Consider the following 69,575-nt stretch of genomic DNA (forward strand, 5'->3'; position numbering starts at 1 on the left):
ACCTTAACCTAACCAACCTAACCCTAACCCTAACCCTAACCCTAACCCTAACCCTAACCCTAACCCTACCCCTAACCCTAACCCTAAACCGTACCCGAACCCTAACCCTAACCCTAACCCTAAACCTAACCCTTACCCTAACCCTAAACCTAACGCGTTCCCTAAGCCTAACCCTAACCCTAAGCCATACCCTAACCCTAACCCTAACCCTAACCCCTACCCTTACCCTAAGCCTAACCCTAACCCTTACCCTAACCCTAACCCTAACCTTAACCCTTACCCGTACCCTAACCCTAACCCTAACCTGTACCCTAACCCTAACCCTAACCCGTACCCTAACCCTAACCCTAAGCCTAACCCTAACCCTAACCCTAACCCTAACCCTAAACCTAAGCCTAACCCTAACCCTAACCCTTACCCGTACCCTAACCCTAACCCTAACCCTAACCCTAACCCTAACCCTAACCCTAAGCCTAACCCTAACCCTAACCCTAAACCTAACCCTAACCCTAACCCTAACCCTAACCCTAACCCTAACCCTAACCCATACCCTAACCCTAACCCTTACCCTAACCCTAACCCTAACCCTAACCCTAACCCTCACCCTAACCATAACCCTTCCCCTAACCCTAACCCTAACCCTAACCCTAACCCTAACCCTAACCCTAACCTGTACCCTAACCTTAACTCTCACCCTAACCCGTACCTTAACCTTAACCTTAACCCTAACCCTAACCCTACCCCTAACCCTAACCCTAAACCGTACCCGAACCCTAACCCTAACCCTAACCCTAACCCTAACCCTAACCCTAACCCTAAACCGTACCCGAACCCTAACCCTAACCCTAACCCTAACTCTAACCCTTACCCTAACCCGTACCCGTACCCGTACCCTAACCCTAACCTGTACCCTAACCCGTACCCTAACACTAACCCTAAGCCTAAGCCTAAGCCTAAGCCTAAGCCTAAGCCTAAGCCTAAGCCTAACCCTAACTCTAACCCTTACCCTTACCCTAACCCGTACCCGTACCCGTACCCTAACCCTAACCCTAACCCTAACCCTAACCCTAACCCTAACCCTAACCCTAACCCTAACCCTAACCCTAACCCTAACCCGTACCCTAACCCTAACTCTAACCCTAACCCTAACCCTAACCCTTACCCTAACCCTAACCCGTACTCTAACCCTAACCCTAACCCTAACCCTAACCCTAACCCTAACCCTAATCCTAACCCTAACCCTAACCCTAACCCTAACCCTAACGCTAACCCTAACCTCCCGCATCGCCCAGGAACCAGGCACGGTGAGGAGAGAACTGGGATCCCCCCAGTTCCCACGTGGAGCAGTTGTGAGTGGGTCACAAGCTCTGCTGGCACTGCTGGGCTCAGGCAGGGCCTTCCCAGAGGGTGGAAGGTGAGACCCAGCTCCAATCTGCATCACTCAATAAGCCCCGATGCCTGCGAACCACATCTTCCAACATCTGTTGGCACCTCATTATCCACACCTCCTTCAGGACACGGTGGGGAGATTGGGGAGATTGGTCCCTTCCAACCCAAACCATTCTGTGAATCTGTGATGTGACTGTGAGTGCTTTGCCCCAGGAGGTCCCTCTGTCCTCTCCTCACCCCTCTGGTATCCACGTTGTACCCAGCAGTGCCCTCTGCTCACCCCCCATTGCTCTGTCCCAATATATTGCTGGCTGGTGGAAGGTTCAGATGCATCCTGCAGGAATCATTTCTGTCCTGGAAGATCTTCCCAGGGAGGTCACACCCTGCACAGGGATCTCTCACAAGCTGTGCCAGGTTCATAGGCCAGGAGCTGAACACCCACTGGACTTCCAAGGATGGATTCCTGTCCCTCAACTCATCATGGAAGGAGGTGGAAAAAACAGTCTGGGCTCCACTGTGCTCTTCCTTATCCCTTTGTTGCATCAGCAGCTTGAGCACCTTTTGCTCTGTGCCTTGACCACAGGAAATTATTCCACAGCAGTGGTGTGTGGGGGCACAGCTCTGTGATGGTGCTGGCCACGTGCGTGAGCTGTGACCTCAGTGCAGCCACAGGCTCTGACCTGCTCTGGGAGCTCCTGGCACTGCTGATGTTGCTGCTCATCCAGGTTGGCCCCACATCCAACACGAGGACCCTGTGGCTCAGCTCCATCATGTGTGGAGAAGGTTTTGTCTTCAGAAGCACTTCCGGGATCACTCTTGCATGGAGGAAGGAGGCTGAAGGCCAGGACAGCCAGTGGCCTTGCTGCTCCTTCCTTTTCCTTCAGATGTGTTCCTCTCCTTGGGAATCCCAAGGATCCCCAGCAGTTACCAACCATTCCAGCACTGTGCTAGGCTCCCACTCTCCAGCCTCCCCTCACTCCCTGCTCTGGAGCAGCAGCATTTCCTATCAGATGGCTGAAAGCACTCACCATTCCAAACTCCTCATTTCAATCCTCCCAATCCCAAGGCTGTTGTGTCCTCCATATGCCAGGGGATCCATCCATTCTCCAGAAAGGAAGCCTGGAGTCCAAGAGCAGCAGCCCTGTGTTTGCCAGTGCCCACCCAGACCCTCAGATTCATTTTCTTGAAGCTCTCCACATCCAGACACAATGGGAATTTTGACCCTCCAGTCACTGGAGGCCTTCTCTCTTCCCTTTTGAGCTCCCCTTTAGGCTGATGGAGATGGATCTTGGACTGTGCAGACTTGCTTGGCTGCAGCACCAACCTTGAAGTTCTTACATGCTCCTGGAGTCTGCTTTGTGCCCTCAAGATGTTCTTCTGGGCCAGTCATGAACTGGTGAGCGCTGGTCCCACCTCACACCTTCACTCTGCTCCCTGGAAGGGCTTTCCTTGACTGTTGCATCCTTTTGGCACCCATGGGAAGGCCTGCCAAGGCTCCACTGCCACCCTCACAACCTTGCTGTTCCCACCAGTTGTCACCAATACCCACCTTCTGACCTGAATGCCATGAGCTGCCCTGGTCACCCTGCCACAATACCTGAGCAGACCAGCCCCAAGTGACTCCAGAGCTCCTTCAAAGTCCTTCTCTGCCCCTTCCACTCACTCTGCACCAGATTTAGGGGTTTCAGTGGAGGCTGGCCATGGACCGGGGGCACTGTGCATCCTCACTGCTGTCCTCAGCCACGCTGGTAGCTGATGCTGTCCTTGCTGCCATCTGGTGACAGTGTCACATGGGCATGGCCACCATCAGGCAGCTTGGGAGTCAGCTCACACTGGTTTTGCTGGTCCTTGCTGCCCACGAGTAGCCCCTGGGCAGCTCTGCCACAGGACACTCAAGCCCTGCTGCAGACAGCATCAGGTACAGCCTTGATGGGGTCACAAAAATGGGACAGCCACCCCTCCAGCTACACCCACCTGTTGGTTTACATCAAAAGATGGTTCCCAGGCCAGCAGAGCCAGGAGCGATGACATCTAGGGGACATTAAAGCAGCTTCCATGGTGGCACATTTTACACTGCGTTTGCAGTTCCTGATGCAGAAAGAAAAAGGTCGTTGGCATGTGAAGCCCTTGGCTCATCACATCTGGAGGAGGTGGCTGCCCCTCACCCTCTGTGGGGTTAAAGAGGGGCAGCAGGTGACAGCTGGAGTCAAGGGAGGCACAAAGGAAAGCAGCAAGGGGTGGCACAGAGCTGCCAGGCAGACTCAAGGCTCAGAGCCGTCATCTTTGGTGATTCCAGGGAGCCTCAGCCACCAGAAAAATTCAGGATATGCTTCTCTGGTCCAAGGAAGCTGCTTGGTCAGTCTCAGTGCCTCAGCTGAAGGAGAGGGATGTTTCTTTGGGATGGCAGAGACAGGGAGTGAGTCCCATGCTGGCACCAGGAGTAAATCTGTAAATCCCACCAAGAGCAGACAGGGAGCTGGTCCAGGGCCACTGAGAGATGCCCTGCAGAGAATCAGCCTTGCTCCTGGATTAGCACCCTTTACCCTGGATTAGCACCCTTGCTCCAGGATCAGCACCCTTGGTTCTGGATCAGCACCCTTGCTCCAGGATCAGCACCCTTGCTCCGGGATCAGCACCCTTGGTTCTGGAGCAGCACCCTTGCTCCAGGATCAGCACCCTTGGTTCTGGATCAGCACCCTTGGTTCTGGATCAGCACCCTTGATCCTGGATCAGCACCCTTGCTCCTGGATCCCCCCCTTGCTCCGGGATCAGCACCCTTGCTCCGGGATCATCACCCTTGCTCCTGGATCATCACCCTTGCTCCGGGATCAGCACTCTTGGTTCTGGATCAGCACCCTTGGTTCTGGATCAGCACCCTTGATCCTGGATCAGCACCCTGCTCCTGGATCAGCACCCTTGCTCCGGGATCCCCCCCTTGCTCCGGGATCAGCACCCTTGGTTCTGGATCAGCACCCTTGCTCCAGGATCAGCACCCTTGCTCCAGGATCAGCACCCTTGCTCCTGGATCAGCACCCTTGGTTCTGGAGCAGCACCCTTGGTTCTGAAGCAGCACCCTTGCTCCAGGATCAGCACCCTTGGTTCTGGATCATCACCTTGCTCCTGGATCAGCACCCTTGGTTCTGGAGCAGCACTCTTGCTCACACCTCTGCCTGCAGAAGGAAAGATTTCCAGCTCCTGGCTGAATCCCTGGGGCTCCAAGGAGCCTCGAGCTTCCAGGGGCAGATTGGGAGGAGGAAAACTCGAGCATATTTTTACAGAAATTGGAGTCTCCCTGCAGCAGAAAATCCCGTAAAAGCAAAACCCAAGTGAAAAGCAGCTTCAGCTGTTCTGGCTCTGGCTGTGACGGGCTTGGCCCCGGGCCAGTGAGTTAATTCTGCCTATTAACTAATAGTATAGTATTGTCGGTAAAGATTCATTGCTAAACTTATGTTTTTAAGATATCACTTATCATTTAAACACTTAACTCCTGATCCCAGAACATGTACAGGCACCGTGTAGCCCTGCAGCCATGCTGCAGATAACCAAAGCCACCACTGGCTGGGGAGCCCGGGCAGCGTTTAACCCTTTTCCCCCTCTTTGTTTGAATGATAAATTGTTTGGAGTAGCACTTTCCAGAGGAGAGCAGGCCCTCCCACTCAGGGACCGCTTATTATCACCTACTTAATGTTCCCCAGCTCAGCAGGGATGGAGGAGCCGTTTCCAATAGGGGATTTTTCTGACCTCTGTGAAGGGTGTGCGAACAGCCAGAAACCCCATGGATATCTCTGATTGCAGCCTGTCACCACCAGGGCCTCCCTCTGTCCTTCCTTGCCTTTCCCAGCCACCCCAAGTGCTCTGCAGGCTGGGCACAGCCAGGTCTGGTGCTTCAGCAGGAAAGGTGAGAGCAGCAGGGCGGGCTGAGCTCTGAGTGCTGCCCAGCCCCTGCCAGCCCAGCATCCCCAGTCTGTCTGTGCCATACATCCACAATTTCCGGGGATCTCAGGGGTCCCAGCTCCTTTCCCAGCCACCCCAAGTGCTCTGCAGGCTGGGCACAGCCAGGTCTGGTGCTTCAGCAGGAAAGGTGAGAGCAGCAGGGCGGGCTGAGCTCTGAGTGCTGCCCAGCCCCTGCCAGCCCAGCATCCCCAGTCTGTCTGTGCCATAAATCCACAATTTCCAGGGATCTCAGGGGTCCCAGCTCCTTTCCCAGCCACCCCAAGTGCTCTGCAGGCTGGGCACAGGCAGGTCTGGTGCTCCAGCAGGAAAGGTGAGAGCAGCAGGGCGGGCTGAGTGCTCAGTGCTGCCCAGCCCCTGCCAGCCCAGCATCCCCAGTCTGTGCCATACATCCACAATTTCCGGGGATCTCAGGGGTCCCAGAGCAACTCAGCTCCTTTCCCAATCACACCATCACCAGCCACCGCTCTCTGCAGCCCCCAGCCCACCGGGGAGGTTTCTCTGCACAGATTAAATAAAGTTTAACCTTTTACATCCCTGTTTGCTGGCTGAGGGTGCCTGTCCCTGCACGGCTGTGCTGAAACGCGACACTGGACAGCCCCACCTCACTCAACCTGTTTGTCCTGTTGCAGGAACCAGCAGCTCCTTCTCTCCTCTGGCATTTCTGAGCTCTGAGCATGGGGGATCCCTGGGGTACAAACCCTGAGGGGTGAAACAGAGAGGAGGAAAGTCAGAGCATGGCACTGAGCATCCCAGCAGAGCCACAGAAAAACTCCAAGGATTTAATCCCAGTTGCAGAAAGGATGGAGGAGGATCAAGGTGTGCAAGGTAACCCTGTTTCTGTTTCTATAAATCTGAGGATTTCGAGCCTTCAGCTAAATTAAGAAGGAAAAGTCAACTGGTAGATTGCAGTAAAGATTTGGAGAGTTCTCCGCTCCGAAAATGAATGAAACTTTTGAATGGTAGCCATGGGAACAAATTAAGGAGGAGAGGCACTTTTGAAGCATTTAAAATAGATTTTAGAACTGTGGAATTGAGCAGGAAATTTGGGATGTTTTGTTCAACAGATTGTTTGAGCACGGGTTGAGAATTAAAAGTAACTTTTGGGGAAAAATGATTTTGTAAAATTATCTTGGGGACTGCAAAGATGTCAGATCTTCTGGAAAATTTTGTTTTGGTGAATAAGCAGGAGCATAGAGAAGCAGGAAGAAAAACAGCTATAAAAAGAAGGCAAATTTAAACAAAACCATACATTACATATTTTTTTAAAATAAAAACAAGAATTTCCAGATTTATAGATTTATATAATCATTAAGGTTGGAAATGACCTTCAAGATCATCAAGTCCAACCTTCAGCTGAGTACCGCTACTCTTCTAGAATGTAGAGAAATGTCCCAATCAGGTATGTAAACTATTACTCTATATTTTAAAAAAATACATTTTAAAAGGCTGTTTAGATATACAGCAAAGAAAAGGTGAAACCATCACCAAAATATCATGTTATATATAGAAACTTAATCCAAAATACTTTACAGCCATGAGGCATGACTGGCAGAAGATGGGATTTGTATTCTGGAAAATATTTCCATTTTAGTTCTTGGTTATAGCCAGAAATAACATAGTTAAGAGAATAAATCTGCCCAGGGATAACCTGTGATGAAAAACTGCCAGGCATTACCTACTGACAGGGGTAACAACATAAAAGGATGCTCAATTTAATTGCTGTCATTTGTAAAGGTTTGTAAAAGAAAAGGATGTAACCGAAGCTATTTCATGGCAGGGAACCCAAGGTCCAGAAGTCTTCCAGAAAATTGTTTTAAAGTTGTTCAAAGGAAGGTGGAAAAGCTGAAAAGTCAAGCTCAGGTCTGTGTTTAATACTATAAAATTACAGGGTGGCATCCTTGAAATTGAGATTGCTGAAATGGCATTTAATAGGAAACTGGGGAAACCAGGGAGAAAACTACCTGGGTTTTGTCAGTGCTGGTGTTAAATAAAGCAGCTTTGCAAGTGCTTATGGACACCACGAAAAAATGCAACATTATGTGTTCCATTTGAGGCACTTGTGAGCAAAATCCCCCAGTGCTCTGAGGTGGCAAATACAGGATCAGAGTGTGGAACTGCTCCTTCCTTCTCAGAGGTGCTGCTCAAAGACAGACCTGAAGGAGGCAACCACATCTCCTTCCACAGCACAGGGGTGGAAAACACAGGTTGGATGGGGCAGCCCTGGGTGGAAGATGTGCTGTCCATGGCAGGGGGCTGGAGCTGGGGGATCTCTGGGATTCCTTCCAGCCCAAACAATCTGTGACTCTATGACTCTGCCCAGGTTTCTCCAAAGGGAAGCCAGCTGCAGGAGATGTGGTGGCACAGAGAAAGCAGAGCTGTGTGCAGGCAAAGCCCCCACAGGGCTGGAGAGGAAAGGTCAGGAGTCAGCAGGAGCAGGGCTCGTGCTCTGTGATTAGCATTTCCCATTCTCCCTTTGGGTCCAGGTTATCATGTCATTAATGTCTGGGAAATGTGACTGAACTGGAACAATTCCTGCAGAGGGATAGCAAGCACTTGCACAGGCTCCTGATACTGATATTGACTGGCTTGCCTTTTCTTTTATTGAAATAATTGAATATTGAATAATCTAACAGCAAGGTATCATAGAATAATGGAATTATAGAATGGGGGATTGGAAGAGTCCTTAAAGCACATCCCATTCCACCCACCTTCCACTGTCCAGGGTGCTCCAAGCCCCATCCAGCCTGGCTTTGGACATTTCCAGGGATGGGGCAGCCACAGCTTCACACATCCAGCTTGTGCACAGCCCTGAGGGGTGCTGTGTGTGTGCTGTGTGTGCTTATGAAGAGACAAACCCCGTGTGCCAGAGGGACCCCTGGGTAAGTGCTGTCTTCCAGGGGGCTCCTCCAAAGGGGAATCCTGCTCCACAGCCCCTCAGAGCCCTGCAGAGTGGCCAGACACACATGGTCAGTGCCATCTGTTCCTGGCATCTGCTGGGCCTTCCCAAGGCTTTCCTTTAAGTTCCTTGCCAAAAGTTTTTAAGGAAAGCAGGAAGCCTGGGGGAGTCCAGGGAGTTCCTTGTCATTTTAATTGCATGAGAGATGGTTGCAGAGAGGGGTTAACAGAGGGAGGTCACCAGCCTGTCCTGCAGGTCTGAGTTGTCATGTCCAACAGCCCCAGAAGTGGCAGCAACAGGGATGAACAAGGAGGTGACACAGGATAAGTGATGCCATAGGGAAAACAGCCACAACTTCACTTGCTCAGTGACAAGGCTGCTCCCTCCTTCTCTGTCTTCTCCCAGGAATAAACCTAAGCCATCAGATGACACTTGTGTGCTGTCCAGGGCCAGGGTCTAAAAGATTGGGGTTTGGGATCAGAGGTTTGGGATCACTTCTCATGGATGGGAACTGAACTGTTGACCTCCTCAGCAGAACTGGGACAAAATGCAAAGGGATTCCAAGTGCAGGCTGGAAAAGTCCTGGGAATGGAGATCCAGGGATTTAGAACACACAGGGAAATCCATGGAAATTACAATAGCTGGAAAATAATCACTACAGATCTTCCTGGACTCCTACAGCCCCCAGCCTTTCTTCTGTTAAAATTCTTCCTGGTCCCTCAGGAGATGTTTTGGATGCTGGAGACTTGTTCCAGGGGCTACAGCAGCCTCTGCACTGAGCCACGGCACCAGTGCAGCGTGGGGACCTCCAGCACACCCCTGCCAGTCACATCCATGCACCCCAGAGCTCTTTAATTTGGGTTTGCTTTGCTTTCTTCTTTCTCCAGGTGTGTTTTGTTGTGTCTGGAGAGCTGGGAATGCCAAGAGCTGGAGTTTCTGTGCCAGTGCTGGGGTGGGGACCTCAGCAGGAGCTGGGGGAGGTGGCACAGCACCCTGTGAGAGGGAGCAGAGGGGAGCAGGAGGCAGCAGGAGGGGAGTGGATGGGTTTTTGTGGGTGCACAGCAAGCACTGAACCTCCCAGCCTTGGCATATGTGTTGGGCTGGTGCTGTGCTGAATGCACTGCTCAGCAGGAATGCTGGGGAGGAAATAAATCAGCCCCTGATTTACCTGGGAGGACAGATACTTCTTCTCAACTGGTTTTTAATTTGGACTCAATTTCCAAGCGGCTGTTTGGATGTCTCTGAGATAAGTGATCTGTGTAACGTCTGAGTCAAACAGGATTTTCCTTCTTTTCAGACAGCAAAGCTGTGCTCTGTAAGTGGATGTTCCAGCTAATGAGGTGTTAAGTGTAGAGAGAATCACAAGTACTTGGGGGCAGGATCCAGCTGGTAGTGAAACCAACAGCCAGCACCAAGATTGTCCTCGACTTCTAGGAACAACTTCTGAGGGCAGGAGCAAGGGAAAACCTGGGAAATGGGTTCAAAAATACAAAAATACAGCCACAGGTCATGCTACAGCTGCATCATGTGGCTGCACATGTTCCCTTTCCTTGGGCCAATGGAGGAGGACAAGGGAGAGGCAGCAGCGATGGCTTTTAGCTGGCAACCAGGGGCCAAGTGGGAACAGCCCCAAGAGCCCTGAAATCCTGAAGAAATGCCCACAGAAGATGTGAATCCTGTCAGGGACGTTTGGCACAGATCTCTGCTCCCAGAAGGGATGCTCTCTGGGCCTGAGCTGCTGTGCTTGCAGTGCCTGCAGTGCTGAGATATGGATATGGGTATGGATATGGATGTGGATGTGGATATGGATATGGATATGGGTATGGATATGGATATGGATATGGATATGGATATGGATATGGATATGGATATGGATATGGATATGGATATGGGTGTGGATGTGGATATGAGTATGGATGTGGATGTGGATATGGATATGGATATGGGTATGGATATGGATATGGATATGGATATGGATATGGATATGGATATGGGTATGGATATGGGTATGGATATGGGTATGGATATGGGTATGGATAAGGTATGGGTGTGGATATGGATGTGGATGTGGATGTGGATATGGATATGGATATGGGTATGGATATGGATATGGATATGGATATGGGTGTGGATGTGGATGTGGATGTGGATATGGATATGGATATGGATATGGATATGGATATGGATATGGATATGGATATGGATATGGATATGGGTGTGGATATGAATGTGGATGTGGATGTGGATATGGATATGGATATGGATATGGATATGGATATGGATATGGATATGGATATGGATATGGATATGGATAAGGTATGGGTGTGGATATGGATATGGGTATGGGTATGGATATGGATATGGATAAGGTATGGGTGTGGATGTGGATGTGGATGTGGATATGGATATGGATATGGATATGGATATGGATATGGATATGGTTTAGTGGGCATGGTATTCAGTTAAGAGTTGGATCTTGGAAACTTTTTCCCATCTCAATGATTCTGTGATTCTATTGCTGTGCCACTGCAGGAGGTAGATAAAGATGTGTCTCTGGAGCAGGACAGATCTCAGGAGCAGGGATGGGAGAAACGTTCCAGCACCAGGACCTTCCAGCATGGGACAGCACGCGTCACCAGGGCATGGAATAACACAGGACTGGCAGCAAGCCAGCACCTCTCACAGCACTGGTTTTATCTTTAACAGCAACAACGGCAGCAAGCCCACTTTGCTGGGAAATACCTGCCGGTGCTGGGATCCTGCATCCTCAGGCAGAGCAGCATCCTGCGGGAGCCGAGCCGTGTTATCTGCCCGAGGGGATTACGCTGTGCAAACGGCTCGTTGGGGATTGTATATTAACAGGATATGCTCGGCTGGTTGACAGGAAGCAATAAAGTAATTTGAAAGAGACTGGGAGAGAGTGTGTGAGTTCCTGCGTCTGTGTTAAATCATGGCTCTAGATAAGCAAACAGCGGCCCCGGAGCGGCAGGAGCGCTGCCAACAGGGATACGGCGGTGCCAGAAACCTCCGGGAGCTGCGGCGAGCCCGGCTCGGGAGGAGCGGGGAAACAACCGTGGGGTTGCAAATACAGCTGTGCCGTGTCCTGCTCGGGAGCAGTGGGGAAACAACCATGGGATTGCAAATACAGCTCTGCCATGCCCTGCTTGGGATCAATGGAAACCATGGGATTGCAAATACAGCTGTGCTGTGTCCTGCTCGGGAGCAGTGGGGAAACAAACCACTGGGATTGCAAATACAGCTCTGCCATGCCCTGCTCAGGAGCAGCATAGAAACCAGTGGGATTGCAGCTACAGCTCTGCCATGTCCCGCTCCCGCTCAGTCCCGCAGGGTGCTGCCCCTGTGCAGGGATGCAGGAGTGAAGGAGAGCATCCCTCGGCAGAGCCCGTCCCGCCCAGCTGCAGGAGCTCAGGGAAGGGGCTGCTCCTCCCAGCAGCTCCAGGGTTGCCGGAGGAAGGGGAGGAGAGCCAAGAGCACAAACACGTGCAGCTGCAAGGAGCGACACTGGGCAAGCTGCTGAGACAAGGGTGGGGCAGAGGCCGAGGGGAGCAGGGGATGCCAGAATGTCAGGGTGTCAGGGTGTCAGGACACAAGGATGCCAGGGTACCAGAATGTCAGGATGTCAGGATGTCAGGGTACCAGGGTGCCAGGATGTTAGGGTACCAGGGTACCAGGGTGTCAGGATTCCAGGGTACCAGGGTGTCAGGGTATCAGGGTGCCAGGATGTCAGGATGCCAGGGTGTCAGGGTATCAGGATGTCAGGGTACCAGGGTGTCAGGGTGCCAGGGTACCAGGGTACCAGGGTACCAAGGTGCCAGGATGCCAGGATGTCAGAGTACCAGGATACCAGGGTACCAGGATGTCAGGGTACCAGGATGCCAGGGTGTCAGGATGCCAGGGTACCAGGATATCAGGATGCCAGGGTGTCAGGGTGCCAGGGTGTCAGGATGTCAGGATGCCAGGATGTCAGGGTACCAGGGTGCCAGGATGTCAGGGTACCAGGATGCCAAGATGCCAGGATGTCAGGGTACCAGGGTACCAGGGTGCCAGGGTGCCAGGATGCCAGGATTCCAGGGTACCAGGATATCAGGATGCCAGGATATCAGGATTCCAGGGTACCAGGATACCAGGGTACCAGGGTGTCAGGATGCCAAGGTACCAGGGTGTCAGGGTGCCAGGGTACCAGGGTGTCAGGGTACCAGGGTGTCAGAGTACCAGGGTACCAGGGTGTCAGGGTACCAGGGTGTCAGGGTGCCAGGGTACCAGGGTGTCACGGTGCCAGGATGTCGGGGTGCCAGGCAGCACCAGGCACTCTGCATTTGGCCCCTGGCGTGGTTCAGAGTGCCCTGCTGGGTCCCTGCCGTGTGTGTGTCAGCAGCACAGCCCCTGGCACGGCTCAGCCTCCCACATCCTGCTGGAACTGCCACAGCTAAATGTCAGCAGCGTTTATTGCTCTCAGGGAGGCTCTGCTGGCCTCCAACAGGGGATGGTTGAGGTCTTCTGATGCAATTTTGTATTTTTTTTTTTTTTTTTTGTTAGGGATCTGCTTTCACACACGGTATGGCTGCCCAGAAGCTCCCTGTCACAGGATGTGAGCTCTGTGGGATCAACAAAATGTGTCTGCATTTGGTGGGGACTGAAGACACTCCAAGCACTCTCTTCAGAATAATAGAAACAAATAGAATAGAATATAGAATATATTAAATAGAATAATAGAAATAAAAGATCACACATGCTGCCTTCCACCAGAGGCAAAAAGATCCAGCCCAGGGCCTGGATGAGTGCTGAACCTTTTTTCCCAAGTGTCAAGTGGTCCTAGCTGGGTGATGGGCAGAGAGTGGGATGGGGCTTGGAGCACCCTGGTCTGGTAGAAAATGTCCCTGCCCATGGCAGGGGAGATGGAACAAGATGACCATGAAGGTCCCATTGAAACCAAACCATCCTGTGATTCTATGAAATCTCCTTGGTTTGTGTCAAAAGCTGTATCTCACTCTGAAGCACCTCACCCTGCCCTTGGCAGAGAGGATCTCCTGGTGCACAGAGCAGTGCCCAGTGTGCCTTGGGCACCTGAGCAGCACCTTCCTCAGGCCATGAGCCCTCACACTCCTACTCTGCTAGGAGGAGGATTCCCTGGAAGCTGAGGCCACAGACACCTGCATGCCAAAGTGAGTCCATGGCAGCACTTTTCACAAATGTTTGTTGCATTCCTTGGGGCTGGCTGAGGAGAAAGGGGTGGCTCAGACAAGGGTGAAGCAGCAGCAGATATGTCAGTCAGAGACTGTGAGGCAGTGCCATGTCCTCCACATGTTCCTCATTTGCTTTTTCAGCATCCCCTCCCTGATCCCTGCACTAATCCTGGATCCCCAGGGGAGTCATTGGTGATGTTCTTGCACCCCTCCTTTCTCCCACGCACCTCACGAAATTTTTGGAATATCCAGGCGGGACAAACACAACTTGTTCCTGCCTGTGCAAGAACTGCTCCAGCTGGCTCTTCCAAACACAGCCAGGCCAGGCACAGCTCAGAGTTATCTGATGGTCACACAGCAGCCAAGCCCCTGAGCCCTTCCCACAGACCTGGAAGCTCTGGCTGTGCTGGGGAGCCAGCTGGCACCTGGCTGGGTGCGTGGGCAGTCCCCAGAGCTGAGGTGTCACCAGCAGCTCAGGTGATGTGCTGTGCAGCCCTTCCCACGGCGTCACTCAGCAGGCTGGTGTGGGTGGCCCGTGCTGGCCTTGCCCTGCACCCTCCTCTGCCTGGCCCTGTCACTGTCTCACCTTGCAGAGCCTCGCACAGACTGCCTGACCTTCGTCACCAGCTTGGCACCAGGAGTTACCTGACCTGCTCCTGAGTCATCTCTGCTCAGCAGGGAGCAGCAGCCTCCAGAAAGTGGATGTGCCTGCTGCTCTCCAGCCCAGTCACAGGGCTTGGGAGCTGCTTTGGAGCTCCCCGGCTGGGAACTGGCTGCCACCACTTTGGACCTGCAAGCTTTCCTCAGCCACGTGCTTGAGAGCCTGAGGGACCCTGGTGGGGCTGCCCAAAGCCACATCCCAACCTCAGCCCCACTCCTGAGGAGACCTGGGACACTCTGATCCCCTTTGCCTCTCCAGCATTTTGTCTTCATTCCCTGACACCCCCACCCAGCTGCAGGAAAGACACAATCTCCCAGTTGCATGACCCAACCACCTCACAGCAGAACTGGAAGGAGTCCTGGAGCCAGGCCACCAGAGAGGAAGGACCACTCCCTGCACTGGAGCTGCTCCAGGCTGGAAGGAGAGACAAGCTGCCTTGGCTGCAGTAATTAAATCCTTTGCCCAAACGAGAGAGAACATCCCATCCTCCCCACTGCCCCCGCAGTGCTGCAGTGTGCAAGTCCCTGGCATCGCTAGGCAAGTGCATCAGTCATCCCCCAGGTGGGTTAGGCTGGGCTTAAGTTGCTTGGGCTCTGTCCTTGCTGTGTCTGAGACTAGGCAGGGCTCCCAGCTCCTCTGGGCCAGCTGTCCAAACACTCCCAGCACACTGACCCAACCCTTTGGATCTGCTCTCCCAGAGCTGAGCCCCTCAGCCTGGCTGCTCTGAGCCTGGGGGAGCAGGGAGACGATTTCTGGTGTAGACTGATCTGGTTTAGACACATCCTTGTGCTCACCAATGCACAAAGGCTGCAGGATGGGCAGGAAAAAGAAGAGGCAAGCCCACGGGAGATGGGACATTTGCCATTCTGCAGCACCAAGAGCTGGGTATCAATGTGTGCTATTACTGAGTCAGCACCTCCTGCTGGGAGGGGACAGGTGTTTCCTCCAGCCCAGACTGAAATATCCTTGGCTTCCCCCTGTTTTGGGAAGGACTCTGGTCCTGTTAGCTTGGCTCAGCTCGTGTGGGACCAAGCAGCATTGTGAGCTCGCTGGCTGCCCACCTGGCCAGGTCACCTCCATCCTCCTGCAGCCCCAGCAGTGCTCCCAGCAGGTCTCCACTGGTGAAGGAACTCCGTGGAAGATGTTCAGGCTGCCAGCGCGGCTCTCCTGCCCTCCAGCCTCTCTCCCTGCCCACCTTGCTCCCATCTCATCACTGGGCACCCAGAGGGGTCCAGCAGCCCCGCAGCTCATTCCCCCATGAGCCAGCCCCATCCCCAGCAGGCAGAGCTGCGTTCCCCCTCCTCTGCCCCGCCGTGCCTCATCCTTTCTTCCTTTTCATCCCTTTCTCCCTCCCTGAATGCGCTCTGCTTGCTTTGGCGGCGCCGGGCAGCGAGAGCCGAGCCCCCCCTCGCTGCCGGGGATCCCCCGGCAGATGGGGCCGGGCTGTGAATGTGCACAGGGCCGGGCTGTGAATGTGCACAGGGCTGGGATGTGAATGTGCACACAGTGAAGCCCCTAAGAGGATTTGCTGGTGCCCCTTTCATTGCGAGCCTTTGTGTGCTGCTCCGCTGCGGTGGGACGCCCCCCGAGTTCTCCCCCGGCTCGTCTCTCTTCCACTCCAGAAGAAAAGAAAGTGCCTATAAAGGCCTTGTTTGTGCCACTTGTTTGAGAGGAACATATTGCTGTAGGTGCCGCGGGTCCCGGCGTGACAGCGTCGCCCCTTTGAGAGCCGGGGACGTGCGGCTCCCTCCTGGGAAGGTCCGAGCGGGCGGCTTAGCCAGGCGCTGGGAAAAAAGGTTTCAGTTGCATTTCAATGTCCATTGAACCCTGAATCCCCGGCGATGGGTTTTTTTTTTTTTTTTTTTTTTTTTTTTTTTTTTTTTTTTTTTTTTTTTTTTTTCGAAGAATCTGCAGACAGACAAAGCCACGGAGGAGGAGGAGGAGGCTGGGAAGATGCTCCGTGTCCAGCAGTGGGTGAAGGACCTGCTACCCCCCAAAATCCCATCTCGGAGCGATGCACAGGGCTGGCAATGCTGCTTTTCCAATGACATCTAGTGGTAAAGCCGGGGAAGGAGGAAAACGCCGGCTGGGTTTTCCTGGCTGGAGCGCGGCGCCTCCCGCTGCGGCATTTTGCCCTTTGTATGGCAGCAGACAGCCCCCAGAGAAGAGGGAAGCACAAACAGCGGCACAACAGCCTCGGCAGCCCCGGGATGTCAACCAGCCCACCCTGAAACTGCTCCCTGCGCCTCGTCTGGCATTTCCAGGGCCCCTGGAGCAGATGTCTGGGCTGGAAATGGAGGCACACAGACAGCAGCACACCCATCTTGTCCTCTCTGTGCTCCAGCACATCCCCGTGCGTGCTGCCAGCGGCTCAGAGGGAGCTATGTGACACACAGACACGCAGGGCAGGCCTGGGAGTGTTCCCAGAGCAGGCAGAGTGCTCGCAGCAGCAGTGGCCCTGAAGCACAGAATGTGGCTCCAGGGATGCTCCAAGGGCAGCTCACCCCAGCCGAGGCGGCCCCCGGGACCTGTGGGGGTCCTGACAGGGGGTGATGGGGTGGTCGAGGCTAAATACCAGCCTGGGCTGCTCAGTGTTTAACCAAAGTGTGTTGGGATGTCAGGAAGAGCCTCCATACCCCAGCAGACACTGCAAAAACCACTCTGGAGAGGTTGGTCATTAAAGTCCCCAGTACAGCATTTCAGAGCGAATTCTTATGGCTCACTGCACACCAGAGCACCCACTCTGCTGGACCATGAGCTGCTGATGGGTGTTGTCCCAAGGCAAAACAGAACATTGAACCTAAATCCTCTCTTGCACAGCCTCTTCTGCAGCAGATCACCTTGGCTTCCCTGTGCCCAGACAAGCTGCGGCTGTCCCAGTCCTGGGATGTCCGGGGGAAAAGGAGCTCCCCGATACCCGGGAATCTGCCGAGGCTGCCAGAGCAGGGATGGAGCCCTTCCTCCCGCCCCGCCCGCAGCCACCTCTCTCCGCAGCTGGGAATCCCCGGCAGCATCCCCAGCCAGCGTTCCCGGGGTACATTCCCGGGAATCCATTCCTCGGGATCCATTCCTGGGGATCCATTCTTGGGGATCCATTCTGGGAATCCATTCCCAGCCAGCATTCCCGGGGATCCATTCCGGGGATCCACCCCCAGACAGTATTCCCGGAATCATCCCCAGGCAGGATTCCCGGGGATCCATTCCTGGGGATCTATCACCAGGTAGCATTCCCAGGGATCCATTCCCTGGGATTCATTCCCGGGGATCCATCCCCGGCAGTATGCTCATGATCCATTCCCTGGGATCACCCCCAGGCAGCATTCCCGGGGATCCATCCTCAGGCAGCACAGCCAGGGATCCATTCCCGGGGATCCATTCCCGGCGATCCATCCTCAGGCAACAGCCCCAGGGATCCGTTCCCGGGGATCCGTTCCCGGAGATCCATTCCCGGGGATCAATTACCGGGGATCCGTTCCCGGGGATCCGTTCCCGGGGATCAATTACTGGGGATCCATTCTCGGGGATCAATTACCGGGGATCCGTTCCCGGGGATCAATTACTGGGGATCCATTCTCGGGGATCAATTACCGGGGATCTATTCCCAGGGATCCATTCCCGGGGATAATTCCCGGGGTTACATTCCCGGGGATCAGTCCCGGGGTCACATTCCCAGAGATCCATTCCCGGGATTACATTCCCAGGGATTATTCCCGGGGATCACCCCCAGGCACCATCCCCACCCCCGCTGCTCCAGCCCCGGACCATCCCAGCCCCTCGGGGTGCATGGGTGCCCCCGGGGGGCTGCAGCCCAGGATCGCCCCCACCCCTCTTCTGTGCCCTTCCTCCGCTGCGCTCCCCGCCCAGCGCTCAAACGGAGCTCCCTGAATGCTCCATTTGAAGCTAATTCCGGCTGAAATCTGGTTTGCTTTCCAGCGTTGCTGCTTTAAATCGGAGAGCTCGCCCTTGCAGCAGGAGGTGACATGCAGATGCACATCACAGCCCGGCAGAGCGGGGGCTGGGGGCGCCGAGCCGCCTCGGGGACACGCCGGCTATTTTATGAGTAATTTAATATCTGGAACACAGACTTTTCATTCCCAGAGATCTGCTGGGGAAAGAAAGAGCCTTTCTGCAGCCCCGCGAAGGCTGTTCCTCATAAGGAAGCAGAGCAGGGAAAAAAAAAAAAAAAAAAAGGCTGGGATTTAACTCCTTGGTGGCCAGCCAGAGCAGAGCCTCAGGGCTCCCGGTCCCTGCAGAGGGCCAGGAAAAGCAGGAATTCCCTGTGCACTTCTAGGTGGGAGACAGATCCAGGCAAAAGAAGCAATTGCTCCTTCCCATTCAAATTCAAATGCGAGCCTGGGTGAGGATGAGGGGAACAAACTTCACAGCAGTCCTGAAGAGATTTGGGGTTGGAGCTGATGTCTGAACTCGTCCCCAGGAGCTGTGCCCGCCCAGCCGGAGGAGCTGGGATGAGGATGAGGATGAGGATGAGGGTGAGGGTGAGGATGAGGGTGAGGATGAGGATGATGAGGATGCTGCTGCTGCCAGGTAAGGGCTGAGCCAGTCTCCAGTGCCACCTGCCGGCAAATCGCCCTGAGCAGGAGCCTCCGAGCGGGTGACAACAGCCTCGGTCACTGTCCTGCGCTGGGGAGGGGACACCTGGGCAGCCCGGAGCTGGGGGGCCTGGAGAGCTCAGGGGTGATGTTCCAACAAATCTTGTCCTTACCACACTCACCTCCCCAAGACCTTTTATCATCATCCTTTTTTATCCAGACCTTTTCAAATCCCAGACTCCCACAAAAATTCCTGAATGTCCCATGTCCACCCCCAAAGGATGGGCTGGGGGCTGCAGGCACCCCACCCAGGGGTGTCCCTGGGCTCCTCAGTTTTAATTCATCTGCACATTCCACAGCTCTGCTATTGGTAAGAGCAGGCTGGGAGGGCTTGGCTGAGCTCCAGGATGTGTGGGATCAGTGCTGGAGGCTGTACTGGGGGTGTCCTCCACACCACCCCCATCATGGCATCCCGTTGCTTGGCCCACACTCACCTGCCTCCCCTTGTCACAACTTTTGACAATCTTCTGTGGGTATTTCTGTCACCACCACCTCCCCAAAAAAGCCTAAGAGAGGTTGATGTCCCCAGATCCTGCTGCTGTCAGGACTCTCCAGTACAGGACATCTCCAGCATCTCCCCAGTGCCCCCAGATTTCCCACTCTATCATTGTCCTGCCCCCTGCTGAAGGCTGAGTTGCTTCTCCATGTTTTCCTAACCCTGGGCTGGGACCCTTTGGGTGTCTCTGGATGGAGATGCTCAGCCTGATGTGCAGCAGGAACTGTGTGACTTGTCTGGCTGTGCTCAGCAGTGATGAGATGCTAATGAGCCTGGGCTGCACCCAAGGGGGCAAGAATCGGCACCCTGGTTATATGAAAATTATTGAGGAGGCAAAGGGAAAATCCTATCCAGGAAAGGACCACTAGTGCAAAGAACTGTCATTTATTGTGAAATGGCAAAAGAGTTTCCAGGGGCGCCCTCAGCTCTGCAGGGATGCAGAGGCTGGCCACAGACACCCCTCCAGCGGGCTAAGCCTCAGGGAAGATGAGGAAACCCGAGAAGATGCTGTCAGAGCCTTCCAGCCCCACCAAGGAGTTCTTCTCGGAGGGCTCCAGCCACACGGATTCGTTCACGGCCATCTGCAGCACCACGCTGCCCGTGGTCACCTGGAAACTGCCGTGCACAAAGTCACAGAACGTCACCACCCTGTCCCCCCTGCTGGAGCCCCGGCCCCTCTTGAGGCTGAGGCACAGGTTGCCGCGGGAGGTGACGTGGTAGGTGAAGAAGTAGGTGCCGGGCAGGCGGCAGGTGAAGCGGCCGTAGCGGCTCTCGTAGTGCCCGCCGGCGTTGGCCAGCATGCGGTCGAAGCGCACGGGCTGATCCCGCCGGGGGTAGGAGCTGATGCTCCTGGCGGCTGAGAACGCTGACTTGAAGGTGACCTGGTAGTCACCAGGCTCTCCCGTGGGGCCAGGCAGCCCCGGCGTGCCCGGCATGCCAGCTGGACCTGGCGGGCCGGCGGGACCGACCTTGCCAGGCGGGCCCGGCACTCCTGGGTCTCCCGTCTCCCCTCTCTCTGCTCCACCCTGGCCAGGGGGTCCTGGGAAAGAGGAGGAAGTGTTGTTGGATGCTGCTGGGAACCAGGGAAAAAGCAGCATTGAAGCCTTGCCTCTCTCAGGCTTCACAAGGACAAGAAATGATAGCAATGGTTAAACACCTGCAGTGTGTGAGAGCCCTGTGAGTGTCCTGGGATATTTTGCATAAAGCATGTTTTCAGAGAGGTGTTGCCTTCTTGGACCAATGTGTCTGTTCTATTCTGTTTTTCACATACTACCCTATATAAAGTGTAGTGTTTCTTTAAATAAAGCTTTCTCTCTCTCTTTTGCTTCTCCATTACACAAAGAACTATGTTGCATTATCCTTTTTGCTGCTCGTCTATAGCACAAAATCCAACAAGGAAGAGTCTTTGTGGCCACAGCCAAGCCCCATTTCCCTGCAGAGAGGGAGCACAAGCAAGAAAACCTGTGCAGGGTGTGGGTCAGTGGAGATCCCTGCCCAACAGACAGCTGTGACACCCCTTGCTGTCATCCCCCTCCTCCCCCAAATTCCTTGGGGTGCTCCATCATCCCCACCTGACAACACCTCCAAGAACTGTGGAAAGGGGTTGCTTTCCCAGGACCATGTGCCTGCACTGCCTTTCCCTGCTCTTGGCATTCACGAGACAATGTTTTGCCCACCTGCAGCCTCCTCCTTACCTTGTTCACCCTTTGGGCCGTGCTCTCCATCCCTGCCATCACTGCCAGGCTGTCCTGGTATTCCTGGGATGCCTGGGATGGTGCCATAGGTCCTGCAGAGTGTGGCACTGGCAAGCTGCCCTCCAGCCAGGCAGAGCAGCGTGGCCCACAAGGTCCACATCTGTGGGAGCATGGAATGGTGTCAGGGCTGGTGGGAAGGCACTCTGAGCTGCTCTGATGGTGACTGCAAGCAAGTCTGGGTAACACCATCAGGGAGGGAAAACATCTTATTGCAGAGCCAAATCCACTCTGCTGCTGGCCCTGGAGCAAAGGACCAGAACTCTTGGGCAAGGCAGGGCTTGTCAGTCTCTCATCCATCTTAAATTCCCAGTTTACAGGTGCCCACAGCTTCAGCCACCTGGATATTTGGGACAGGTTATCTCAGAGATCTGATGTCCAACGTGGCCATGCTGCTCCCTTGTGGGATAAATTCTCCATCTCATCTCAGGACCAGGGTAAAACCCTTGCAGGGTAAAACCCTTACCCAACCAGAGCAATTTCATATCTGCAATGGAATGGGCCTTGCCTTCTACCAGCATGTCCTTGAAGATGGCAATGAGCCCCCAAACATCCCTCCTCCATCCCACAGCTTCCCCTTGTGTCCTGTCACACAGCTGCTCAATCCCAGAGCCATTTCTGTATCCAACAGGCCTTACTGGGCTTCCATGCCTTCCATACCTTCCTCCTGCCCTCCCTGCCCAGCTCCTTCCCCCAGTCCTGGTGTGGGATAAGCACCAGCCACATGGGGGCTGTATCTGGACATCCCAGCCACAGCTCCCCCACCTCAGGTGGATTTTCCCAGCCCTGAAGCTCTGGTGCCAGCAGAACAAAATGTTGGTGGGTTGGATCCTCCAGGCACAGCTGTTCTGCTTTGGGTGTGGCAGGAACAGGACTGATCCACAGCTCCCAGCCCAGAAGACAAGAGCAGCAGAGCACCCCCAGGGAACCTTCAGCCTGATGCACCTTCAGTCCCTGATCACCCCTCTGGATCTCTGCCATCTCTACTTTCATGTTTCCCTTCTTCCAGGTGGAGCAGGAGGGGTCAGGGTCCCATCAGGGACCCCCAGCCCAGCACGTCCACCCCCATTTCTCCTGTGCCCCAGAGCACAGGGCAGTGCCAGCAGTGCAGGTGACTGTCACCCTGCCAGAGCTGGGTCCCCTCCCTGCTCCTTCCTGCAGGAGAACCCTGGGCTCAGCCTGGCTCTTACCTTGAGCTGCTCGTTGGTCAGGTGGGGAGATGGAGCAGGACACCCAGCAGGACACCCCAGTGACTGCTCAGAAATGCCCACGAGGAGAAGCAGAAGTTTGCTGCAAGGGTTATTGTGAAAGGATCTGGGGCACATCCCCTTTTTATCTTTAGCTCCTCTGCTTTTCTCCTGGCAGTTTCAGATCCTCCATGAATGCTGTTGTCAGCTGAGCAGAGCAAGCTATCCCCAAATATCCCCTGAGCCCCTGCAGCCACAGCTCTGCCCTGGAGGTCCCTGGCTCCTGCTCAGGGGTCCCTTGCTATGGGGAATGCTGTTGGGAGCTCCAGATGGGTTTAGGGTGACCCATCAGAGCTGCAGAAATGTGCATGCACTCAGCCAGGCCCCCTCAGGCTGCTCTGCATGCCCAGGGGATGCTGCAGGGTGTCAGCATCCATCACCTTGAGCCCATGCCCCTGACTTCCTGAATATTGTGCTTGGGAAGTGATTTCACCCTGGGAAAGGCATTCCCAGTCCTGCTTGGGCTGCTGCCTTGTGGAGGTGAAGCACAGGATGTTCAGAGAGGTGTCTGTCTGTTCCACCCTGCAATGTGTCACACCAGGAAAAATCATTTTTGGGTTTTGGTGGGGTCTGCAGCCTCCACAACCACGAGCTCCTTTGGTCTGGCTCAGGAAAGGCAGAGTGCTTCCCCTGCCCCATCCTGGAAGGGAGCCCAGGGATGTCCCATGGTTTTGGGGTTTCCTTTGCAGCCTGTGCCCCTGTGAAGCTTTGGAGGGAAGGGGAGAATCAGGGCCCTTGAAGGAATCTTGGTGCCCTCTAGGTAGGGACTGTGTGGGGACATGGGAACCATCCTGTTCCTGCAGCAGGGTCCCACCAAACCAGGTGTGGGTGGAGTGTGATGGTCTCTGATGCCAGGGAGGATTGGGGACATGCTGGTGCCACACAGATGGCCAGATGTGCACACCACAGAGAGGGAGGTCACGAAGGAAACAACACACTGCACCAGGTGCACTGGGGAAGGTTTTATTGACACTTTCCACAGCCAGGTCATGGCACAGGGATTGTGCCAGGACACTGAGCTGAACCTGAGGCAGCCCAGACAGGAGGAGAAAAACACAGAGAGACCTGTGAGGAAATGTGGGGTTAGCAGGGGGCACTGCCAGCAGGACCAGGAGCTCAGCACCATCACTCTGGCTGCAGATACATCCAGATGTGCCCAGCTGCCAGTGCTCAGCCCCCAGAGCAGGGTGGGTCTGGCTGCTGGGCTGGATGCCCTCCCTGCAGAGAAACTGGGAGCATCAGCAGGAGCCCAGCAATGAGCAGTGTGCTCAGGGCAGCGAGAGGAGCTCAGGGTGTGCTGGTGCTCTAGTCTGGGAAGAGCAGGAAGCCTGAGAAGATGCTGTCAGAGCTGGCAATGCCCACCATGCCGTTGTAGTCGTTGACCCCCAGCCACACCTCGTCGGCAGCAGCCAGGTGCAGCAGCGTGCCCCCCGAGCTGACCTGCATGCTGTTGGTCTTGTGGTCACAGAAGCTGGCCATCTTCCTCTGGTTTTTGAGCAGGATGACGCACAGGTTGGCTGTGTGGGAGCTGTGGAAGGCGAAGTAGTAGAGCCCGGGGAGCCTGCAGGTGAACTTGCCCGTGGTGGTGTCGTAGTCGTCGTTGGTGTTGGTGATGACGTGGTTGAAAACCACAGGGACGTTCTTCAGGGGGTACTGGCTGGTCTGCCTGGTCACTGAGAATGCTGACTGCTGCTTCTGCTTGAAGCTGCCTGGCAGTCCTGGGGGCCCAGCAACGCCTGGGATCCCAGGGATTCCCCTTGCACCAGGGACCCCACGGGGGCCAGGCTTGCCTGTGGGGCCAGGGATTCCTGGTAGCCCTGGCATGCCCTTGGGCCCCAGCTGTGTAGAAAAAGCTGGGATACCTGTGGGGTGGTGGGGGGTGAAAGGGAGTCAGTATCAATGGCAGGATAGAGGGAGAGGCTTCCCCAGCCCCTTCCCTGGTCAGGAGAGCGCTGCTGCCTCTCCCATTGACCACAGAGGATGCTCTGCACATCCTGCAAGCCAGGACAGAGCAGCCATGCAGGACTCAGTGCCCCCTGCACGAGCCCAGGTGGTTTCCCTCCCTTGCTCACTCACCTGGTTCCCCTTTGGCTCCCTTCAGCCCATCCCGGCCATCCCTGCCTGGCAAACCTGGCATGCCTGGCAGCCCTGGGGCTCCATAGCAGCTGGGAGGGTTTTCTGCAGACACAGCAGAGCCCAGATGCAGGAAGAGGAGAATGAGGGCCAGAGAGAGCTGCACCCAGAATCTCTTCTCCATTTTGGTGTTCTGTAGCATGGAAAGGGAAAGAAAGTGCTGGAGTGAGGGGTGACAGCAGGGTGGGGCTGGATGTACCAGGAGCACCTGGATGCCATGGGTGTGTCCTCAATGTCCCACCCACACTCACTGCAGGACAGTGGGGAGCTGGATGTGTGGAGATGTGCCCCAGGCTCATCTCCAACCCCAGTGCAGCCCCTGATGGCACAGCAGGAGTGGGACATTCAGTCTGGATGGAGCCATGAGGTGCCCATGGCCAGCCCCAAGCCCTCTGAGTGCAGCGCCCCCAAACCCTGGAGATGCACACAGCGCTGCAGACTGTCACCCCTGCACTCAGCTCATCTCCCTCCTCCTCCAGCAGCAGCCTGAGAGTCCTGGCTCTGTGCAGCAGGATCAATCCTTCCATCAGCTGCTGCGTCCTGTCTCCATCACACCTGCTCAGCCCCTCAGTGCCTCCATCACCTTCCTCTCCTCCTCCTCCTCTCTCATCCACGTCCTCCTGTCCCTCTCCAGCAGTGTCCCACGCTGCTGGACCCCAGTGCCACCCTCCAGGCAGGGACCCTGCAGCCCTCTTACCCCAGGTGGGTCCAGGCAGGGAGGTCTGTGCTGGTGCTGCTGGGTGTGCAGTCCCTGCCAGCACAGCGCTGGCTGTGGCTCCCAGAGGAGGAAGTCACAGCTAGGGAAGGGTAAAGGGCCCTTGGGAACACAGAACCCCACTGCTCCCACCCAAATTTCACATCCTCCTGCCTGATGGTTTCTGCTGAGCCAGCATTTCTTGGCTGCCCAGCAAAACCTGTACTGGTGCCACTGGGACAGGAAGGGCTGCAGGGACAGAGGTGGGACACAGCTCAGAGAGATGGGCACAGCCCCCCCAGCCTCTGCAGGGAATAGCCCTCCCCAAATCCCCTGCTTCCCCTCTCACTTCCCTTGTTTCTGAGCACAAGGGTCACAGAGCCTCAGGGCAGCTCCAGCGGGGTGGAGGTGCCTGTGGCACTGAGGGGCTGCTGCAAGGCCCCTGCCTGCCTTTGGTGGAAGATGCTGCACCCCTAAATAGGACTGGAAAATGTTTCCCTTTGACAATTTCTGATCTGCACCTTTCCCCATTGTTGATCTCGGTGGAACCTCCAAATGTTGCTGTATGTGGGTTACAGAACGATGAAAGGACACATGGCACTCTCTGGCATGCAACAAAAAAAAGCAAGAAAGAGCAATTTATTGAAGGAAGCTATGGCTTTAAATAAGACACTTTGTGCATAACAAAATACAGACAGTTCATTGGTCAGAGAAGGAGACACCTCTTGTCCCAGGCTTCTCACAGATCCAGCAGGTGTTTATCTTTTGTTATAATTCTCTCTTGTGTTTACAGTAGAGAAAGAGCCTCTAGCTTGGGAAAAATCCTAGCTGAGGCTGGGAAAGCTAGACTGGAAAAATCCTTTAAGATTCTCCCTGGGCCTGTAGTGGCCACACCCCATGTCCCACCAAGTTCTGCTGAGTTCTGGCTGGGTGAGGCCCCAAGATCCCTCCCTGGGGTGCTGCTCCTCACGGGTGACCCCTGAGGGTCTCCTCCTCCTCCTCACTGCTCCAGGAACGGGGATACTGAGTGCCCAGTGTTTGTGGAGCAGCTCCCCTGAGGAGCAGTCCCAGGCACCTGATGCTTTCTGACCAGCCCAGCCTGCTGCTCTTCCCTTTCACATCCCCCTAAACCCTCACAGCTCCACCACCATCATCACACAGCCCCACCAGTGTCCCAGAGTCCCTGTCCCTCCTTGCTGTAATTCCATGGGACCACAGCTGCTTCTGCCTTCCTGGGAGAGCTAGGGTGCCAACTTGGGACTGTGTGGGTGAGGTGCAGGATCTGCTGGCTCTGTTTTCTCCTCCCTTGGGCTCAGCAGAGAAGGACACACATAGTCCTGCCCCAAATGTTTCTTATTCCCCCCTGGAAGTGTCAGCTCTGATTGACACTCCATTCCCTCCTGTCCTGCCTTTGCAGTGCCTGGGACAATTGGAATCACTTCTGTCCCTGGGCAGCTGGGGAAGGGGTCCAGGATGGTTTGGGGAAGATGCATGAGTACAAAAGAAAACCCAAGGAGTTGTGGTAGAAGAAGCCTTTATTTATACTGGTGGGGAGGTTGTGACAGGATGTGCCCCAGTGCCAGCAAGGCTTTTGCAGTGGTTAGTGGAGCAGAAGCAGTGGCAGGCAGTGATTTCCCACTCAGGGGCAAAGAGCCAAAGCTGGTGAGAGCTGGGAGTGGAGCTTGAGTGCCCAGAAGGAGACAGGAATGAGAGCCCAGAGCCTCCAGGACAGTGTAGCAGGCTCAGCACGTGCTGGGTGCTGCAATGCTGACCCAGCTGTGACACTGCTGGACGCACAGAACACATCTGGACGCTCAGTTTGGAACCACCCCCACGTGCTGTGGCACTAAAGCACCCCACACACCCAGAGGGGAGCTGCCAGGCTGGCAGACACCCCAGGGTGCTGAGGGAGTCCTTCAGGCCGTCTCTGGGGACACCAGGAACCCGCTGAAAACACTGTCAACCTCAGAGCCGCTGTAGATGGAGCTGCCCTGGGCAGGGTCAGTGCTCAGGGACACCTGGTCCCCCAGGGCCAGGCTGAGCACGCTGCTGCCCGAGTTGACCTGCAGGATGCCCTGGCTGTTGTTGTCACAGAAGCTGACCACGCGCTGCCCGTTCTTGGTGATGCTCAGACACAGGTCCCCGCTGGACACCACCTGGAAGGTGAAGTAGTACAGCCCGGGAGTGCTGCAAGTGAACTTGCCAGTCTGGGGGCTGTAGGAGTTCTCCTGGTTGGTGATGATCCTGTCAAACACCACGGTGGTGCCAGCGCGGGGCGGGGACAGCCGGGAGGCAGAGAAGGCAGGACGAGGGTGCTCCAGAACATCCCCAGCTCTGCCTTTCTCCCCTGGGGGCCCTGGCAAACCTGGAATTCCCACAGGGCCAGGACTGCCAGGTGGGCCACGAAGGCCTGGGGGGCCAGGCAAGCCCGGCTGGCCTGCATCCCCTTTGGGTCCCTTGGTGCCCGTGCTGGGCGCTGCTCTCCCTGCGGAGAAGAGGGGAGGAGAAGGAGCTCAGGCACATCTGGCATCTCCTGAGCTGCTCCCACAGCCTGGGGATGCTCCTGCCACGAGGCTCCCAGGCCTCCTGCACCCAACATCCCCAGCTTACCTGGCTCTCCAGTGTCACCCTTCTGTCCTGGCCTCCCATCTCGGCCAGGGGCTCCAGGGGAGCCGTTCTTGCCGTCCGGAGCCTTGCACACTCCCTCCTCCAGCAGGGCCATGCCCAGCACTGCTGCCAGGGTGCTGGCTGCCAGCAAGAGCCCAGGCTGCATCCTGCCTCCTACAGCACAGGGATGAGCTGGGGATGGAGGCAAGCACACAGACAAACCTTGGTCACAGACACGCAGGTGCCCCCATCAGATGTGCCACACGTCCAGCGTGGATAACCACACACCACCTGCAGTGGTGGAAATAAATTCCTGGAAGGGTTTTGAGGCTGTGTGATCTGAACTCACTGATGTCACTGGAAATCTCTGCCCATGGCAGAGCTCTGGCATTGAAAAGCCCAGGACATGGAGCATGGCACAAAACTACAGGGTTTAGGGGGATTGAAATGCTAACCAGCAAAATTATAAGTTGAGAACTATCCAATTACTTTGAGATTCTAAATGAGAAAAGACCAATCATTTAGTAAAGTTAAAGACCAATAGAAATCCTAAATGATAACAGGGGTTTCAGTACTGGGGGGAACATTTCTCATGAAAGGTTTCATTGTCTCAAGGTATGAGATGCCAGGAGCCCTTTTCAGGAACAGTTGTATCATCCACAAAAAACCTTCCCTCCATGTCCTGGGCATGGGTAGGGCACTCAGATGCCTCTGGAGAATGTTTATTCCAGTCTGGGGGAAGAAGCAGTGCTGTGTGGGGCAGTGGGATAGAGAGCACGAGGGAGGAAAGGATGCAAAGACACACGACAGTGATAAACAGGAAAGGAAAAAAAGCAAATGGGATCCAAACCTCCAACATTCAGAGCTGGGAGAGAGGACATGGACCTATCCCAAAACCTGAGGTTCTCAACCTGGGACTAGTCAGAGCAAGGACAGATTCCTGCAGATTCCTCTCCCCCCACGTCCTCTCCTCTCTGTTTTTCTACTTTGAACCCTTGTAGGGGGGGAAGTGAAGAGCGAAGGAGGGCAGGGAGAAGGACTGGAAAGTGGTGGCAGGAGAGGAGAGTGTCCCCAGGTGTGTGTGGTGACTTACCCTGGTGCAGGGCTGGAGCAGCAGCTGTGTTTGCTGGAAGCTCTTCTCTGGGAGTGGGGAGGAAGAGCAGAGGGGTGGGAAGCACGACTTGCATGCTCTGTAGTTCTGCCTGGCTGGAGAAGGGATGTGTTGAGTTTCACTTTCTAGGAGAAGCTTGTTCCCCTTTCCATGCTCGACTCTGGCTTTACTGGAACCAGTTTGGTTTCAGAGCAGGAAGAGTGCAGTGCCCCTGGGTGCCCAGCCTGGCCCAGCAGAGGGGCTGGTGGGGACTGGGCACAGGGGATGGTGATGGCCCCAAGGCTGCCAGAGCTCCAGGAGTGTTCAAACAGTGCTCTGAGGCACAGGATGGGATTGTTGGGGTGTCTGTGCAGGGCCAGGAGTGGGACTGATGATTCCTGGGGGTTTCCATGATCCAGTGATCTCCTTCCTGCTGCCCTCACTTCAGTGCTTTGGGGACCTGGATGGGTGTGCAGGGAACAGGGGATGGATGTGCAGGGAACAGGGGATGGATGTGCAGGGAACAGGGATGGATGTGGCCAGGAACAGGGGATGGATGTGCAGGGAACAGGGATGGGTGTGCAGGGAACAGGGGATGGATGTGCAGGGAACAGGGATGGATGTGGCCAGGAACAGGGGATGGATGTGCAGGGAACAGGGGATGGATGTGCAGGGAACAGGGGATGGATGTGGCCGGGAACAGGGGATGGATGTGCAGGGAACAGGGATGGATGTGCAGGGAGCAGGGATGGATGTGCAGGGAACAGGGGATGGATGTGCAGGGAGCAGGGATGGATGTGTAGGGAACAGGGGATGGATGTGGCCAGGAACAGGGATGGATGTGGCCGGGAACAGGGGATGGATGTGCAGGGAGCAGGGATGGATGTGCAGGGAACAGGGATGGATGTGCAGGGAGCAGGGATGGATGTGCAGGGAACAGGGATGGATGTGCAGGGAGCAGGGATGGATGTGGCCAGGAACAGGGGATGGATGTGCAGGGAGCAGGGATGGATGTGCAGGGAACAGGGATGGATGTGCAGGGAGCAGGGGATGGATGTGCAGGGAACAGGGATGGATGTGCAGGGAACAGGGGATGGATGTGCAGGGAACAGGGGATAGATGTGGCCGGGAGCAGGGATGGACGTGCCGCGAGATGGCACTGCTGCCTCAGCCACGGCGGTGTCACCTCCCGGCACCGCGGTGTCACCTGCCAGCACCGCCCGCCTCTGCCCGCAGGGGGACAGGACGACCCCGGTGTCCCCAAGGGTCCCACGGCACGTCCAGCTGCACAATGTCCACTGGACACCTCTGCCGGTCACCCCACTTGGCACATCAGAGCCAGGATAACCCATCTGCTATAAATACTTATTATGATATTGGCGTTTCTAAAATATTAAAGTGAACAATATGTTAAAATGGTTTTTTTAAATATAGTTTTCTTTAGGAATAGCATAAAGTGTCTTTGTAGTAAGTACACTATCTGCTTGGCAGTTGCTTGGTTAGTTGAACAACACCCAGTAAACACACCCACTACTGATATACCAGTTACCAACACCAACAGTCTATAAAAATTTAAAACCACAACCCAAATTAAAAAAACCAAATTAATAAGAAAAATAAATTTAAACCACAACCACAAAACACACATGCTCTAAAAAAGCAAACTCAAAAATTAGCCATGTTCCTAAAATATGAAAAATAATTTATAAAAAAAGTTTGAAAATGTATATGAATATGCAACAGACTAATAAATTTAAAAAGTGTCTCCAAAACAAGTGTGCTCTTAGCTAAATGCCAAGCACCTGGCTGTTATAACCTTTTACTTTAATGCTTGTCTCTTACTGTCTTTTATTATGCATTTAAAAATCTACCAAAAAAAAAAAAAAAAAAAAAAGAACCTCATTTTTCACACCATCTCCCCCAACACCTTTCCCCATGGTGGGCTGGTTTGGCTCTCCCAGGGCTGGGGGCCAAGAGGGGTTTGCTGGGTGAGGAGCAGCCCGTGTGGAGGGGTGGGGGCAGGTCCAGCCCTGCTGGGCTCCCCTGTGGGGCAGCTGCAGCAGATTCCCCCAGCACAGAGCAGGGGCTGAGATGATGTAGGAGACCCCTGGCTGACCTGGAATGGGGCCAGGCCCAGTGCAGACATCACCTGGAACAGCCAGGGGATGTAGATGCTCCAGGTGTCACAAAACCACCCCAGAGAGGATGGTGCCTTGGTCTGTGGGGAACCCGAGCACTCAGCTGAGCATCCACACGATTTAGGGCACTCTTGGCTCTGCTGCTCACCCAGGATCTCTGCTCCAGATGATTTTTACCCCGAGTGTGGGAGTCCAGAGTGTTCCTCTGGCTTCCCTGGAAGGTTTAAGACCTCCCTGGCGGGGTCCCCAAAGACCCTCGAATGAGACCCAGGTGTCTCAGGGGCTGGATTTAACTCCTTGGAACAATTTACCCACATTGACAGAAGAAATGCAAGCTGCAAAAATAAATAGAGTGTAAATTAGACTGTTAGAATGTAGAATTAGCAGATTTCTAGAATGTTTTTGATAAGGGACACGTGGCCAACATGGAGAATTTGGGGTGTGGATACCTCTTCCTCCTTCTTCTCCGTGTCATCCATGCTGGGTGACACGCTGGCACTTTTAGATTGGATGAGAACAGAGCTGGACCACGTAACAAGATTGTATTGTATTGGGGGTCATTTGTAAATACCTAGTACATAATTTAGACTATAAAAATAAGTCCTGCCTCTGCCAGGCAGATTCTGCCCTGGGTGTCTAGCGAGCAGACTGCTGTTAGCTGGACAAAGCATTCCTGAGATAAGGAAGAATAAACAACCATGGAAACCTCTAAGAACAGCTCCTGCAGTCTCTCATCACGGGCATTGGAAAGAGCTGGGCTCCAAACCACCTGCATGTCCTTCTGAGGTGACCTCAGGTCTAGGGAGACACCTCAGGATGTGACACCCGAGCACCCCTCCTCCTTTCCACATGGGGCAGCTCCTTCACCTCTGGCTGCCCTCCCAGCTGGGGGTGCCAGGTGAGAGGGGTCAGTGCCCCCCAGCCCTGCAGCCCCTGTGGAAGGGTCAGTGCCCCTGCAGAGCCCCCCCAGGTCCCCAGTGCCTGCAGGCACACACGGGCTGCTGACAGCACACAGCAGGAGAGATGAGCTGTGCTGCCTTCCCTGCTGGGGACCCCTGGGGGGCTGAGCACTGACAGGCAGGAGCTGCCAGGGGAGCATGGATCAGGCAGCTGGCACAGACCTGTCACTCAGTGGGAGGCAGTGATGGAGATCAGCAGTGCTGGCAGCTGTGGGCGCTGCTGAAGGCTCATGGGGAACCTAATCTGGTTTTTACCCAGGTTGTTGGCTTTTCTCAGCTCCAGCCTGGATCTTTCTCAAGCTGGGAATCTTTCTCAGAGACAAAACAAGGAAAGGTAGAAAGAAAACACAGATAGACACCTGGTGTTGACCACTGAGCCGTGTGAGTGTCTGGTGATATTTTGCAGAAAGCATGTTTTCAAAGAGGTGTTGCCTTCTTTGACCAAGGAGTCTTTTCTACTTTGTTTTTTGTGATCTCCCTTATATAAATACCATGGCTTTTCAATAAATCATCTCTTCTTGCTGCTTGGAAGAGGAGTGCTGTTACTGTATTCTTTTGCCAGTTCCCAGCCCCACAGTGACAGGCAGGTGCCTCACACCAATCTGCTGCCAGTCACCTGCATCCCCATCAGCCTCCTGCACCCACTGGGAGGTGAGGACAGGTCACAGCATCCACCTTTCTGCAGCCACTGCTGGCTCAATGGTGCCTGAACAACCACCCAGATGGATGCTGCAGTTGTTGAGCTAGGCTGTCCCAAAATAGAATCAGAGAACCATGGAAGCATAAAGTTTGGATAGATCTTGGGGTCCAAACATTAACCCACCAGGTTAATGCCAGGTCCATCACTGAGCCATGGCCCTAAGTGTCACCTCCAGGGATGGTGACACCACCACTGCCCTGGGCAGCTGTGCCAGTGCCTGACAGCCCTTTCAGTGAAGGAATTTTCACTAATATCCAACCTGGCACAACTTGAGTACATCTCCTCTAGTCCTGTCACTTGTTACCTGGGAGAAGAAACCAATCCTCAGCTGGAGCCGTCCCCCTGTCAGGAACTTGCAGAGAAAGATGGTGCCCTGGAAGGATTTTGTGAGATGACAGGTGAAAATCAGGCTGCAAAGCCACTTGTCACACTGAGTAACACTGGGTGTCACTGGGTGCCACACTGAGTAATACTGGGTGCCACACTGGGTGCCACACTGTGTTACACTGTGTATCACTGGGTGTCACTGGGTGCCACACTGAGTAATACTGGGTGCCACACTGGGTGCCACACTGTGTTACACTGTGTATCACTGGGTGTCACTGGGTGCCACACTGAGTAATACTGGGTGCCACACTGGGTGCCACACTGTGTTACACTGTGTAACACTGGGTGTCACTGGGTGCCACACTGAGTAATACTGGGTGCCACACTGGGTGCCACACTGAATCACACTGGGTGCCACTCTGAGTATCACTGGGTGTCACACTGTGTCACACTGGGTGTCACACTGTGTATCACTGGGCGTCACACTGTGTCATACTGGGTGTCACACTGTGTATCACTGGGTGTCACACTGTGTCACACTGGGTGTCACACTGTCACACTGGGTGCCACTCTGAGTATCACTGGGTGTCACACTGTGTATCACTGGGTGTCACACTGTGTCACACTGGGTGCCACACTGTGTATCACTGGGTGTCACACTGTGTCACACTGGGTGTCACACTGTGTATCACTGGGTGTCACACTCTGTATCACTGGGTGTCACACTGTGTATCACTGGGTGTCACACTGTGTCACACTCGGTGCCATACTGTCACACTGGGTGCCACACTGTGTATCACTGGGTGTCACACTCTGTATCACTGGGTGTCACACTGTGTATCACTGGGTGTCACACTGTGTCACACTGGGTGCCACACTGTGTCACACTGGGTGCCATATTGTCACACTGGGTGCCACACTGTGTATCACTGGGTGCCACACTGTGTCACACTGGGTGCCATATTGTCACACTGGGTGCCACACTGTGTATCACTGGGTGTCACACTCTGTATCACTGGGTGCCACACTGTGTATCACTGGGTGCCACACTGTGTCACACTGGGTGCCATACTGTCACACTGGGTGCCACACTGTGTATCACTGGGTGTCACACTGGGTGCCACACTCTGTATCACTGGGTGCCACACTCTGTATCACTGGGTACCACACTGAGCATCACTGGGTGCCACACTGAGTAACACAGTGTCACACTGGGTGCCACACTGCCACACGTGTGTCCCCTGCTGTCCCAGGGGATGAGTTATTCCTAGGATGGATGCTTGCACAGAGCAGGTGTGAGGAACAAACACAGGTATGAGGTTTAAGAGCCAGGATTTCACGCTCCAGCCCTTGCTGGCTGCCTCCTGTCATTGATGCACATCTCTGCTGGCTCATGGGACAAGAGGAGATAGATGAGTGCTGAGCAGCCCTGGGCAATGCTGGGAAAGCTTGTCCCATCCCTCTCTCTCTTGTTCCCTGTTAAGGATGTCAAGGCTTGTCATTATTCGACATCTATTGGTTAATTTGGCTGATTGTTCCCCATTCTTTAACGTATCCGTTATTTATTTATTCTCTGGTGTAACAAGCAGTTGCAGATTGATCACTCTGGCATGTAAATGAGCTGCTCTAGTGCTTGTCACTGAAATTTGTAGATTGGAGGAGTTTGCAATCAAACACAGCCAGAATCTAAATTACAGCATTTTAGGCAATAATAGCAGGGAGAAGGCAGGAAGGATGTGCCATAAATAAGGTGGTATCAGAGCAGGGTGCCCCGAGCTGTGCTGACAGCATGCCCGGAGCCCCAGGGTGAGCAGCAAAGATGAGATGCAAAGCACCATCCACATCCCTGCAGGGCTTGGACAGCTCAGTTTAGAGACCAGAGGATGTGATAAAAGCGCGTTTGTACATCCACAAAGCTGCACAAAGAGACAATGGCAGGAGGGGGAGCTCAAACACCACCCTGGGGCTACCCAGGGACTCCCCAAAGGAGAACCATCGAATGTCCACAAGTCATGGGGGCACAGACTGAGGTTCCTCCCGAGGAACAACCACCCTGTCCATGGCCCCTTCCAGAGCTGTCCCAGCAGAGCCCTCTGTTCCAGTGTGTGGCTGTGAAAATCATCACTGGGAGAAGCTCCCCAGGCCACCTTTGGACCAAGGACGTTTCTGCCCTTTGAGACAGGTGTGAGACACAACATGGGATGCAGGGAAAGAGCATTTTTTTTACTTATTATGGATAAATTGGGTGTCTGAGCCCTGCTGCTGGAGGGATCAACGTTGCACATACCTGTGTGTGTGTGTTTATATTCTCCCCATTACACCTGCTCAGCCCCAGGAGCAGCAGGATGAGGCTGTTTGGTGCTGCTGATGTTCATGTGGGTGCTGCTGGTGTCTGCCTGTGAGCTGTGAGGCCAGGCAGGTGTCCAGGTGTGCACAGGTACAGAGCTGTGCATGCAGTACAGGTGTGTGCTGTACACACCTTCAGCCTCACTACTGACACAGAGCAGGGCACAGGCAGCTGCAGCAGCCTCACATCCCTCAGCTGCTGCATCCAGCATGATGTGCTCCCACTAACAAAAAGCACTGAACTCAACAATTTAGTGAATAGGAGATTGGGAATCAGCAAAGGAGCTGCCCACACTTGCAGACTTTGAAGTGCTGCATCTCTGGGTGTACAGGCAGGGAGAGGAAAAAAGAATCTTTTAGAGAAAAGAGGAAGAAGCTGTGCCCATGGTGTTCTTCCTGCTGCTCCTCTGGGATGGCCCCAGCTCAGAGCATGGCACGCAAAGCCTCTCCCAGCATCTCAGTCACTCTGTGCTCTGCAGCTGGAGCTGACACTGCTGCCTGCAGACCTGCTGCAGTTTGCACTGAGACCTGCCTCCTCCACAGCAAAATCCCTGTTCTCTCTCTGGCCATTCCCTTCTCCCAGACAAGAATTAGGAAGGGATGCTCCCTTGCTTTCAGGAACTCTGATAAAAATGTATTTGTTAAAACTCCACTTCCCTGAGTGATGATATTAAGCAAAATACTCAGTTTCTGCCTAAAAGAGGTATATTTTTTTCCTATCTATTGAAGGAAGAACCTCAAAAACATTATTAAAAGGCTACTGCCCGTTTAGACATCAAAGGCTGGGAGTGGCAATCCAAAATCAATAATGGTTTTTAATTCAGACCTGATCTGAAGCTGGAATAGGTTTGGAGCAGAGCACATTTACCAGCACCCCCAGGGTGATGCTGGTAAATTTCTGGGAGACTCATGGACACTGGACTATGGATGTCATGTAGGGTGGCAGCATTTCCCTGGCGGCTCTGGGGTCCAGAAGTGTCCTAAACAGCAGCTGTGACCTTCTGTCAGCCCTGTCCTCTGGCTGGCTGGGGATGGGGCCCCTTCCCTCGTGCTGTGGCTTTGACAGCCTGGCCCCTGGGCTCTGCTGCAGCTCCTCAGCCTTTATTAAATATCACACTTTGCTTCAGATGCTGATTAATTTCTAATCAAACCTCTTTACCATGGCCATCTTCAATCCTCCAGGGCTGCACTGCTGAGGATCCTCTGTCCCTGGCACCTCTGAGGTGACATTGCTGCTGTGCCCGTGTGCCTCAGCCATTCTCTCAGAGAGTCACAGTGTCCCAGACTGGTTGGGGCTGGAAGCAAACCTGAAGTTCATCCCATTCCACCCCTGCCATGGACAGGGACACTTTCCACTATCCCAGGTTGCTCCAAGCCCTGTCCAGCCTGGCCTTGGACACTGCCAGGGCTGAGCTTTAAGCCCAAACCATTGTGGGATTCTGTGATCCCTGCAAATCCAAACCCTTCCCCCAGTGTCCTGGAAGCAGGCTCTGGGAGGAGGAGCTGTTGCTGCCTGATGGTGCTCAGGGGGTGTGTTTGGATCAGACTGAGGACAGATAAATCATCCACATGCAAAGAGCTTTCCTTGTGCACAGCTGGCTCACCTGACAGATTTGGGAATCAGGGAGCTGCTGGGGGAGGTTTGTTATACCTGAGATTAGAGAAGGGTCTGACAGTGTTCACTCTGCCACCAGCAGTGAAGGATCCCTGTGGGTGAGCAGGGACCTGCTCTCCTTGCAGAGCCAGAATCTGGCAGCACCGATGGGCCAGGGAGGAGCAGGAGGATGAGGATGGTGTCTGTGACTCCCTGGATGGGCTGTGCTGGCCATGCTGGTCGGTGATGTAATATATGTTATAAAATAATTCGTGCTAGTTTGTAATTAATGTGAAATAAATCATGTTCGTATAAATAAAGAAAATAATAAAGAAATTTTAGAACAGAAAGCCGCAGAGGGAGGGACAGGGATTGCTTCATTGCAACACTGCAGCTGCCAACAAAAGCTGAAGAACCTAAAATTAGCAAGTTAATAGAAGTGGCTCTGGTGGAGATGGGTCTTTCAGAAACTGTCCTGGGAACACCCAAGCGATGAACACCCAACAAGTATCGATGATTAAGATAACCGGAGTCATCAGGGAAAGCACATCTCAATACTTGGTTTCCCTAAGCCAAAATCTGCATTCACCAAAATTCATCGCTTCCCAGAAATGGTTTTTTCCAGCCCAACGCGGAGAAAGAAAACTCCAGAAATATGCTAAACTACGAAAAGAAAGGAGGACTTCTGCTCCAGGCTAGGAAAAACCATAAAACCAGGACTGACCAAGGCGGCTGTGTGAGCACTGGGGATCCGATGTGATAGAGATCGGATCATTGTGTGTCCACCCAGCGATCCCAGGCTCGGCGCTGTCCTTTGCGATTGTGGCTGTCGAGGACCGTATTCCTGTTATAGATAAAAACGAGATCAATTAAATATTATTAAAATAAGCGATATTTATTTTGCGACCGAAAGACTGTCCTCGATAGCCACAATTAAAAAGGACAATGCCGAGCCCCGGGGTCGGCATTGGGTGAACACACAATGATTCGAATTCTATCGCTCCAAATCCCCAAATATTCACAAACCCGCTTTAGTTAGTCCAGTTTTTATACAGTTTTTCCTTGCCCGGAGCGGAGGTCTTTGTCTTCTCTTGTCGTTCAGCACATTCATGTAGTTTTCTTTCACCGCGTTGAGCTGGACAAAATATCCTGGGAGATGATGGATTCTGCTGAAGGCAAGTTCAGGTTTACAGGACGATGGAATTGAGATGTAACTTGCAGATTTTGGTTTACTGGAAACGGGCATTCAGTTGTATTTTTCTTGATGGCTCTGATTACCTTAATTGTGGGTGTCTATCGGGCTCTTGTCGTTTGGGTGTTCCCTGGACAGAGCCATCTCCTCCAGCTACGTCTATTGTCTTGCTAACCCGAGCTCTTCAGCTTTTGTTGGAAATTGCGATTAAGCAATCCCTGTTCCTACCTTTGCAGATTTTGCTTTTTAAGTTTTTATTACTTTTCTCATACAGACATTGCTGATTCTACATTAATTTACAACTTTACATGAATTACATTATATTATATATTACATTCCGCTCGCAAAATAAACATCGCTCATTTCAATCATATTTAATTCGGCTTGATCTCTTTACTATTTATAACAGTGAAATGCACGACAGGGCTGTGTCCCCTCTCTGTGCCTCTCCCAAACCTCCTGAGCTGCTGCACAGAACTCCTGTGAGAGATGCGGGGAGCAGAGCCAGCTCCAGCTGGGCGGAGGAGCTGGAAATCGCCTTTTATTAACCATTTTTAGCAGTTCGTTTGGAGGTGAGTTTCGCCAGCAGAAACTTCTGTTTATCCCTCTGAGGGGAAGGCTGCTATTAGTGCAAAAATGAATCAGCGTGGATGCCGCTCCTCCGAGCTGGGAGTGCAGCAGCAGGGATGAGCCGTGAAAACGCCATTATTAATTCATGATCACATCCATTGGAAGAACACCTGCAGTTGTGGCAAATTTGGCTGCTTTAGTCACTTGATGCAAGGGGAAAGGAGATTTGTGAGCGCAGATCCAGGCTTGGCCTGCACAAGAGTGGGATGGCACTGGTTTGACTGGGACCCTGGCAGGGATGGGCTCACATCCCACACTTTGGGCACAGAGCTGGAGTCAGGCAGACAGGACATGGATATTCACAGAACGTCTCAGATCATCTCCTCCAGCCTTCTCAGCCTCATTTCATGGACTGCACTGTTGGGAAAGATGAACCAGGAAGACCTTACAAATATGAATGCTCAGATTCTGAGAATGTGGAAACCATGAGCCAGATTGAAATGAAAGCCACTTTTGAGATACCAAACCTCAGTTACTGAATAACTAGAAGACAATAGGATGGGCAGCTGAAAGTGATCCCCTCTTGATAGAACAATGTCTTCTGCTGGAGAGCAGCTCCAAAGGTCAGAGAAGACTTTGCTAAGGGTCCAAAGAGTAGTTTTTAGAGTTTAAAATATAACACACTATGGTAATGTAAGGATTCCTATAGGCTGTATGTAAATGCTATAGAATTTGTATCTTGTGTTAGATTGGTTAGTGGGAATTAGAATATTCATCATAGGAGAAGATTTATTGTATTGTAAACGGGAAATCGCTCTCTTGCTTTTTCTCTCTCTTACTCTTACTTACTGCTCTCCCTCTTGCTCTCTCTCTTTCTCCCTCTTTTTTACTCCTCTTCCAGGAGAGCTGGAGAGGGACAGGGGACAAGGGATGGAGGGACAGGACACAGGGAATGGCTTCACTGCCAGAGGGCAGGGCTGGATGGGATATTGGGGAGGAATTCTCCCCTGTGAGGGTGGTGAGGGGCTGGCACAGGGTGCCCAGAACAGCTGTGGCTGCCCCTGGATCCCTGGCAGTGCCCAAGGCCAGGCTGGACAGGGTTTGGAATAGTGGGACAGTGGGAGGTGTCCCTGCCATGGCAGGAGTGGGACTGGAGGAGTTTAAGGTCCCTCCCAACCCAAACCAGTCTGGGATTCTGTGATTCCTGCTGCAGCTCAGAGCAGACAGTGACAGGATGGGTGAGGGGAGGAGGCAGGAGCAAGGGCAGGGGACAGCATGACTTGATCCCTGTGGCTGGATGGATGCAGGAAAGCAGGAAAACCCTTTATGTCCCCTGGGCAGTGGGAGGCCACGGGCTGTGCTGGGTGCAGGGAAACCATCCATGTGCTGTTTGTGCCTGGAGCCAGCACCCAGGACCAGGATGTCACCTCTGGGGAGGTGGGGGTGACACTGATCAGTGACTGGGAAGCTCTGGCTTGGCCTGAGGGCTGGCTTGAGGCACCTGGAGCTGCAAGCAGAGTGTAGAGCCCCTGCTCCTGCTCCCTCCTGTGCAGGTCTCCTCTCTCTCCTGTTTCTTGCTGCCTGAGCTGAGCAGAGCTCCAGGTCTCTCTGCACAGCACAGCTCTGCTGCTTTCATGGTGAGCTAATTCTGGAGTCACTAATTTAATGATGATTAATGACAGGTACACCACCTTTTCCTTCCTCCTTTTATCGATTGGGGAAAAAAAACTGGAGCAGAGCCGGATATTAATTAATTCTCTCAAGTGGAGGGGAAAGTAATCAGGCTGAAATCAGATTGAATTTGGGACTCGTGGGTGAGCAGGACGATGTGCTGAGTGGTGGAAATGAGAGATGCCCCAGTCTGGCTGGGCTGGGAGGGACAAGGCTGCTGAGACTTCCCAGGAAGGGCTGGCAAATGTGGGTGTAAGGGACAGGAATCCAGGCTGGGGCACAGCCAGAGCCCACCCTGGGCAGGAGTGGGGATGGTGGGAGTTGGGTTGGCCTAGCACAGCTTGGCCTGGGTGGGTTTATCTGTGCCCTGCCTCCCCTTTGGCTCTCTTTCCTGCAGCATCACTTTGCAGTGCCCAAGGTCAGAGCTTGGAGCAGTCTGGGATAGTGGAAGGTGTCCCTGCCCATGGTCCTTCCCAGCCCAAACCAGTCTGAGATTCTGTGACTGCATGAGCATCCAGACCAGCTGAGCTGCCACACAAAGTCACATTTTGCAAATCTCTGTGATCATAGATTGGTTTTGTTTCACCTGGGAACCCAGAGCAGGGCTAATCAAGGCTGAGGAGTCAATCTGCCAAGCATCTAAATGTTTTAAAACCACATATCCTCCAAGAACATCCATTTCACCTTGAGAAAATATCTCCTTCCCTGCAAGTCAGCTCCCTGGCAGGGCAGGGCTGAGCCTCCCAGCTCACTGAGGCTCAGGCCTCCAGCAATCTCCCAAGTATTCAAGCATGACTAATGGCTTGTGCCTACCATACAAGGGATTTAAAACCTGTATCCTTTTCAAGCACTGGTCAGAGCCACAACTGCCTCGTTTCTAATAGCATGCACTCTCAGCCATCAGACAGGGGACATTCCAGAGTGCCCCTTCCCTCTGCAGTCCAGGGTGGTGTCACCTCACATTAGGACTGGGACCATGAATCCTAAACCTGTGATCCCAGTGCAGCAGTCAGCAATGCCGTGTCAAAATCTTTTGGCGTGATGCTTCAAAAAAGAATCTCGAAGAAAATGAACCAAATCAAATAAATGCAATTAAACAATTTTTCATCAGAAGAGAGGCTGCTGACTGCACCCACTCCAGGGTGTGAGCAGCCATGTGTTCATAAAGAACCAGAGAGTTTTTTGCTGAAATCTCCAGTTTGGGCGAGGCTGAGTGGGTCAGGTTGGGCTGGACTGAGCCAGCAGTGAGGGCTGTCCTCAGCTGGGCTCCCTCCAGCTCTAGGGGGAGTGCAAGGCAAACACAGTCTTTGGGATGGTTAGAAAGAGAGACAGGAGCAAACCAGCAATCTAATTACTGCTCCTGCACCAGCAGCAGGGACTCATTGAAAAAAAATCACAGAATGTCCTGAGCTGGAAGGGACTCACAGGGATCATCCAGTCCCACTCCTGGCCCTGCACAGACACCCTGAGCATCCTTGGGAGTGCTCTTCAAACCCTCCTGGAGCTCTGGCAGCCCTGGGGCTGTGCCCATTCTCTGGGCAGTGCCAGCCCCCTCTGGGGGAAGAACCTTTCCTGATCTCCACCTGACCCTGACACAGCTCCAGCCATCCCTGGGTCATCTCCCTGGCCACCAGAGCAGGGATGGGAGCTGCCCTCCCACTGCCCCTGGGAGCAAGCTGCAGGCCCTGAGGAGGTCTGACCTCAGCCTCCTCCAGCCTGAACAAGTCAAATGACCTCAGCAATTTAAACACACTCCTTTAATGCCCAATCAACATAACTTCACTATATTAACCAATATAACTGTATTAATCAATAGAACTTCACTGTATTAACCAATATAACTATATTAACCAATATACCTTCACTATATTAACCAATATATTAATCAACATACCTTCATTATATTAACCAATATAACTGTATTAACCAATATAACTGTATTAATCAACAGAACTTCACTGTATTAACCAATATAACTATATTAATCAACATACCTTCCCTATATTAACAAATATACTATATTAATCAACAGAACTTCACTGTATTAACCAATATAACTATATTAATCAACATACCTTCACTATATTAACCAATATAACTATATTAATCAACACAACTTCACTATATTAACCAATATAATTATATTAACCAATATAGCCAATAACTTATCACTCCATGACCAACACCAACCCATTTACAACACCTTGTCCCCAGCAGGAGCAGCCCTGCCCTGTCCCCAGGAGCCAGCCCAGCCTGTCCCACAGCCCCACTGCTCTGCTCAGGGCTGGCTCCTTGGGCCTGGCACAGGGGAGGGTGGCTTTGTGATTTATTATTGATTGCCAGGAGTGGGGAGTGCCCTGCAGGACACAAAGGAGGCAGGGAGACAGGCTGTGTGAGGAAACTTTCATGAATTGAAAGACACAGTTTCCATTCCATTGGTAATTAACTTCTGCTGCTGTGTTCCCTCCTAATTGTCTCTATTACTCCAGATAAAGCTGAGATCAATAGGAACCAAAGTCTGGAGGCTGGGAAAGTTGCAATAATTAATTATCCTCTCTCTTGCATGCATCCTCCATCTGCTGGTAATCAAACACGACAGACCCTCCCTGGCTGCTGCAGCCCTGTGGGGACTTTGTGGTGTCCTGGGGCAGGGGGGGCACAGGGACAGCTCCCACTGTGCCACTGCATCCCTGCTGGGCCTCTGCAGGGCAGATCCCATCAGGATCCCATCAGGATTCCATCAGCATTCCATCAGGATCCCATCAGGATCCCATCAGGATTCCATCAGGATCCCATCAGGATCCCATCAGGATCCCATCAGGATTCCATCAGCATTCCATCAGGATCCCATCAGGATCCCATCAGGATTTCATCAGGATCCCATCAGGATCCCATCAGGATCCCATCAGGATTTCATCAGGATCCCATCAGGATCCCATCAGGATCCCATCAGGATCCCATCAGGATTTCATCAGGATCCCATCAGGATCCCATCAGGATCCCATCAGCATTCCATCATCCCGCTCCACTTCTGGCAGGCTGCTTGTGGCTGCCTCAGGCTCTGCAGGTTGTGCTGGGACACAGGCACCAGGGAACACCTGGAAGGCAGTGCTGTGGCACACCTGGCAGGGCTGAGGAGAGCCAGTGCTTCTCACAAGGTCTCTGAGAGCCTCCAGCAGCCTTGGGCTGAGCCCCTGCCCCAGAGCCAGCTCATCTCTGCGTCCTCTCTAAAGGCTGGAGGATTTCCCACTCTGCTGTTTCTGCTGCAGTTTTCTGGGGTGGTGTCAGCTCTGTCTGTGTGTCCAGAGATGGGGCAGAGCTGGGGAAGGGTCTGGAGCACCAGGAGCAGCTGAGGGAGCTCCTGGAGCAAAGGAGGCTCAGGGGAGAATTTCTGGCTCTGCACAACTCCCTGACAGGAGGGGCTGGCTCTGCCCCCAGGGGACAGGGACAGGAGGAGAGGGAACAGCCTCAGGCTGGGCCAGGGGAGTTTAGGTTGGATCTAAGGAAGGGTTTTCACACATTTCACACTGCCCAGGGCAGTGCTGGAGTCACCACCCCTGGAAATGTTCAAAAACCACGTGGATGTGGTTTATTGGTGAACATATCAATGCTGAGTTAGTGGCTGGACTCGATCTTGGAGGGCTTTGCCAACCTTATTGACTCTGTCATTCTTTATGATTTTATCCCCAGGACAGCAGCAAGTCACCTCTGCAGCCTGTGCTGTGGTGGCCAGGCCTCTCCTGTGACCTGTGTCCCTTGGGGCTCTCACAGAAAACAGCTGTGGGCACTTGGAAAGGATTTATATTCACTTATTCCAGTGCTTAGAGAAATAGAATATAATAATGCCATATAATTATAGATAAAATATATAATTATATATAAAATATATAATGATATATATAACATACATAATATATATAATATAATATAATATAATATAATATAATATAATATAATATAATATAATATAATATAATATAATATAATATAATATAATATAATATAATATAATATAATATAATATAATATAATATAATATATATTATATAAAATATATATTTATATGTATATATCAATATAAAAATTTATTTATATTTATATTTATATTTATATTTATTTATATTTATATTATATATATATATATTCCTTGGAAGCTGGAGGGTTTATTCCCATCAAGTACTGGTGGGTGCTGCCACATTTGCACTGCCCCTGATGACAAGAGGTTGGAGTGAGATGATCTTTAAGGTCCCTCCTGACCCAAACCTGTCTGGAATTCTGTGATTTTCTCTTTCCCCAGGCTTTGGGCTGTGTGGGAATCCCTGCAGGAGGGCTGGTGCTGGGTCCCTGTGTCCCCACAGCCCATCGATATTCCCCTTGCAGAATTCCCCTCTGTGCTTTTCAGATACCATTTTCCTATTTGCTGGGATGTGGGTGCTGCTAAATTGAGAATTTAAGAAGAAGCACTCAGCTGTGCTGCTCTGAATTTCAACACAGCCTCCCCCTGCCCAGCCCCCTCCCAGCACTCACCTGCCAGGGGAGCTTTGCAGGCAGAGCTGCTCTGGGATCCTTCCCAGCACAGCCTGGACCCCTCCCAGGGCTGAGCAGGAAGGTTCAGGGCTTCCCTGGCTTCCATCACTCTCCAGGGGACAATCTGTGATCCTGTCCTACCCTTGTCCTACCCTTTTAGACAAAATGAGACTTTGGGTCACCCTAATCTCTTAATTTTCCTCTGGCAAGGTTTCCCCAGCAGTATCAAGGGGATCATTCCTGGTCTCGTGGGTTTATTTTATATTATTATATTATATATATTTTATATTATTATTTTATTTTATTTTATTTTATTTTATTTTATTTTATTTTATTTTATTTTATTTTATTTTATTTTATTTTATTTTGGTGTCTCATGAAGATGTGGGATGCAGGGAGGAGCTGGCTGCAGTTTCAGTGTGCCCAGCCAAGTCCTGCATTTCTCCAGCTTTTCCCTTGGCACCTTTCCTCTTCTTCAGGCCTCAAACATCTTCCACATTTTGGATTGCAGAAACTATCCCTGAGAACACTGGCTGCAGCTGCACCTGGGGATGTGACTTCTCCTCTCTTCTTGTGCACCTATTTATCTCTGATTACTTCATCCAGGCCCCCAAAAATCATCCTTGGTTCCTACACCAAAAACTGCCCTCACAGAAGAAAACAAAGGGGTAAAAACACAAAAAACAGGGGTCAAGGAGAGGCAGGATTACCTGAGCTCAGCCCATTTCTCTGCAGTCAGGGCAATCCCAGAACACCAGAATGATTTGGGTTGGAAGGGAATTTGGAAATCATCTCCTTCCCTCCCCTCCCCTGGGCAGGGACACCTTCCACTAGACCAGGCTACTCCTCATGGATGTTTGCTCCAAAAACACATTCACTGTGCTTGGGCTTGTAAAATGTGGAGGAAAAGAAGGTATTTCTGCAAAGCTTGACAGGTGTCAAGGAAGAGAACTGACAGCAGGCAATTTCTCTGGGGAGAATTCCAGCTAATCCCAGGAGAAAGTGTACAAAACCCATAGTACAGAGGGAAAATAACAGCATTTCTGGCTGGGGGAGCTTCATCCATACCTCAGTTACAATGACAGACGTGTCAGGCCTGGCTGATCTTAACCTGTGCATCATTCCAGCTGTTTCAGTGCTCAGGCAGGGAAGGGAACCAAGACACTGTGTTAGGGGAAAGAAAAAAAATAAAATTATAATGGCAAAGATGGTTTCTGGCCCTGCAGGTGGCCAGCAGGAGCTGACAAAGAGCTGCTGGCAGGCAGTGATGGACCATCCCTCTGAGCCTCTCCAGGGGATGCTGTTATTCTGTGTGAGATGCAAACCAGCATTTCCAGCACCAGGTTGACTCTTTCCTTGACCCTTTGCTTTGGAATTAATCCCAAACCTCTTTGTGCCATTCTCCCTGCTTGGGAACCCACTCCTCTTTGTGTGTTTGTGAATCTCTTAATTTTCCATGTCACCCTGGTCACAGGCAGTGGATGCAGATTTTGTGTGCTGACAGAATTGTCTCTGGAGCGGGATAATCCCTTTCCATATTTAAGAGATGGGGATCTGTGGGGGTTGGGTTGTTGGACAGACCCAGGAGCTTACTTCTTTCTGTTTTTTAGGTTTGCAGTTTATTATGAGGGTGTGGATGTAAGAAAGAATGTGGAGCATGGAGAGTAAGAGATAAGAGCAAGGGGGTGAGAGAGAGCAAGAGAGAGAGAGATTTCCCATTTACTATACAATAATTATTCTTCTATAATGAATATTCTGATTTCCAATAACCAATCTAATACAATATACTAATTTCCTAATATTTGCATGCTACTTATAGGAACTACTAAATTACCATGTTTTCTGGCTTTCTTATCTGTGACCCTTGTCTTCAGACCTTTCTTGCCAGGCTTGGGACAGGATGTCTGTTGGTTCTTTGGGATTTGTGACATTTGGTATCATCTAAACAAAGGGAGAGGCCTCAAACCTCAACATGACTCTTTTCAGCATCTATATCAAAATGTGCTAACATCTCTATTTCATCTATTGTTTCAGAACTACTTGCTAGGCATTTATAAGATTTCTTAGAAGAATTTCATATATTTCATTTATAAGATCCCCAACAGGGATCTCCTTTCCCAACCCTTACTGCATCAGGCCAAGGTCCCTGTGCTCCTCTGCTTCCCAAATCCTCCCAGCACTGCTGCCAAGTGCCAGAGCTGGAGATAATGATGTGAGCAAGATCTTAACAGAGCCTGGCTCTGCTGCAAACGCTCTGTCTGGTGCATTGTGTGCCCGAATTAGCCACAGACTATTGGGAATCAAATTAGATTAGGGGAAAAAAGAGATATCAACTACCCTTGATCTCTGAGGTTTGAGACCAATTGTTTGTGACTAAGATCTTCACCAAGCCTGATTTGAGAGGCACATATAATTTGCCTGGAGTGAAACAAATTAATGGAAAAGCCTCTCAAATGAGGTAAATCCATTTTGGGGTCTTGGTCATGGCTGTTAGTCCATTACTGCCTCTGCTATCTTTCAATTTGATAAACCACACTTTTAGGGCAGGCTACTTTATAAACCTAGAAATGGAAGGAGTGTTTAAAAATCTGTGAAACTTCTGCACTGCTGCATGTTAAGGAGGAAAAATGCTCTTTTAAACACTACACCACAGCATTGCTAGCTTTGAGACATCTATCATGGTAAAACTGCAAAGTGAAATTTCACAGAAATTAAAAGAAAATAAAGTCCAAATGCAGAAAAGAAAATTTTGCCCAGACATGGGCAAACTGAGTGTCAAACCATTATGAATGGGATTAAATATTTTTAAGAGCAACTTGTTGGGAGCTCCACAGCTAAGGATGTAACTCCCCCCAAGCATCAGGAGGTCAGATGGTCACGAGTGTCACCTCTCCTTGGTGACATTGGTCAGGAGTGTCACCTCTCCTTGGTGACACTCTGTTAGAGGACAGTGGGAGCACAGAAAAATGAAGTTAAACCTTTGCATGATGTTCTGAACACCCTCTGGTCAAGGAGATTCCTGCACCACAAGGGTTTTTCCAGAGGATAAACACGAGAAGCTGCCTCAGAGAGGTGTTGGAGCAAAATGTGCCTGAAGAGTCCCAGACAGCCAGGACTGTGTGGGACTCAGGCAGGAATTCCAGATGAATCAAATCAGCCACAAGCTCCAATGTGTAACCTCAAATGGGGGTTGAAGGTGACAATGTGACACTGAACCACACAAAATTCTGGACAGCAGATCACCAGTGGGTCCAAGTGTCACACCAAGCAACTGGGGAAGAATGGACACCTTGATAAACAGAATTTATTAAGACAGTGCCTGGGATTTTCTGTACAGGGGAGTCAGGTCTGTCAGACCTTGGAGAGATCTCTGGGGTGGTGAAAAGGAAAGTGGAGGACTCTGGACATGTCCTTGGGTCTCTGTGCCAAGGTGCCTCAGAAGAGACTCCTGTGCTAAAGGGCTCAGCCCTGAGCACTGATAATGAGCTCAGAGCAGAGAAAACCAGAACTGGGATGAGATTCCAGTTCCATGATGGAAGGAATTGCTCACCATCAGGCCCAGGATCCTGGCAGAGTCCAGGCTTGGCAGGAGAAAGCTGAGGCAGCGATACCCATCTACTGAGAATGTTCAGATCTGAAAGGGAATATGAAAAGCTGCAAAGAAAGGCAAAATAATGATTGGCAGGGAGATAAAATGGCCCTGAGTCCATGCCCCAGCCACAAAGTCACTCAGATGGAAAGGAAACCCCAGCTGAATGCAATAACAGGCTCCAAACTAGAGAAAGAATTCAGAAAGAATCTTGCAGCTATGTTAAGCTCCCTGATGGTACCTTGAAAGTGTCCAGTAGCAAAGGGAAAGGGAAATTAATGAAGTAAAATATTGAGAGCAACAGGAAAACTTTGCTACAGCTCCAGTGACTGAACAGCACAGGCAGTTCTGGCCTTGGCACCAAAACCTGAGTTCTTGCAGCAGAAATGGGGAAAGGAGAGAGGTGGGGTGGTGGGAGAGGCAGAGCAGGAACAGGAAGAGAGGTGGAAGGGGTGGGGAGATGGGCTGAGGGAGGTTTGGAGGTCTGTGCAGTCCTGCTGGCTGCGATGCTGTCAGCTGGGATTGGGAAGGGATGTGTTTTGGTTTGCCAGGGGTGGGGTGCTGGCTCTGGGGTCCCTGTCAAGAGCTGCTGGGGCCACCTGCAGTGTGCTCCATGCTGGTCCAGGATTTAAGTGCTGGACAGGCTGGGCAGGCAGCCACAGGCTCCTCAGTGCCCACCAAGAGCTGCAAAGGGACTGGGAAAACACACACCGTGAGCAGGCAGCAGTCCAGGCAAATCCAGCCCCTGAGTTTCCTGGAAAATTGGTTCCCTGAATTGCTCCTTGCTGCAGATAATGAAAATTAGAGCAGGGATTGCAAACTGCTAACAGGAGAGAAGGGCTGGTTTGTTCTGCCTGGGGTTTGATGGAGTTTGCCAAACCTCTGGGTGACACTGGGGTTCATTGGCACCATCCCAGACTGGAGATGTTTGCAGGGCTCCACATGAGAGGGGTCTGATCTGATCAGAGCTGCTGCTGGCACAGGACAACTCCTCACAGGCTGAAGAGATCCCTCAAGAGCCTTCTGCATGGATCCTGACCTCCCCTGGAGCCAGGGCTCACCCACTGGGACATGGGACAGAAATAATCAGAAATAATCACAGACCTGAGTGGCACAGGGGGTGCTCCAAAATCTGGGCATCCCCAATGGCCTGTACAAACCTGCCCCATCTCTGACTTTGTGCTCTCACATGAGCAGCAGCTCCAGGTCTTTTAGGTCATGATTGTGGATGTTACTTAATTCCAAATTTGAAATCCTGTATCTCCTGTGCTCCTGGCTCCCATCCCTCCTGTCAGCTGTACCCCATCCCTCCTGTCAGCTGTACCCCATCCCTTCTGTCAGCTGTACCCCTTCCCTTCTCTCAGCTGTACCCCTTCCCTTCTCTCAGCTGTACCCCATCCCTCCTGTCAGCTGTACCCCTTCCCTTCTCTCAGCTGTACCCCTTCCCTTCTCTCAGCTGTACCCCATCCCTTCTCTCAGCTGTACCCCTTCCCTTCTCTCAGCTGTACCCCTTCCCTTCTCTCAGCTGTACCCCATCCCTTCTCTCAGCTGTACCCCTTCCCTTCTCTCAGCTGTACCCCTTCCCTTCTCTCAGCTGTACCCCACCCCTGCTCAGCCTCTCTGCCCTCCTGAGCAGGGCTGTTGCTGTCTGCCTGTGCCCAATGCCCCATCTCACCTCTGCAGGCTTTGCCAGGCACTCCACCTGCTCTAGAGCAGAAATTCACTGTCACAACCATTTTCAGTCTGCTCTGCCTTTGCTGCTCCTCTGGCTGTTCCCTCCCTGCCTTTGCACTCACCCCCTCCTGCCCATCTGCTGCCAGGCTCTCAATCCTCCTTGTTCTCTGTTCCCCCCATCCCTGGGGGCATTTCCCTTCTTTTGCCTCCCACCTGAATCACAAACCCCTAATTACTCCCACTGTGCTGCCCCCTCTGATCTCACTGTACTACACCCAGCCCATGCCTTCTTCTCTTTCTTCCTAGCACTGTCTCCTTCTCCTCTCATACTCTTCTTCCCCATTGCTCCTGACAAAAAACAAAAATCAGAAAAAACAACCAAAAACCCCCACACCCACAGTCCTGTCAGGAAATACTACAGAAAACAGGCTGGGACTCTGCAGCTGAGCTGCTGGCAAATACACTGTGGACTGTGGAAACAGCAAAGCCTTTTTTTTTTTTTTTTTTTTTTTTTTTTGTTTCAGTGCCATAAATTGATTCCACTTAGGGGATTTTTTCTCCCTTTCCCAGCTCCCCCCAGCACCTCCCGGGGTGTTTGTGGAGCCCTGTGGAGCAGCATGGGCACTGACCTGCGTGGGGAATGCCACGGCATCCCCTGAGGACCTGAGCCCAGCTCAGAGTGAAGCAATTAATTTTCACAGCTGAAAACCCTTCACATCTCATCTCACTCTGCAAAAAAAAAAAAAAAAAAAATGCTGACAAAGCCACAAATTCCACCAGGACCAGGGTTATCCTGACAGTCAGCCTTGTTTGCTCCCCTCCCGTGCCCTGCCCCGGCTCTGGCAGGGCAGAGCTGCATCTCCCATGGCACAGAACTGCCCCTGGAGGATGCTGAGGGTGGGTGGGCGGCAGAGCCTGGCCCCACTGACAGCACTCCGACATCCCCCTCCGTGCTGGGAAGCTGCAGCTCAGGAAAGATGAAACCTGTTTGTTCACAAATTCTCTGTTTTGCCGGGGAGCTGAGCGGGGGAGTGGGGATGGGAGTGCTTGAAAAGCAAATGAACTTACGTTTTGTGCTTTTTAAGACGTCTAACAGAGTACAAAAGTTCATCTTTAATAGGAGGGCAGCACAGAGTGCTTAGAGCTGCGGTTTGACACAGATACAGAGCTCAAATGCCTTTGAAGTATCTTCTGATTCCTCATTCTGCCTGAAGTAACTTTAGATTTATGCAGCAGATGGGAAATAGTCCCTCGTTCCGTGGCTCTCCACTTCAGCACTGACTCCAAGATAAGGCAGCCCCTGCATCCCTCAGAAGCGCTCGGTGCTTTAGTCTGCAGGGGCTGAGTTGGTAGTTTGCATATTTTTTTTTTTCCCCCTGTTTTTTCTCTAAAATTAGTCTTGATAAGTCCAACATGTTGTTAGACTCTTCAAAGGAGAGCGAGGAGGGGAGAAGTTTGTCAGTGGAATAGAGGTGATTCATTTCAATGAGTTTCCAAACAGCTCTGCGTGTTTTGGGGGAAGAGCGCTGGGGAGCGGCCCCGCCGTGACCCCACCCGGCTTTGAAGAGTCACGAAAAAATGTTTTCAGCACTAAAACCACACCCTGAGCGCCAGGCGGGGCCCGGCCAGAGGAGCAGCTCCCCGAGAGAGCGGCAGGGAGAGGGCAGAGAGTGCTGGGATGAGGGGTGGGTGTGGGGTGGAGAATGGGGGATGTGGGATGGAGGATTTGGGATGGAGAATGGGGGATGTGGGATGGGAAATGGAGGATTTGGGATGGATGGGGGATGGGGGATGGGGGATGGGGGATTTGGGATGGATGGGGGATGGGGGATGGAGAATGGGGGATTTGGGATGGATGGGAGGATGCGGGATGGAGGATTTGGGATGGATGTGGGATGGAGAATGGGGTATGGATGTGGGATGGATGTGGGATGGGGAATGGAGGATTTGGGATGGATGGAGGGTGCAGGATGGGGGATGGATGTGGGATGCAGTGTGTGAGATGGGGATAAGGGATCTGGGATGGAGGTGGGATGTGGGATGTGGGATGGAGTGTGTGGGATGGAGAATGCGGGATGTGGGGTGAAGAATGTGGGATATGGGGTGTGGGATGGAGGATTTGGGATGGATGGGGGATGGAGAATGGGGGATGTGGGATGGATGTGGGATGTGGGATGGAGGATGGAGGATTTGGGATGGGGGATGTGGGATATGGGATTTGGGATGAGGATGGAGGATGCTCTCACCCCACACACTCACGGGCTGCTCACAGCACACAGCCACCTCCATATACACACATATCATTTATTGATGATAAATGCAGAGTTCATTCAGCACGGCCAAGGCACGGCTGGTCAGAGCTAAGGGCTGGCACATTTCCTGGCAACTCCAGCTCCCAGCAAAGCCCAAGCCAGCCTGACTTAGGGTTCCTCTACACAGGGCTCTCAGTACTCCAGAGATGTTTAGGACACTCAGGTGCTCCCAGAGTTCTTTTAGGACACTCAGGTGCTCCCAGAGATGTTTAGGACACTCAGGTTCTCCCCCAGAGATGTTTAGGACTCTCAGGTGCTCCCAGAGTTCTTTTAGGGCACTCAGGTGCTCCCAGAGTTGTTTAGGACACTCAGGTTCTCCCCCAGAATTGTTTTAGGACACTCAGGTGCTCCCCCAGAGATGCTTTAGGGCACTCAGGTGCTCCCAGAGTTGTTTTAGGGCACTCAGGTGCTCCCAGAGCTTGGATCAGGTTGTGCCTGGCAGAGCAGTGATGCCGTGGCAGTTGTCCCCAGGAGGGTTTGTCTATTGTATCACAAATACCTGCAGTCATTGAGATTGTCCAAACACCGATTATCCTGGCAGGATTGCAGCTGTTGTGGAATTGGCTTTGTTTCCATCTGTGAAGTTTTCCCCACTGACCATATGCTGAGGGTTGGGATGTTTACCCTCCTGCATAAAAGCCTCCTTTCACAAACAGCTTGGCATTTCTGCTTCTTGCAAGATTCCTGGAATGCACCATTCTGGAGCATTGCCCTGCTCAGACCCTGCCCAGAAACTTCTGAGCTATTTATATTTATATTTATATTTATATTTATATTTATATTTATATTTATATTTATATTTATTCATATTCATATTTATAGTTTTATAGTTACAATATTTATATTTATATTTATATTTATATTTATATTTATATTTATATTTATATTTAATATAAACATTATATATGTACACACTCACACATATGGCATGACATGGTGCTCAGCTGCCTGCCCTGGGCCACAGGACCAATCACAGAATCCCAGAATGGTTTGGATTAAAAAGGACCTTAAAACTCATCCCATTCCACCTCTGCCATGGCAGGGACACCTTCCACTATCCCAGGTGGCTCCAAGCCCTGTCCAGCCTGGCCTTGGACACTGCCAGGGATCCACAGCTGCTCTGGGTAACCTCTGCCAGGGAATCCCCACCCTCAGAAGAGAGAATTTCTTCCCAATATCCAGCCCTAATATCCATCCTAATACCTAACATCCTAATTCCTAACATCCTAATTGTCTGGGATGGGCACTTTGCCTATTTATTGCTGCCCTGCTCCAGCCAGACTGTTCCTGCCCTTGGTTAAAATCCTTGGAATCCATCTCAGCCCAGTACCCCAGGCACCCCTGAACCTGCCTGAGTGGGGAGGAGATGAGGGTGTTCCTGTCATTGGGACAGCTCCTCTCTCAGCCCCTCTCCTGTGATGTTTATCTCTCTCTGTGTTGGGTGTGCAGAGCTGCCTGATCGACACAGTATTTATGACTTGTTTGTACAATAATTGCTGCCTAAGATAAATGATTCATGAAGTCCTAGCACAGGCTTGGAAATGGTGCAAACAGGGAGAGCAGCTGGAGGACAGCAGTGGGATGCTAATGAGGGACCACCGTGGGGAAGGAGATGGGGAGGAGGGGCAGTCATGGAGCCCCTGGGGCTGAGGGGCCTCCAGTGCCATCCTCAGTGAGGGCAGAGCCCAGGCTGCAGTCCTGGAGCTGAGGAGTCCCTGTGAGCCACGGGCAGGAGGGACCAGAGCCAGTCACAGCTCTGAGATGGAGCAGGGACACAGTGGGGACAGGGCTGGCACTGGGACCAGAGAGACACCTCAGCTGGAACAGGGCACCTGAGGAGCAGCACAGGTCACCTGCCCAGTGCTCACCTGCTCACTGCTCACCTGTTCACTGTTCACCTGCTCACCTGCTCACTGCTCACCTGTTCACCTGCTCACTGCTCACCGCTCACCTGTTCACTGCTCACCTGCTCATTGTTCACCTGCCCACTGCCCACTGCTCACCTGTTCACTGTTCACCTGCCCACTGCTCACCTGCTCACTGTTCACCTGTTCACTGTTCACCTATTCACCTGTTCACTGTTCACCTGTTCACTGCTCACCTGCTCATTGTTCACCTGCCCACTGCTCACCTATTCACCTGTTCACTGTTCACCTGCCCACTGCTCACCTGTTCACTTCTCACTGCTTACCTGTTCACCTGCCCACTGCTCACCTGCACTCTGCTCATCTGTTCACCTGCCCACTGCTCACTAATCACTGCTCACCTGCCCACTGCTCACTGTTCACTGTTCACCTGCCCACTGCTCACCTATTCACCCTTCTCACTGCTCACTGTTCACCTGCCCACTGCTCACCTATTCACCTGTTCACTGCTCACTGCTCACCTGCCCACTTCTCACCTATTCACCTGCTCACTGCTCACCTGCCCACTGCTCACCTGCTCACCTGCTCTGCTGCACCCGCTCTGCCTGGCTCCAGTGTTCCACCTGCATGGACAGGACACAGCAGATGGGCTGAGAGGTAAGAGTGGGGACAGCCCTGCCCAGGTGCCCAGGGCAGCCCCATCCTCTGGAAGTGCTCCAGAGCCACGTGGGTTTAGTGGAGAGCAGGCAGTGTGGGGGAATGCTTGCAGTCCATGATCCTCGAGGGTTTTTCCAGCACTAACAATTCATGATCCCATGAACAGCTGCACCCCCTGCCAGCTCTCTGTGCCACCACAGTGGCAGGAGAGGACAGGCAGGAGGTGGCAGCAGCTCTCAGCACTGCCAGCATCCCTGTGGGAAGGCCAGACATCCCAGCCAGGCTGTCCCAAAAACGTGGGGCTGCTGTGAGGGTCACACTGCTGGGGGCTCCATGGCATGGCAGTGCCACCTCCCTGTGCCTCTGGGAGGGCTGCAGCTGATGCTGAGCTGGAGGAGCAGCCACTGACCTGCAAATCCAGGATTTAGAGAGCCCAGCCAGCCACCAGCATTTCCCCAGAGGAGAAGGGACTGAGCATCATGCCTAGTGCTGCCTCTGCTGAGCCCCAGGAGCTGTTGGACAAATGAAGAAAATGACAGACTAGAGGGAAATTAATAGAGCAGAAAATTCGAAATGATGTGGAAATAATCCCTCCAGTTTAAGGAGAACTCCTTGTATGTTTAATTTCAGAACGCAACTGTTTTCGTGTTGCTAAATTACAGTATCAAAGCGAGGGGCCCTGCCTGGAGCTGGTGGGACACGGGGACATTGCCATGCCTGCGGTGAGCTCTCCCACTGGAGCAGAGGAAGGGCTGGGGTGAGCTGTGCTTGCCGTGGGCTGGGGGCAAGGAGCTGTCGGGGCTGTTCTGGAGGAGCCCAAGTGCTGCTTGTCACCTCCATGAAGATTTGTCCCGTTAACCTTGCATCCCTAATTTGGCAGCTGAGGGGGAGGGCAGGGGGGTGTGGGGGCTGGGAGGTGCCTGCTCCTCCTTCCCCCCATCTGCTCCCCTCCGTGTGGGGATTTCTGTCCCCTCTGCTGTGCTCAGCAAGGCTGGGGAGCTGCAGGAGCCAGGAGGGGTGGAAAGGGAGGAGAGGGACACTCCTGAATCCAGCTGTGCTGGGGGTCTGCCCCAGCTGATCTGCAAAGTTCTCCCATCTCCTGCATCCACCTGAGGCTGATCTCTCCATCTCCTGCATCCACCTGAGAGTGAATCTCCCCATCTCCTGAATCCACCTAGGGTGGATCTCTCCATCTCCTGCATCCACCTGAGGCTGATCTCTCCATCTCCTACTTCCACCTGAGGCTGGATCTCTCCATCTCCATCTCCTGCATCCACCTGAGGCTGATCTCTCCATCTCCTGAGGCTGGATCTCTCCATCTCCATCTCCTGCATCCACCTGAGGCTGGATCTCTCCATCTCCTGAGGCTGGATCTCTCCATCTCCTGCATCCACCTGAGAGTGAATCTCTCCATCTCCTGCATCCACCTGAGGGTGGATCTCTCCATCTCCTACATCCACCTGAGGCTGGTCTCTCCATCTCCTGCATCCACCATCCTGGGTGCTGAGCCAAAGAGGGAAGAGCACCCAGGACCCAACTGCCTCTGCCAGGACCTGCAGGACTGGAGAGAAACTCTCCCTGCCTGGGGATTTGAGGTCACTGGGGCACAGAGAGCAGAGGCTGCCCTGAGCCAGGGAAGAAACAGATCCATGATAATGGTGCTCCCTGCGTGCCAGCCCAGCCCAGGGCTCACACTGCCTGGGGAAGGGGGCATGGGGAGATGCTCTTTCAAATGCTGGAAATCTATTGGGAAGTCCCCCAGGAGCCTCAGGGAGTGAGGAATCAGCTTCTTTCCTGACAAAAGAAGTTCTCAAGGTGTCCTTTAGGCTTCAGAGCGCAGAGTGAGATTGATCTCTGCTCAGTCCCCCAGAGAAAATCACCAGTCTGGATTTTCTCTTTCCTCACACATAAATGGGCAGGAGCTGCCCACAAGTCCCTGCCAGGGGAGCCAGGAGCAGGAAGGAGGGAGAAGGGGACAGAGGGGGCATCAGAGCCACATCCAGCTGTGTCCCCCTCTCTCTGCAGCACGCACAGCTGGCTCCAGCTCCTGCCATGCAATCTTTCTCATCCAGAGAGGAAGTTTCAGCCTTCCTGGGAAACAGCCGGGCTTCCCGAGGCTGCAGGCACAGCCCAGTGCATCCCTGCCTGCTCCAGTTTCCTCCTGCTCAGTGCTGAGTGTTCCCCCAGCACAGGGAGCTCGGTGTGAGATGTGGAAATTGCACTTTTATTACAGCAGATGGAGTCAAAACCCTGGGAGAGAGGAGAGGAGAGGGAGAGGGAGAGGGAGAGGAGCCATCCTCTGCAGCCACAGCCTGTGTGGATGGGGCTTGCTAGACATCCCCTCTGACCACAGCAGGGCACAGAGGGAGTGTCCTGCATGTCCCCAGGGTGAATATCTCTGCTCTGATTGCCTGGACACGGGTAACCAAAGGCTCCCCAAGTCACCCCCTTGCACACACAGTACACAAAACCCTGAATTTCCTACCTGGATGGAACCTCTGGTGCATCTCCTGTGCTGGGGTGGCTGCTGCTGGTGTTGCCTCACCAGTGTCTGCTGTCCTTCACTTCCAGCACTTTTAGCATGGAGAGGTGGCCCCTGGTAGTCACTCACTCTGTCTGCAGGGGCCCTGTCTCTCTTCCCTGGGATTCTGAGCCCCAAACTGAGCCTGCTGGGGAGCCCTGGCTGAGTGTGGAGCGTGGCCAACATGTGCAGATGAACTGCACCACAAATGCACAGAGATAAAAACAGACAGTGAGCCCTCTGTGCATGTAAGCAGCCCCAAACTGAAGTGCAGGAGATGGAAAACAGCCTTGGATTTAGGAATAACTTATGAGAGGGTCTCGTCCCCCCTGAGGGTGTCTGGGGGAATGGGTGAAGGACCATTGAACCCAATGATCCTGGCCCAGAGCTGTCAGCTGCTGTCAGCTGGAGCTGGAATAAGACAGGCAGACCCTAAAGCCCGGCCACAAGCTCTAGGAATGACAAATTCCAATGGAAAAAGGATCTCTGAACCACGCTGGTGAGGTGGGATTGCCGTGGCTGGGACAGACTTCTCCCACCAGTGCCTCCAGCCCAGGAGCTGCTGCAGAGGGCTGGGGCAGCTCAGGGTGAGGGGCAGAGTGCTGAGCCCCTGCTGCCTGCCCCGCACAGCCCCTGCCTCTGCCGAGCTGCTGCGGGATGCTGCTGGGAGGGGGCGAGCCCGGGAGGTGCGGGTGTGTGTCTGTGTGTCTGTGTGTGTGTCTGTGTGTCTGTGTGCCGGGGCAGCCCCTGGCCGCTCGCTGTGTTGTGGCAGCAATAGCGTGTAAAGCGCTGTCTGTGCGAGCAGAATCGCGTGTCAAGCGCTCCCCGGGGCCGCGGGATCGCTGCTGCCCCGTGCGGGGCGGGGGCAGAGCGGAAAGGGCTGGGAGAGCATCCCTGCAGGCAGCACAGCCACTGAGAAAGGAGCAGGAGTGCTCCCAAAATCCATCCTGCAATACAGGGGCCGGGAGAGCATCCCTGCAGGCAGCACACACACTGAGCAAGGAGAAGCACTGCCAGGCTCCCCCCCAGATTGGTGACATGCTCCCAAAATCCACCCTGCAGGACAGGGGAGGCAGGGGAGCTGGGGTAAGGAGTGGGTCAGTGCATTTAGGCTGCACATCTCAGCTCTCCTCCTGTCATGGCTCAGTTTATTCCAGCAGACTGGAGCTGCAGGGTGCTGGAGGTCATCCCTGCTCCTGCACATCACCTCCTGCCAGTGTGGGCAGGAAATCCCTGTTCCCTTGGCTGGGGGCATGGAGAGCTGGGGGACACAATCCCACCTGTTACAGGTGTTTTTGCCATCTCTGGGGGTAGAGAAAGGAAGGACTGGCAGGAGCAGCCACCAAGCTGGGGCTGATCAGGGATTGCCACCAGGCTGGGGCATCCCTCACCCTCCTCCCAGGCCCACAGAGGGTGCTGAAAGGCTCAGGGGTAGGGGCTGAAAAGGTGATTGAACCCACAGGTGTGGGGTGTTAGGCAGCAGCCAAGGATCACAGCACCTGGAGGCAGACAGAAAAATCATCCCTGCAGCCAAGTGACAGTCTGTGCATTGGCACTTGTTGAAGGTCAACCTATAAGAAAGGCCAGAGCTTTTCCCAGAGCAAAGAAACCCTAGAGAGGATGGACTGGGTTGTTCCAGCAGGGAAAGGGCAAAAATCACAAAATCACACAGTCCAGGGGGTGTGTGGTGCTGGGGCTGTCACAAAACAAGATTCAGCCAAGGATTTTTGTTGGAAGGGCTCCCTGGAGCTCCAAGCCCCCAGCTCCAAGCACAGCTACTTCAAAACTAGATCAAGATTTCCCTTGAGCTGAAAATCTTCACCAGTGCAGATTTCTTTCCCCCACCAGCACTGCCTTGGAAATTTTTCACATGCACACAATTAACAGCAGAGCTGCCATTCAGGGGGTCAAAAGGCAGAGGAGGCAAAATTACCCACTCCTTTTCAGAGACTTGAGCATTTACATTTGTGCAAAGTTCTGGTGCCCTGGATGCCTCCTGCAGCTGGTTGCTTGGGAAGAATACCAAGATCCTGCCAAGCATGAGCCATGCTCTCAGGTGTGGATGGAGTTGGGAAGGAATGGCTGCTCCTGCACAAGAACAGCTGAGCAGAGTTGGGATGCAGAGTCTCAAAACTCAAGGTACACATCAGCTCCAAGGTTACCCTGGGAAAGCACAGGGACAGAGAGAGGCACAAAGCACTGAAGGCTCTGCTGTATCCCCTTCTCTCAGCCCCCCAGAGCAGCTCAGGGAAGCTGCTAGCACTCACATTGCCCCAGATAAGTGAAAATTTGAACAGGAGGAACGTCCTTGCTGGGTACAATTAGCTGCCTGAAATAGCCCAGCAGAATTCTCCAGAGCCAGGCCTGGTCATTAGGAAAATCATCAGGATCTTAGTGAAGAGAGAGCATTTGTCAGCCTGTTTGGGGGACCCCTGTGAGGTTTTTGGACCTCTGGTGCTCAGGCAGCACTAACTTTGGAGCTTTTAGGCTCTTACTTCGTTGGGTTATCTTTTAAACAAGAAAGCAGCTAATAGTTAAAAAGGTTATTTATTACAAAGCACATCTTATTACAAAGCACATTAGTTTCAAAAGGCAATGGCAAACAGCAATGGCAAATGCAGTGGCAATAAGCAAATGGCTAGAAGCAACAACTCTCCCCAATACAAACTCTTATATAGGATTTTTCCAACAAGCCAAGATGCAAACTTGGACCAACACTCCTTACCTTATTAGAATTCTAATTTCTTAGCACACCAGGTTATGTGTAGAACTATGCATCTACTTTATTTTGTTTTATCTGAAAAATGTAAGCAACATTCTCACTATAGCTCTATTATATCTAAGTCTTGTTTACAGCTGTGGGCTTGGAGCCTCTTGCTGAAGATATCAGTGTGTTTCAACTTTCATTACAACTCACTCTGCTACTGTGGCATTTGAAACCTTTCACTTACTAAAAGCATTAGAACTTACCCTAAAACTCACTAACTTACTTACTTAAATATCTACTTTGTGTGTGAGTGGCTTAATGTACTTCAATCCATCCCAAGGCTTTAATTCAATCCCTGCACTCTGATTTCTCTCTGAAGGATTCAGACACCCCTGGCTCCCTGACTGCAGCACCCCCCTGTGTCCCTGGAGCAGGGACAGGCCAGCAGTGTCCTGTGGTGCAGGGCACCCCTTGAGCTGCATCCCCCACACCAGGCAGGGGCAGCAGCTCTTCCCCAGCAGTGCTGCCACAGATCCCACCGTGCCCAGTGCCAGCCCCTGGGCTGGGAGTGAGCCCTGGGAATGCCAGCCTGGGCAGAGGGGCCAGGCAGATGCCAGCTCACCCCAGAGCTGCAGGACATGGTGGGGTGTCATAACACAATGCAAGACTCTTTTCTTCTTCAATTCTTTATTCACATAATGCACTTTTATCCACTTCTTACAGGCCTTGTGTTTGACTCCAATTAGCTGTTAGTTTTCTTCCTACTTTCTTCCTACTTCTTCCTACTTTCCTCCTACTTCATTTATTGCTCAGAAGCTGATTTTGTGTGCACCTGCTGAGGTTCAAGTGTTTACATTTTTCTTTTGTGTGTTCCCATGGGACAAACATTCCTGTTTACCCAGGTGCACTGGTTTTTCACCCAGGAATAGTTTGTTGTGTTAACCAACCTCTTTTTGCTTTTGCCTGGGACCTCGTGAGCTGCACTTAGAAGTGACAGGCTGGCTTTTAATTTAGCAGAGCATGCCTGATTTTATGAGGCTATTCTTTTATAATTTCTATACTTGTCTAGGGCAGCAGGGGCTGTTGGTGGCTGGGCCAGGGGCAGGAGAGGATGGCTGGGTGCAGCTGGAGGGGATGGCTGGGTGCAGCAGGAGGGGATGGCTGGATGCAGCTGGATGCAGCAGGAGGGGATGGCTGGGTGCAGCAGGAGAGGATGGCTGGGTGCAGCAGGAGAGGATGGCTGGGTGCAGCTGGGTGCAGCAGGAGGGGTTGGCTGGGTGCAGCAGGAGAGGATGGATGGGAGCAGCAGGAGAGGATGGCTGGGTGCAGCAGGAGGGGATGGCTGGATGCAGCTGGAGGGGATGGCTGGGTGCAGCAGGAGAGGATGGCTGGATGCAGCAGGAGAGGATGGCTGGGAGCAGCAGGAGAGGATGGCTGGGTGCAGCAGGAGGGGATGGCTGGGTGCAGCTGGATGCAGCAGGAGAGGATGGCTGGATGAAGCAGGAGAGGATGGCTGGGTGCAGCAGGATGCAGCAGGAGGGGATGGCTGGATGCAGCAGGAGAGGATGGCTGGGTGCAGCAGGAGGGGATGGCTGGGTGCAGCAGGAGGGGATGGCTGGGTGCAGCAGGAGAGGATGGCTGGATGCAGCTGGATGCAGCAGGAGAGGATGGCTGGGTGCAGCAGGAGGGGATGGCTGGGTGCAGCAGGAGAGGATGGCTGGGAGCAGCAGGAGAGGATGGCTGGGTGCAGCAGGAGGGGATGGCTGGGTGCAGCTGCAGAGGATGGCTGGATGCAGCAGGAGAGGATGGCTGGGTGCAGCAGGAGAGGATGGCTGGGTGCAGCAGGAGGGGATGGCTGGATGCAGCTGGATGCAGCAGGAGGGGATGGCTGGGTGCAGCAGGAGAGGATGGCTGGGTGCAGCAGGAGAGGATGGCTGGGTGCAGCAGGAGAGGATGGCTGGGTGCAGCAGGAGGGGATGGCTGGGTGCAGCAGGAGAGGATGGCTGGGTGCAGCTGGGTGCAGCAGGAGGGGATGGCTGGGTGCAGCAGGAGGGGATGGCTGGGTGCAGCTGGATGCAGCAGGAGGGGATGGCTGGGTGCAGCAGGAGGGGATGGCTGGGTGCAGCAGGAGGGGATGGCTGGGTGCAGCAGGATGCAGCAGGAGAGGATGGCTGGGTGCAGCAGGAGGTGATGGCTGGGAGCAGCAGGATGCAGCAGGAGGGGATGGCTGGATGCAGCAGGAGAGGATGGCTGGGTGCAGCAGGAGAGGATGGCTGGGTGCAGCAGGAGAGGATGGCTGGGAGCAGCAGGAGGGGATGGCTGGGTGCAGCAGGAGGGGATGGCTGGGTGCAGCAGGAGAGGATGGCTGGGTGCAGCAGGAGAGGATGGCTGGGTGCAGCAGGAGGGGATGGCTGGGTGCAGCAGGATGCAGCAGGAGAGGATGGCTGGGTGCAGCAGGAGAGGATGGCTGGGTGCAGCAGGAGGTGATGGCTGGATGCAGCAGCAGCAGCAGTGGGTGGTTAACCAGCCAGCTGCTTCCGTGACTGACTCTGAGCTCACAGCAAAGAGCTCCAGAGAGGAAGAAGCCTCTCTCTGCTCTCTCTGACTCATGAAAGAAACATCAGGGCTAATCGAGCCTGGGCCAGCCCGGCAGCACGCCACAGGCCAGGGCGCCTCATCCATGTTTCATGCTCTGCTCCACCCTGCCAGTGCAAGGATTAGGGGAGCCCTGGCTGGTGTGGGGAGAAGCCCAGGAGAGTGAGGAATGGCCAGGGGACACAGGAGCCAAGGGCTGGACCCAGGGCTGGGCTGTGGGAGGGAGTCAGGGACAGCCCAGGTGAGTCACTGCTCACCCATTTCTGGCTGTGGCCTCTGCAGGTCAAAAGGCAAGTGGGAGACTGGGGCTGCTTTTCCCGGGCCCTGGGTTTGGGCAGCTGCCCCTCAGTGCTGCTGGAGGTGGGTGAGAGCCCAAAGAAGGTCATGGCCAGCGAGGTGAGGAAAGGCAGCACCTGTGACAGACAGTGGCTGAGGTGTGTTTGCCTCCCTTTGGGGTTTACCCTTGTCTGGAACAGGAATCCTGCTGGTGTGAGGGGTGCACAGACCCAGCAGCAGGCACAGGGAGGTGCTGGAGGGGCAGATTGCAGGCCTTGCTCCACCCTTTGTGCTGGAGCACAAGACCCAGGGTGTGCCTGTCCTGGCCCCACGAGCTGCAGGTTTGCATCCCTGCTCTGCCCCGAGGGAGGACACTGAAACCACAACAGGGAAAAAGGGATTCAGGGCAAACAAACGAAAATACCAGTGATAATGGAGCCTTCCCTGTCTCCTTTCCCCATTGAGTGTAAACTCAGGACTGTGCATCTGCTCTCATGTCCTGCTTGAGCTTCCAGAGCCCACACAGAGACACAGAGAGAGGGACACAGGGACACAGAGACACAGGGACACAGAGACAGAGATGGTGAGACACAGAGACAGGGACACAGGGACACAGGGACACAGGGACACAGGGACACAGCCACAGCAAGATCAGCACAGGTGCCTCCCATGGACACTGAACATCCTTTAAAAACTCTGTTTAAAATGCTGGCCCTTGAAAACCTGTCCCAGTGCCAGCCCTGTGCACCCTTTCCTGAATTCCACAGTGTCCCTCAAGTCCCCCAACACCCCTTGAAAAGCTGTGGGATGTAGAAAGGCTTGAAAAGTAAATGTGGATATAGACATGTAGTGGATGTGAATATAGACATGGTGGTGGACCTGGAAAATTGAGAACAAGTGATGCAGGACAGGAGAGAAGCAGCTGGTATTGACCCTCTTGTCTCCCCAGACTGTTCCTCCAGGCTGGGCCTGGTGCTGCTCATCCTGGAGTGGCTTCTTTCCACCCCAACAGCTTGTTCCTCAGCACAGGCCCTCCCCACTGAATCACAGAACCAAAGAGAAGTTTGGTTGGAAAATGCCTTAAAGCTCATTCCATTCCATCCCATCCCTGTCCCAGGTGCTCCAGCCCTGCCCAGCCTGGCCTTGGGCACTGCCAGGGATCCAGGGGCACCCTGTGCCAGGGCCTCACCCTCACAGGGGAGAATTTCTTCCCAATATCCCATTAAACCTGCCCTCTTTCAGTTTGAAGTTATTCCTCTTTGTCCTGTCACTCACTGACCATGAAAAAGTTAATAACTCTCTTTTTTGGAAGCCACCTTTAAGGCCACAATGAGGCTGTGAGAATAAAGGTATTTTCAGACGGGACTGGAGCTGTGGGACAGGGCAGGATCCAGCTGTGGGTTCCCAGCAAGGGCAGGACGGGCAGGGAGGGTTCTGAACAGCCATGCCAGGTCTCTGCTGCTGAAATGTGTGAAAGCTGAGGATGAGATTTTGCCAGTGGTGGGGAGAGGATAAGACTGAGGGCAGAGCTTTGCAAGGGCAGGGAGCTGGTGACTGTCAGTTCTGCAGGGCTCATCAAAGCTCCCCGAGCTCCCAGAAGCAAATCCTGAGCATTGCTCAGCCCAGCCACGTCTGTCTGTCCATCCCACCCTCCCAGAGGTGGCCATCTCTGACAGGCTCTGTGCAGAGAGAAAACAGAACCCAGCTCCCCCAGCCCAGGCCCCCTCCTGAATGCATGTGTGGGGAATTCCAAATGTGCTGCAGCTCTGCTCTTCCCAGGGAGGAGCTCTGTGCTGCCATCCTCCTGCAGGCAGCTGTCCCTGTCTCAGCTGGGCTCCTGGGCACTGCCTGCTCACAGGACACTCCCAGGGAGCTGAAACAGGCCTCAGAATGTGGGACTGGGAGAGATCCTGCCATGGCAGGGACTCCTTCCACTGTCCCAGCTGCTCTCAGCCCTGTCCAGCCTGGCCTGGGCACTGCCAGGGATCCAGGGACAGCCAGAGCTGCTCTGGGAACCTGTGCCAGGGCTGCCCACCCTCACAGGGGAGAATTTCTTCCCAATATCTAGTCCTACGATCCTAATATCTCTCAGCATATCTAACATTCTAATTGGGATGTCAGATATATGGAATGGAATGGAATGGAATGGAATGGAATGGAATGGAATGGAATAGAATAGAATAGAATAGAATAGAATAGAATAGAATAGAATAGAATAGAATAGAATAGAATAGAATAGAATAGAATAGAATAGAATAGAATAGAATAGAATAGAATAGAATAGAATAGAATAGAATAGAATAGAATAGAATAGAATAGATATAATATCTGGAATGGGCACTTTGCCTAACCCTGCCTTCTTTCATTTTCAAACCATTCCTCCCTTTTTCTCTCACTACATGAGTACCATGGAATCCCTGAGCAGCCCAAGGTGTTTCACTGCCCTCAGTGGGCTGTGAGGAAGATGAAGGAGAGGGGGTGGGAGCCCTTCAGGGTCAGGAGAGCAGGGGCAAGGGAAAGGATGGAAACCAGAGCAGCTGAGCTACAAAAAGTCTCACTTTCTCCCAGGACAGCACCTCCAGGCTCACTGCCAGCTGGAAGCAATTCTGCCATCCCAGCCCCCTGCTCCCCTTCCCCTGGCCATGAATAGACCCAAGCTGAGGCTGCCACCCTCTTGTGTGCAGGGGCACTGCTACTGTCCCTGTCACCCTGCAGCCTGCACAGACACCAGGCTGGAGCCCAGGCTGCTCCAGGGGTGCAGGACAGGTACAGCTCAGGTACAGCTCAGGTACAGCTCAGATGCTGCCCTACTGCTGAAGGGCCAAGCCCCTGCTGCTTGAAGATGTGCAAATGTCTCACAAATGTGATAACATTCAGGTGCTTTTATGCATTTATCAGTGAGTTCTGCTGCTTGGAGAGGTTTCACTGCCTGGAAGTTTCCTAGGGTGGAGCAGGGCTGGTGAAAGGTTCGAGGTTCTCCTGCAGAGCCACGTTCATGGTGTGGCTGTCACTTGTCACAGGCCAGGCTGTCCTGCAGCACTGTGTGTCCCATCCACGTCCTGGATGGTTCTGCCAGCCTGTCCTCACTGCAGACTGTCCTGCTGCCTCTGCACTGGCAGCCCCAGCCCCACCTGAGCACTGCCAGCCCAGCACAGCTGTGTGCTGGTCACTGTCAGGCAGTGCAGGGCATGGAGGGACAGAGCTGAGCTTCTGCCTCAGGAAACAAACAGAGGCAGGAGCAGCACTGAGGAGATCCACACCTCCCCTCAGGCTGGGTGTCCCTTACCCTGACAAAGCCTGAGAGGGGCTGGCAGTGACAAACCATGCCTGTGCCTGTTCCCCTCAGCACCAGAGCCCTGATAAATGAAAGGGGCTGGAAGAGCAATGATTCAGGGAGGAAGGGCAGGTGTTGATAGCAGCAAGGGCTGGGGTTTTACTGCTTGGTGAGGACATGCACAGAAATGTGCCCATGGCCAGAGAAGGGGCCACACACCAGCAGGTCCCATCCTGTTCACATCTCTCTGAGCAGAGAAGCCAAAGATTTCACCAGAGTTTCCTTTGCAAAGCCTGCGCTCAATAAACTTATGAAAAGCCCTTTTCCATGCCAGGCACAGCTTGTCCTGGACTCTTATTTCAGCTACTGCCCCACCCAGGCTTACCTTGACTTCCCTGTGCTCCTTACCTCCCATTCCTCCTCCTGCCTCACCCATTTAACCCAAATCTGTCCTGGCCACCTTCCCTTTCCCACCACCCATCCCTCCACCTCTCCTGAAGAGCTCCATCCCTGGGTGAGGTGTTTCTGTGATGTTTGCACCTCTCAGCGACAGAACTGCAGCAGAATTGTGTCTCCTCTGAAGCACCTGGAGTCAAGGAGGTGCTGCTCTGCTCCTGAGACCCTGCAGAGCCCAGAGATTTGCAGGTGCCCAGGTTCAGCTCTCCCCACACCCCAGCAGAGGCACATCAAAGAGCACAGCCCTTTGTTTAGGTCCTGTTTGAAGTTTGCTGTTAATTTTTTGGTATGCACGGTGTGGTGTTTGGCTCCTCCTTGTTCCCAGAATAAATGCTCATTGCATTGCTCTTAAATGATTGGAGACCTCCAATTTTAATCTTTTATTCATAATCTCCTTCCAGCTCAGACACAGGAAAAACATGTAAATTCAAAACCTGCGAGAATTGAAAATTTCATAAGTGCTGCTGACCCTTTGCTGGCAGCTCTGAATGTGAGAGAAATAAAGGAATTGTAATGAGGAACTTCATTTTTTATAACAGGTTTAGAGAAGCCAGACATTAAATGGGGTTTCACACGTTCCTGCTGTGTGTCCATGAGAGATGCCATCAGTCCTGCTGCTCCTGCTTCTCCATCTCCTGCTTCTGCATCATCTCCTGCTTCTGCATCATCTCCTGCTTCTGCATCATCTCCTGCCTCTCCATCTCCTGCCTCTCCATCTCCTGCTCTCCATCATCTCCTGCCTCTCCATCTCCTGCTCTGCATCATCTCCTGCCTCTCCATCATCTCCTGCCTCTCCATCTCCTCCTGCCTCTCCATCTCCTGCTTCATCTCCTGCTCTCCATCATCTCCTGCCTCTCCATATTCTCCTGCTCTCCATCTCCTGCTCTCCATTATCTCCTGCTCTCCATAATCTCCTGCCTTTCCATCTCCTGCTTCTCTGCCACCTCCTGCCTCTCTGTCATCTGCCTCTCCCTGCAAGGACCACTTTTCAGGACAGCTTTGTGAGAGGAGCTTTGGAAGGCAGGGAGGAAATGAGACATATGATGAGTGATAAGAAATCTTTAAAAGACTCAGGGGTCAGGCAGACAACAGTGAGTGCTGGAAACAATTTCACCTTCTTCCATCATTAGCAAAATAAAACAACTTGTCATGGCTGGGATTCGAGATCAACAAGTTCCAAAGCTCTTTTCACAAGTTTCCCATGTGGTGTTGTCCTTTAAACTCAATTAAAAAATTCTTGCTTTTTAAATTTTTTCTCGCTGCAGTAAGCAGGACAGTGTGTAGGGAAATACCTGCAGCTCTGGATCCAGAAACTTTTCTGGCATTTGCAGGCTGCCTGCAATTCTATTCTGGAAGGACCATCATAAGCAGGAGATTTGCACTGGGATTTCCCAAAACACACCTGCCAGGAGATTTTACTCAGGGAATTTAAGAGGCTTTGTTGTTTGACTGGACATTGGGGATTTTTGGCAGCCTGTTCAGAAGAGGTTGCTCTGTGTGGGCCCAACAAACTGCTGAGGGTGCAGAGATGAGGATCCTGCTCAAACCCTCCCATCCCAGGCCCAAGGGCTGGGAATGATCCGTGAGGAGCTGGCTGTCCCCTGGCACTCCCCTTGGCGTGGGATGCTTCAGGGTGCATCCCATGGACCAGTGTGCTGCACATCTCATGACTGGAGGTTCTGATGGGCTGCTTAGTGCAGATTTACACCCAGAGGAGAGAGGGAGTCCCCCACAGGCAGGGATGAAGTGCCTTTGCCTTCCTCCCCTTTCCTGTCACAGCAGGTGACAGCTCTGACAGCCTGACAGAGTGGGACCTGCCTCTCTGCCCTGAGCCCTGCCCTGTATTCCCAGCCCTGCATTAGCCAGGGCAGCTCCAGTCCTGGCTCATCTCTCCCCAGTCCTGGCTGGCCTGAGGTGGGGAGACATTGGGCACTTCTGTCACCTGGGATGAGCTGTGCTGTTATCTCAATCCTGGATGGTGGATTTCAAGACATGACCTATGGGACACTTCAAAGGCCATGCAGAACTTAACCCATAATCCTTCCAAGAGTTAAAGCAGCAGCTGAGGCTGATATTTCTATCTTACATCAGATTATCCTAAGTCATTTACTTGGACATGATTCTAAACAACTGTGCTAAAAGCAAGGAGAGTAGGTGGTGTGGGAATACAGCCTTCCTTGGCAGACTGGGCTGTGTGTGATCAGACAGGAATCATAGCAGGAAATCCAGAGCCGAGTTCACCATCTGTTCCTGCCAGCCCGGGGATGGATCTGACCCCTGAAACCTGCTCAGGGCTGGCACAGCCAGGGTGTGGGGGGAGCTCAGGCAGGGCTCTGCAGGTGCTCTGCAGGTCCAGACTGCCACCTCCAGGCACACAGAGCTCACAGAGCATCATTCCTGATAACACAGCACACACAAAGCTCACAGAGCATCATTCCTAATGACACAGCACACAGAGCTCACAGAGCTCACACAGCACACAGCACACAGAGCAGACACAGAGCACACAGAGCATCATTCCTAATGACACAGAGCTCACACAGCACACACAGCACACACAGCATACAGCACACAGAGCACACAGAGCACACAGAGCACACACAGAGCTCACAGAGCATCAATCCTGATGGCACAGCACACAGAGCAGACACAGAGCACACAGAGCATCATTCCTAATGACACAGAGCACACACAGCTCACACAGAGCAGACACAGAGCACACAGAGCACACAGAGCACACACAGAGCTCACAGAGCATCATTCCTAATCACACAGAGCTCACAGAGCATCATTCCTGATGGCACAGAGCTCACACACAGCACACAGAGCACACAGAGCTCACAGAGCTCACAGAGCATCATTCCTAATCACACAGAGCTCACAGAGCATCATT

General features: G+C 53.0%; 3 protein-coding genes and 1 long non-coding RNA gene across 7 annotated transcripts; 1 reads left to right on the top strand and 3 right to left on the bottom strand.

Moving 5' to 3' along the window:
• Positions 1 to 5,419: 5,419 nt before the first annotated feature.
• On the top strand, positions 5,420 to 9,800 carry LOC130261739 (uncharacterized). Of its 2 annotated transcripts, XR_008842018.1 has the most exons (4): positions 5,420 to 5,470; positions 5,973 to 6,168; positions 7,121 to 7,203; positions 9,537 to 9,800. It is a non-coding gene; the product is annotated as an uncharacterized LOC130261739 (long non-coding RNA). The 2 variants fall into 2 exon arrangements; XR_008842017.1 differs by lacking the exon at positions 5,420 to 5,470 and having other exon boundaries at positions 5,802 to 6,168.
• Positions 9,801 to 19,578: 9,778 nt separating this feature from the next.
• C1QB (complement C1q B chain) lies at positions 19,579 to 22,263 on the bottom strand. The gene is made up of 3 exons (XM_056508272.1): positions 22,152 to 22,263; positions 20,905 to 21,064; positions 19,579 to 20,249 (listed from the first exon to the last, which is right to left on the bottom strand). The coding sequence occupies exons 2-3, from the start codon at positions 21,062 to 21,064 to the stop codon at positions 19,681 to 19,683; spliced, it is 729 nt and encodes a 242-aa protein (XP_056364247.1). The 5' UTR covers positions 22,152 to 22,263; the 3' UTR covers positions 19,579 to 19,680.
• An 892-nt stretch (positions 22,264 to 23,155) lies between these two features.
• On the bottom strand, positions 23,156 to 25,145 carry C1QC (complement C1q C chain). 2 transcript variants are annotated; one of them, XM_056508271.1, is made up of 3 exons: positions 25,039 to 25,145; positions 24,285 to 24,474; positions 23,156 to 24,070 (listed from the first exon to the last, which is right to left on the bottom strand). In XM_056508271.1, the coding sequence occupies exons 2-3, from the start codon at positions 24,463 to 24,465 to the stop codon at positions 23,514 to 23,516; spliced, it is 738 nt and encodes a 245-aa protein (XP_056364246.1). In that variant the 5' UTR covers positions 24,466 to 24,474; positions 25,039 to 25,145; the 3' UTR covers positions 23,156 to 23,513. The 2 variants fall into 2 exon arrangements, with proteins under 2 accessions (XP_056364246.1, XP_056364245.1); XM_056508270.1 differs by lacking the exon at positions 25,039 to 25,145 and having other exon boundaries at positions 24,285 to 24,483.
• A 1,407-nt stretch (positions 25,146 to 26,552) lies between these two features.
• On the bottom strand, positions 26,553 to 28,851 carry C1QA (complement C1q A chain). 2 transcript variants are annotated; one of them, XM_056508269.1, is made up of 3 exons: positions 28,736 to 28,851; positions 27,646 to 27,816; positions 26,553 to 27,520 (listed from the first exon to the last, which is right to left on the bottom strand). In XM_056508269.1, exons 1-3 carry the CDS (start codon positions 28,827 to 28,829, stop codon positions 26,952 to 26,954), a joined length of 834 nt encoding a protein of 277 aa, XP_056364244.1. In that variant the 5' UTR covers positions 28,830 to 28,851; the 3' UTR covers positions 26,553 to 26,951. The 2 variants fall into 2 exon arrangements, with proteins under 2 accessions (XP_056364244.1, XP_056364243.1); XM_056508268.1 differs by having other exon boundaries at positions 27,646 to 27,834.
• Positions 28,852 to 69,575: the final 40,724 nt, after the last annotated feature.

This window comes from Oenanthe melanoleuca, chromosome 21 (genome assembly GCF_029582105.1).
Source record: "Oenanthe melanoleuca isolate GR-GAL-2019-014 chromosome 21, OMel1.0, whole genome shotgun sequence".
Classification (NCBI taxonomy): Eukaryota; Metazoa; Chordata; class Aves; order Passeriformes; family Muscicapidae; genus Oenanthe; species Oenanthe melanoleuca.

Coding starts and splice junctions, on each gene's coding strand:
- C1QB (XM_056508272.1), bottom strand. CDS start 21,064: ATGTGGACCTTGTGGGCCACGCTGCTCTGCCTGGCTGGAGGGCAGCTT. Junction 20,250..20,904: donor CGGCCCAAAGGGTGAACAAG/GTAAGGAGGAGG, acceptor CCTCTTTCCCAG/GACCCCCTGGCCAGGGTGGA.
- C1QC (XM_056508270.1), bottom strand. CDS start 24,483: ATGCTACAGAACACCAAAATGGAGAAGAGATTCTGGGTGCAGCTCTCT. Junction 24,071..24,284: donor GGGAGCCAAAGGGGAACCAG/GTGAGTGAGCAA, acceptor ACCACCCCACAG/GTATCCCAGCTTTTTCTACA.
- C1QA (XM_056508268.1), bottom strand. CDS start 28,829: ATGCAAGTCGTGCTTCCCACCCCTCTGCTCTTCCTCCCCACTCCCAGA. Junction 27,835..28,735: donor TGCTCCAGCCCTGCACCAGG/GTAAGTCACCAC, acceptor CTCCATCCCCAG/CTCATCCCTGTGCTGTAGGA. Junction 27,521..27,645: donor GGGTGACACTGGAGAGCCAG/GTAAGCTGGGGA, acceptor TCTTCTCCGCAG/GGAGAGCAGCGCCCAGCACG.